The sequence below is a fragment of the Taudactylus pleione genome, unplaced genomic scaffold, assembly GCF_031769625.1.
Source record: "Taudactylus pleione unplaced genomic scaffold, aTauple2 ptg000370l, whole genome shotgun sequence".
Lineage (NCBI taxonomy): Eukaryota > Metazoa > Chordata > Amphibia > Anura > Myobatrachidae > Taudactylus > Taudactylus pleione.
In genome coordinates, this window is record NW_028284771.1 from 2,671,403 (window position 1) to 2,743,491 (window position 72,089).

Below are 72,089 nucleotides of genomic sequence, written 5' to 3' on the forward strand. Positions count from 1 at the left end.
CCCACTTTTTAAGGGGAAAAAGTAACGGGACAAACTAAACAATCCTAAATCTAACTTTCACTTTTTAATACTTTGTTGCAAATCCTTTGCAGGTAATTACAGCCTGAAGTCAGGAACGCATAGACATCCCCAGACGCTGGGTTTCATCCCTGGTGATGCTCTGCCAGGCCTCTACTGCAAATGTCTTCAGTTCCTTCTTGTTCTTGGGGCATTTTCCCTTCAGTTTTGTCTTCATCAAGTGAAATGCATGCTCAATCGGATTCAGGTCAGGAGATTGACTTGGCCATTGCATAACATTCCACTTTTTAGCCTTAAAAAACTCTTTGGTTGCTTTTGCAGTATGCTTCGGTTCATTGTCCATCTGCACTGTGAAGCGCCGCCAAATGAGTTCTGAAGCATTTGACTGAATATGAGCATATAATATTGCCCGAAACACTTCAGAATTCATTCTGCTGCTTTTGTCAGCAGTCACATCATCAATAAATACAAGGCAACCAGTTCCATTGGCAGCCATACATGCCCACGCCATGACACTACCACCATCATACTTCACTGATGAGGTGGTATGTTTTGGATCGTGAGCAGTTCCTTTCCTTCTCCATACTCTTCTCTTCCCGTCACTCTGGTCCAAATGATCTTTGTCTCATCTGTCCATAGGATGCTGTTCCAGAACTGTAATGGCTTTTTTAGATGTTGTTTGGCAAACTCTAATCTGGTCTTCCTGTTTTTGTGGCTCACCAATGGTTTACATCTTGTGGTGAACCCTCTATATTCACCCTTGTGAAGTCTTCTCTTGATTGTCGACTTTGACACATATACACCTACCTCCTGGAGAGTGTTCTTGATTTGGCTAACTGTTGTGAAGGGGTTTTTCTTCACCAGGGAAATAATTCTTCTGTCATCCACCACAGTTGTTTTCCGTGGTCTTCCGGGTCTTTTGGTGTTGCAGAGCTCTCCGGTGCGTTCTTTCTTTTTAAGAATGTTCCAAACAGTTGATTTGGCCACACATAATGTTTTTGCTATCTCTCTGATGGGTTTGTTTTGATTTTTCAGCCTAATGATGGCTTGCTTCACTGATAGTGACAGCTCTTTGGATCTCATATTGAGAGTCGACATCAACTGATTCCAAATGCAAATGTCACGCCTAGAATCAACTCCAGACCTTTTACCTGCTTAATTGATAATGAAATAATGAGGGAATAGCCCACACCTGTCCATGAAATAGCTTTTTAGTTGATAGTCCCATTACTTTTGGCCTCTTAAAAAGTGGGAGGCACATATAGAAACCGTTGTAATTCCTACACCGTTCACCTGATTTGGATGTAATTACCCTCAAATTAAATCTGAAAGTCTGCAGTTAAAGCACATCTTGTTTGTTTCATTTCAAAGCCATTGTGGTGGTCAATAGAGGCCAAAATATGAAAATTCTGTCAATGTCCCAATATTTATGCACCTGACTGTATATGTATACTTACACCGCATTATGGCCCTCATTCAGACCCACTCGCAAGCGGGCGCACGTACGTTAGGCGTACGTACAAAAATATTTAAATTCAATGGCTCGCTCGTATTTTCGTTCGCATCTAAAATTCCTCCCTAAACTCTGACGACCCCTCCTCTAACTAACGAGCGTACGAAATAGCGAGCGTACATCCCCGAAATGGCTTGAAAGGAACGCACGCACAAGTATAAACAGGAAGTGGCCTTGTCAGATGTCGATTACCTGCTCCTTTATTCTGCCTACCTCCATCAATCGTATCATGCCAATCAATGTATCAATTAGCTTAATTGTTTGTTTTTTTTCAACACAATGCAAGAAACTTTACTCTTGTCCGTGTTTGTGTTTACCCGCAGAATACGTACGGATGAAACATTCGCTTTTATTGTTCAAAAAACATGTGAACCACAATTAAACAATTGTTCTATTGCTGTGGATCCCCGCATATTTCCCTGGGTTCATTTCTTTATTTAAATTTGCTTACACATGTCACTGCATCAAGCCTATCATAACTCTCCAGAGATTTCTGGCCCTGTCGAACACATGACTCATACACTAACCAATAAAATTGCTCCTGTTAATTTCCAAAATACATTAGCCAATCAGAAAATTTTTACACACTTTATCAAAAATGAATTTTAAGAAAAACACCATTGCCATCATGAGAGCCTCCGCATTCACCAGGCGCGAGCTGCTGGTGCTTACGGAGGTCATGGATCGCCGGATCACCAGCCAACCTCAACCCATCACCAACCGGCAGAAGCGCTCCGCGTATGCGGAGGCACGGTCCCGCCTGCGGTCCTTCGGCTCACGCCGCAACATCGGGCAGCTGGAGCGCAGGTGGTCCGACCTGCAACGGCGAACGCCCCGCTTGCTGGCATGCTTTCGCATGCAGATCCTGGAAAGTAAGTGTTATGTATTGTGGTTTTAATGTTTGTGTTTGTGGGGCAAACTGCGTGTGCATGTTTTCCTGTCTGTCCTATTTATTATTTGTACTCATATCTGCGTGTGCATGTTTTCCTGTCTGTCCTATTTATTATTTGTACTCATATCTGCGTGTGCATGTTTTCCCTCTATTTCTGATTTATTCATTCTACTCCTATTTGGCTTATTTTTTGGGTTTTTTTTTTTTTTTAGTTTTGGTCCCCGGATTTGTCCATAAACTAACCGCAATTTCTTTGACATATTTTAGGGGGACAGCCAAGACTCCGCCGTCACCGTCCGTCCAGACGGCGTTCCCGGCCACTATCCCCAACCCCCAGCCAACACTCCACCCCAAATCTTTCCCCTATTCCCCACTCCTCCCCATCCTTCCCAGACCCTCTCCCGGAAATGTCGGGCCTCCTTCCCCTCCGTCCCACTTCCCCCTCTCCTCCACCCACCCCTCTTCCAATTACCCCCTCCCCGGAGTCCATCATAACTCCTCCCCATTCTTTGGGGAATGACGGATCCTCCGAGGAGGATCATGGAGGCATTTCCGGAGCTCCCGTTTTGGCTCCCGGTATGTTTTTATTTTGTTTTTTTTTAAAGCACAAACTGTTTGTATGTAATCATGTGTCGTGCCTTTCTTCGTGTTTTTGTGGCTTGACTTTTGGTGATTTTGCAGTTTGCCTTTACCTCTTCCTGGTGATTTCAACATACACATATCACACCTGTGGGAATTTGTACATAGGCCTTGTATTTTTGGCAGCACCCCCTTTTTTTTTTTTTTTTTAGGTTTAGGAGTGATTTCGTTGTGTTTTTGTTTTTTTAATGTGGATTCCCTATTGTTGTATTAACCCACACACTTTTCTCACCCACAGAGGAACAGAGGCGTCGGCAAGAGGTGGCGGATTGTGTTGGCCAGATGCGCCAACATGTAATTGGCATTCTGGTGGCCCTCGACCGGCTGTCTGGCCTCCTTCGCCAGTAGTTTTTTTATTTTTGTTAACATTTCAAAATAAATTTATTCAGACAAATATACGTTCTGGCTCATTTTTTAAATCCAAAACCAAGATAGTTTAGCATGACATAAGTAGACTGTTCCTGCAAGGATTTCCCTTTTTTAAAAGTTAGATTGTGTTTTGTCTTTGTATGTCAAACAGACATCAAAAATTTAGAGGGTGATTTTATGTTTGTCAAATTGGTGCAAGCCAACACATAAAATAGGCGAAACACACATTTGGCCATCGATGAAAACGACATTGCACACCGTACGTCAAATAGGGGTCAAATGGACCCCAAAAATGGAAAAGGGAAAAGCAAAACTGGTTTACATGATGAATAAGCCTCGAAAAATGCGTTAATTAGTTCGCAAATGCAAGTCACTACACCAACAGTCAAAAATGCGTTAATTAGTTCGCAAATGCAAGTCACTACACCAACAGTCAAAAATGCGTTAATTAGTTCGCAAATGCAAGTCACTACACCAACAGTCAAAAATGCGTTAATTAGTTCGCAAATGCAAGTCACTACACCAACAGTCAAAAATGCGTTAATTAGTTCGCAAATGCAAGTCACTACACCAACAGTCAAAAATGCGTTAATTAGTTCGCAAATGCAAGTCACTACACCAACAGTCAAAAATGCGTTAATTAGTTCGCAAATGCAAGTCACTACACCAACAGTCAAAAATGCGTTAATTAGTTCGCAAATGCAAGAAAAATAATGGACTTACCAAAATCGAATATATAAGATTTCCAACAAAAAGGTCTTTGGGTCCGAAAGCCAAAACAAACTAAAATAGATGAAATTAGTGTAAAAAAAAATATATAAAACAAAAAACCAGAAGTAGACACCAATTGGCCACAAATTAGACTGCACAAAACTTACCAAATCAGGAAACGATGGCAAAAAATAAACCCAAAAAATGCGAACGGAAAACCAAAACAACTGTAGCAAAACAAAAAAAAAACAAACACCGCCAAATCCTCCAACCGCAAACAACCAAATCCAACCAACTTAACCGCCAACAATCCAACAACGCAACCTCGACTCCACACACACCAAGCCATAAATAGTGTTTATTTTCCCGCACAAATTAAGGATGAATCATAGGGACGCACAATCAATGATGCGGCCGCAAACTAAGGACGCATGTATAAATACGTCACGAAATCACATTTAATTTCTGGTTGATTTCATTCTGGAAGCAGAGACATGGCTTCAGACCAGGGAAACAATGGCCAAAAATCCGGCGGTAAGGCCTTCATGCATTTTGTCTCAATGATTCTTTTAAAACATAATATTGTGCAAGTTGTGAAGTGGCTAAATCTGCATATTTACCCAAATAGGTGAGGAGGATGACATGGAAGAGACTGCTGGCCCCAGTCAACCCGCCAAAGCTGCCAAAAAAAAAAGGCAGCCACATTTCACAAGCAAGGAGATGGAGGTTTTGATCCAGAAGTGCGTTGACATCCTGCCCCAGGCAGCCAGGAATATGAGCCAAAGCCAGAAGTGGAGAATGTGGGAGGAGGTCGCCGTTGCTGTCAATAGGGTGGGTGATTATGTCCGTCTAGCCCGGGATGTCAAACGGCGGTAAGTAAACACTTTCCCATCCTATAAACAAACCCCATTGTAAAAAAAAGGATAATGGTTCCAATTTCATTCCACAGATGGGCAGACTTCAAATATCGTCTCAAGCAAAAACTTGCCGACAGGGCTAGGCATGCAAGGGGGACAGGTGGGGGTCCCACCCCTGTGTCATTGGAGTTGACAGACTTAGAAGAGCTGGCACAGGGGTGTGTGCAGGCTGTGGAGGTGTTTGGCGTGTCCAACATGGATACGGACATGCCAGACTTTGCGGCTCCTCATGTTGGCCAAGGTAAGTCTTGTGATGTCACCAACTCTGAAATGCTATTGTGCCAATATGTAGATTCTAATGTGAGTCTTTTCGCATTTTTCCTAACAGAGACAGAGGCGGATGAGTCTGCTCCAGAGGGGAGCCTTGGCCGCAGAATTTCTGCTGGCTCTGCAGGGGAGGAACCAGTACATCCGGCTGAGGACCCTGCAGAAGCCAGTCCAGGGCGTGCCCCCTCGCAGGCAGTGGGCCTCCTCACAGAACTCAATTTTAAATCGGATTTCCATACGGAGATTCTGCAGAGGATGGACGCCAGTCTGATACGGGTGGCTGAGGCCCTGGAGCAAAATGCTGCGGCCAACGTGACCATTGCTCAGGCCCTGGCGGAAAATACCAGGGCCAACATCCGCATCGCCGATGCCCTGGAGCAGCTCGTTCGCCAGCACATGGTGGAGCCGACCTCCCTTCCTGCCGGAACATCCGGATCCTCCACCTCTGGCACAACATCAGCCAATCCTCCAAATGTGCCTAGCCCTGTGCCTAGTCCAGAGGCCACAACATCTGCCTCTGGACAGGCCAGCCCGATGGCATCCCGGACCCGGTCTGGCGCCCACCCTCACCCAGCCAAACGGGCGAGAAAACGGTGACAGCAATGGCAACTTTTCCCACACTCCTTCTGTGCTTGGCTCATATTCCTTTCTGGTCAAAACTTCCCTCTCCTTTCTTGTGAAATTTTTTAAAATTTGGTATTTACGTTTATGTTACCAGTTATGGCTTTTTTTTTTTTTTTAACAAATATCTTTGCCACAAAAAAAAGGCAACAAAATATTAGGCCAATTTGTTTGTGTTTAAACAATAAATTTAAAACAAAAAACTGACATTGTATTGTGACATTATTGTACAAATGGGTTACATTTAATCCTGGCCCTAAAGGCAAAAACTGACCCTCTTAAAAAAAAAAAAAGGCCTCTTTAAGGAACGTTTAAAAAATCACATAGCGATGCAAATTCCACAGTAAACCAAAAAAAAGGGGAGCTAATTAAAACATGATGACATTATTGTTACAATAGGCCATAACCAACAAATTGTGGCCAAAATAAAACACCAAAAATGTACGCTAATTGATTGTGTAATCATGACATTAGCAGCTCTGATTTCCACCTGCGTACGCTTTTGTGCTATCCCAATAAACTGCTTTCCAAACACATACCAAGCCGGTTTTCAATCCAACACTAATTACTTTACTGACCAGCCGCGATTAATCGCAGCACCATCGTTGAGTCCCGGGACGGAGGAGAAGGCCATCGCCAATGTGGTCGAGTAATCCTGACCCTAAGCTGTGCGAGCATTTTGAAGGGAAAGCGGATGTTCCAGTGACGTATGAGACGGTCCGAACACATTTGACGTTCGCATCTGCTAATGTATGTACGCCCCAAAAACGCCTCGCCACGCCTGCGTTTTTTCATCTCCACCCCCGTCAACACCCAAAAACGCCCTGTTCTGTCAATCACATTTGACATGTCACTTCCTGTACGCTATTTTAGGAACGAGAGAAAAAAAACTCGCAATCTGCCGTACGCACATGCGCAGTGTAACACCGACGCATGCGCGGTTAGTCAACATCGGAACGCAACGAGCGTACTGTTGTTAACGTGCGGCTCTGAATGAGGGCCTATATCTCTAGAGGCATAAGTATATGTTTTAATTTTTCACATAATTGAGATCAAATGAAAAAAAGAAAAAGAAAAAACAGCAATCATTGTTTACCTAATTCTGTTGAGTTATTTGATGCTTTTTACATATTTTACATTCAGAATTGTGCTACAATGAAAAATCCTAATTAATGCCTATCCCCTAAAGCTTTTTTTAAACTTGTCCTTAGGCCCCAAAGAATTTTACCTCCCTTCAATGTACAGGTACATATGCAAAATGCTTGGGACCAGGGATATTTTGGATATCGGAATATTCTGTATTTTGGAATATTTGCATACCATAATGAAATCTCTTGGGGATGGGACCCAAATGTAAACACAGAATGCATTTATATGTTATATACACCTTATACACACAGCCTGCAGGTCATTTTATACAATATTTTCAATAATTTTGTGGCTCACTCAAAGTTACATGAAATTTATTTATCTTTCATATACACCCTATACACACAGCCTGAAGGTAATTTTATACTTTATTTTAATAATTTGTGTCTTAAACAAAGTTTGTGTCCATTGAACCATCAAAAACAAAGGTGTCACTATCTCAGTCATGCTAAAAAACGTCCGTATTTCAGAATATTTGGGTATGGGAGACTCAACCTGTACAACATTCCAAAACAGCAAAGAATCATTCATGAGAATAAACTGTACTAATATTATGTAAATGTAATATACTTAAATTTGAGGTTTGTTGGCAAGTTAACTGTCCTGGATTGCTATCCCGAAGCAGGAACAAGCGGCCTTACCACCACTTATTGCCTGCACTGGAAAGCAATACAAAATCCCCATAATGAGAGAAATAACATGCACGGCACCTATTTTACATTTCATGAATCCCAAATTAGTTATTTTTTTCATAAATTCGCACATGGTGCCAAGTTTGTCTACACAACTCAATTTACATTATAAAGCAGATAAAGTAAAAAAAATGGATTATTTGTGATTTGTATTTACAAGTGGCATGGCAATCAAAGTCAGAAACCTCTCATACACATTAATGTCACAAGCCTGGCTTTAATCTCACCACTTTGTGCAGTGTATCTTGTGTGTTTTTACTCTGTACATGCTCTGTAACCGTAAATACGTAAACCATGGGTGACACAAAGTCGAATTAATTTTAACAGCATCTCTACCTGCGACCATATTTGCTTACTTTAAAAATCTCCTCTCTGGGAGAAACATGAATATACAGGTGGCCAGTCATGGAGGCGTGACATGACTACTTGTGTAATTAGGCCCCACCCCCTCACAGCAAATTGCATTTATATGAATATGGGGTGGGACCAAAATGACTCGAGTAGCAAAGAATCGCATCACTAGGCACTGTTTCCTCTTCACGGACCGAGATTCCACTCCCCATCCTTCCACTTCACTAAGAAATGGACGGAATGCAGGAGAACTTTTCTGGGAGCCAGGGGACTAGCTGAAAAATTGGGAATCTCCCACAGGTTCCAGGAGAGTAGAGAAGTATGTTTGCATCTGACAAGGTGTACCTGGGCTGTAATGGGGCATTCTTATGTAGGCAGTGTTAAGAAGGGGCATGTTGACAAAACTGTGGGCCATGCAGGATTTAAATGGAAATTAGATAAAGCCACAGAGACCACACATTTCTATCAGTGAGGAAGCTGGTGCACAGCACAGTCATTTTCACTTCACAAAAATACTTGACATTTGCACAAGCCCAGAACTTGACATTATAATTTCAATAGAACACATTTTGCACCTTCCAGCAGCACTTCAGCAGGGAAGCACATTTTTAAGAACACTACAGGCTATTTAATAAGGAAGAAGCTTCAGAGAAATAAAAACACCACATGTATTGCAGGCTGTTCTAATGTCTCATAACTTAGGTGATTCATTAAGATGCAAATAAGTTTCATTTAATTAAAGGGGTGGTTTTAAAAATTAGGGAGTTTGAACCTTACGCCTTTTGCACATCGTGATCCTACAAACTTAGCTGGACTTCTAGGGGGCTCATATATCATTGGGAGCTTTTGTGCCCTAGACATATGGAGGAAAAGATTAATTTACATGCATTCTGTATGTAAGTCAGAGGCATCTCAAGATATATGCAGCTGAAAACCAATAGCAGTAGCATGTGTGCCTGACATACATCAGCCATACAAGTGTATATACTTACAACCCATGATAGTTTACAGATAGCTGAGGGTTAAAAGTCACTTTAACCTATTTATATTGTTGCAAAGTTGGGAAGGCTAACTGCGCTGGTATATTGAAAATACAGCCAATATATAAATAAATATATTAATTCTGTTAGTTAATAATTTTTTGGATTATTAATCCGTGTCCTGTATCTAAAAATGCACAGTACTTTTATCAGATGTTAAGATAGAAATATATATGTTAGATCCGGTATTAATCAATTGAGTCTATAAATAAATTATACCAGGTGTCAGTCGCACTGCGGGGATTAGCCATACACATAACTGACAGCTACGGGAAGTGAAATCTATATATCACAACTTCTGGCCCCAGCATCAATTGCACTATATCTAACCCAGTCTCTATATATTTGACCAACTTGAAGTGCATGTACAAATAACATTAATATTTGAGCAGCTTGACTTACCGACTGACACCTGGTACAATTTATTTAAAGACTCAATTGATTAAATACCGGATCTAACTAATATTTCTATCTTCACATCTGATAAAAGCACTGTGCATTTTTAGATGCAGAACACGGATTGAACAAGAGATACATATTGTTCATAGAACCTGATATCAAGTTATATTTATGAGAATCTCAATTTTGCAAATGTATATTGATTGATCTTGATATTGTTATAATATGTATGCTACATTGTTTTAAAATTTGCTTTTATATGGAATATCCAATAAGTTATTAAGTAATATAATAAATCTATTTATTTACATATTGGCTGTAATTTCAATATACCAGCACAGTTAGCCTTATTGAGTGTTTTGTGTAGGGTTAGCAAGTTCTCTCCTTTTTTCTACTGCTGCAGGATTTATTTAGTCACAGATATTACTCAGGCGCTAGAGAGATTTGAGTCTTCAAAGCTGGGAACATGCCCTATGTTTTTGAATGAACTTCATTACTGGCAGAGTACGGAATGGAGCTGCAGTCAGAAGAGACAAACATAACATCTGGGCTAAATAGCTTTATATAGGCAAGGCAAGAGTCATAGGCGTAACTACCGTAGGTGCAGGTGGTGCGGCAGCTATGGGGCCCGGGCCCTCCCCCTGCACCTACGGTGCCAGGCCTTGGTCCGCGGGTCCACACTATGCCCCCCCGCACCCACCCTTCCACGAACCCACCTCACTCCTCACTCCTTGACTTACCTGTAGCCTGCTCCGTGACTGCGACATCCCCTTCCGTGGTCACATGCTCCCTGTTGGCTCCGCCTCCGGCTCGCCTCATTGACTGATACTGGGAGGAGGTATGGCCACCTCTTCTCAGCATCAGTCAGTGAGGAGAAAGAGATGGAGCCGACCGAGAGAGTGTCCTGTCCTGCCGCTGTGCAGCGCGACTACGGAGCAGGTAAGTCGAGAAGAGGGGAGCAGTGAGGAGGGTGCAGGGGGGGAGCGTGGGCCGAGAGGGGGGCGCAGAACTAAGGGGCCTATGAAAATTGTGCTATGGGGCCCCCCTAGGTCTAGTTACACCCCTGGCAAGAGTTCTCAGACAAAGGGGGAGATGTATCAAGCCCTGGAGAGAGACAAAGTGGAGAAGTTGTGGAAAGTAACCAATCAGCAGCTAAATGTCATTTATCTAGTACAGTCTTTGTAATGTCAGTTACATGTTGATTGTTTGCCTTGGGCAACTACTCCACTTTATTTCTAAGGTTTGATACATTTCCCCTTCAGGGAAAAAAAAACATGTTTTTAAAGCCAACCAAATAGGATAGAGCTGGAGAGAAGCTTATCCTTTAAAAGGTGCTGGTTCCTGTGGTCAGGCAATCAATGTCTGACCAGCTGGCCAATCTGATTGGACTGGGTTAGCTTAGTGCTACAGATCTCCAAGACAAAATATTTTTTTTTGTGTGAAAGTTATGTGAAAGTCAGTTGTGAAAGTTGTCTGCCATCCTAACAAATGCAACAGAAGGTTAAAACCAAGGTTGCATTGTGAGTGTCATATTGAAGGTGTCCGTAATCAAATTTAGTGTAAATAGTGTCAGTAGGGCCGCCCCCAAATGGCAGGCATTCCTTCGGGAACGCCTCAGTTTGCACAGCCACCCCCCCTCCCGCCTACACAATGGGACGAGCTTTCAATCAATATCGACAGCTGCCCCATCTTGTAGTGAGCCCAGGAGCGACGGAGCGGCCATTGCTCACTGGGGCTCACGCATGAGCATGCCGGAGCCAGCTCCTGTGTGCGCATGTGCAGTGAGGGACCATCGACCCGCTGGCGAGCGCTGTGTGCTTGCGAGCGGGTCTGAATCAGGCCCTATGCCCATACCTTACCTTCTCCATAAAGTTTCTTCGAATTGTAAGTGTAAGATGCATAAAGATCTGAATACACATTTTTTCCTCTTTTCACTGCACATACACCCACTGATACAAGGGCGCTAAAGCAAATGATTCATTGCTGATTACTTAGGGGTGAGCTGTGTGAGGCATGTGGCCTCCCCATTGTGAATATGGAATCCTTTCAGTGGAGGGGAAGTGGCCTATGACTCCTTGTCAGACAAGGCCCTCTCCACCTCTCTGCTCCCCTTCCCCTGTACCTCACCAGCTTTTCACTCCTCTACATGGCAGGGACTGAGCTCAGTGGGGGCGATTCACATGTTTTGCCGGCTGCTTTTTTTTAAGATGCCCGACAGAGCAATTCAATTGTTGCTCTGTCAGGGCGCAATAGCCGCCGGCATTTCTGCATGCACTCAGGAGGGTGCAAGCAGAAATGTGTGAAACCCCCCTGGTTAGGGCACGCTAACCGCAGTTAGCGTGCCCTAACCAGAATTTAAGATGGGTTTAGCCGTTTTAAACTCAACTCTCAATCCCACTTACAAGGGGCTGCCTGTGGACTACTTCCTTGCACTAATCCTGCGGCTTGTGGCTCCAGCAAGTCTGCTAAAGCAGAATATTATTCATTGGGATGCTTTCTGTCTGCATATAGATGCAACAGCCAGTACCCATACGTTGGGCATGTATGTACAATACTAGCAGTATGTATGACCCCATCTGGTGACATTTGCAAAAAGGAAAAAAGGACATAAAATTAGAGATGTGCGGTTCGGTTTTTCTGAAATTAAAACATACCCAAACTTAGGGGTTCCAAGTTGAATCGAGATCCAGTTCACTTTGGGGAACTAAGTCTTGGCTCAATACTATAGTCAATTCGTAACTTGTATTTAAAAAACAAACTCGGGTTTTGGATTGCATGCTAACAGGTCTAAATTATATGATTTTAGCTCTTTTATGAATTTTTTATCAATTTGTATGGGATCCAAAACCAAACGAAAACCAAATCTGAGGCAAAACACTTGAGGGTGGTTTTGCCAAATCCAAAACCAAAATACGTTGATTAATTAGAACCAAAACCAAAAACATGGCAGTCCGCCCATATCTCTACAAAAAATACTAACATGATACAAGCTATGATAAACACAGTTTGGACTAGGAGAGGTGTCCATTAGGCTGTACCACTATCATGAATATACTGACACATATATCTCATCAAAGAAGTAGGCACAAGTTTCTGATAATTAAACATACTCATAAGATAAGATGATACATAATTCAATACACTAGCTCTTTAATAATTGTTTATGATAAAATGACATCAAAATATAGATTTTCCTGAAATACTAATATTGTACCTAAACAGCAGAGAGAACTAAAGTTTGTGTTTCCTGCTGTAGTGAAGGAAAGCTGTGAGAACGGAAAGAAATTGGAGTAAAAAAGTTCTCCCAAAACAGGTGCAACTTATCAAACTGTACTATTACACATTCTTGACATTCTAGTTTTACTAAATGACCAATATTGACTTAATGAAGTTGTTAGGCTTCCTAGGTACTATGATGGATGGTTTTCTGGTACAGTGGAAAAAATATTTAATTTGATTGGTACCATATTTTTCATGTCAAATACATGACATGCACACAGTATTTTTTATTACATGGTTAGATACTCTATATATTGGAAAAATGGCCCTCTACTTTGAAATATGAGGATATTAGAAGTCACCAAGGAGTTGTGTGACTCTATAGCATGTGTGGTATATTATTCCTATTTGAACAGATGTTTCTGATAAAGATGTCAAACACTTTGGTGTCCTTATTAACATTTTATTAAATTAGGTTTTGGCATATTTAACTTTTTAAGTTATTCTTTTGTGATGTCATGGTTCTAGTTTTGCCCGTTTATAATTTAAGCACGAGTCACCCTCTAAATCTTGGAGCAGAGAGACAAGAAAGGGTTCCTTCTGATGTGGGGGCTTTTATTGGTGGAAATTTGTGCTGATAGAAGAGCGAGATGGATTTGGCCTTTCCAAGAGCAGTAGCATAACTTGTATTCTACCCAAATGTTACAACTAGAGTATATGAGACAAGGTATTTAAACGCCATACCTTGCCCAGCCATCACGTACCATGATAAATTTGCAGGAACTATTGTAAAACTATGAGAAGAGTGGACAGAAAAACACAGATGCTAATGAAGGTGGAAGGAATACCCACTGAGATCACCATAACCTTAGCAACTAGCACACAATTAGCATCACTAATCAGGGAGACCACACACTGTCACGTGTGTGGTTATTCTCTGTCCACTTGGTAAGTAAAATAATGGGTAATGTTTGTTGAGACAGGAAATATAACATTTCTAAAACAGGCCTTAAGAAATCTCAATAAGCCAACATATGACAGTATATACAATTTTATCTTAAACACAGTACAGGGCCAACCTCCTTCATACCTGAGGTGCGATATGAACAAATTGGATGTAAAATGAGCTCCCGACTGAGGCTCATCCTATATTTACCCTCTGTGGATCTGAGCCTGCTGAGGATAGGAAGCTGAGATTATTCCTTCCCTACATCATTCTGCTCAGGGATTTTAAAGATCTCAACACAGAAGGGAGAGGCCTGCATGAGCTAGAACATATGATCCAGGTCAGGCAAGGGTCACATCTCCAATGTACATTTTCCTAACGAGAATATATTGTACTTTTGACTACGGAGAGGTCAGAATTATTAACCTCTTTACTACTTAATCTCTTATACCACTGTAATTATTTAGGCTTAGACACAATTTCATTAACAGCTGTTGCAAAAATCCCCAGAATTATAACTTTTTTTAAAATGTATTACCATAAACACTTTCATGTGATCCAACTTGTCACTTATTTGCTGTAATATGTTACTAAGAGATGCACAGCTTCTTGGCTAACTCTATGGTAGTATTACTATCTCATTTTGTACTCATTAAAGCAAATGAGACATAATTATAATTTTAGGATATTTTTACATTGATGATTATTTTACCTCTAAAAATCCAGAATATGATAATAATAATAAGTAGAGTTTTCCTGAAATACAAACTCACCAGATCTTAAGGGTTCCGAGTCGTATTGAGTCCGAGTTCTAAATTAGTTTGGGGTTCCGAGTCAAACTGAGTCCTGGTTCTGCAATCAGTTCGGAACTCAGATTTAAAAACTGAATTCGGATTTTGGATTGCATGTAAACAGGTCCAAATTACGTGATTTTAGCTGTTTTAGCGATTATTTATTGATCTTTTTTATATGGAATGCAAAACCGACCACCACACTTGGAGGTGTTTGCCAAAACCAAAACACGATGATGAATTAGAACCAAAACCAAAACAGGGGGGTCCGCGCACATAATATGCAACACTAGAAAACTAATAAAGCTGCTTCATATGTCAGTGAAAAGTATACAGCTAAAATAAGCAATGCTTAAGGCAAATGTAGGACACACACAGGGCTTGCAGACATTACAAGTTCCATGCACATTTCTCAAAGCTTTAAACACACTTTTGGGGGGAGATGTATCAAGAATTGGGAGATTTGTCAAAGCTTGGAGAGAGATGAAGTGGAGAGAGAAAAAGTACCAACCAATCTGATTCTAATTGTCATTTACAGGCTGTGTTTGAAAAATGACAGAAGCTGATTGATTGGTACTTTATCTCTATCCACTTTATCTCACTCCAGGCTTTGATAAATCTCTCCCAAAGTGGGGAAGTTGCCCAAAGCATCCAACCAGCTTCTAACTGTAATTTTTCTAGCACAGTCTTTGAAATTACAAAAGCAAATTTTTTTGCTTTGGTGAACTACCCCACATTATCTCTCTCCAAGGCTTGATACATCTCCCCTTATATCTGATAATCCAAACAAAATAAAGGGGAGTTGGAAATAAATAGAGGAATACTTATTTGCTATAAGACGTCATCAGGGAGCACCTACACCTGCCCTATACTAGGTGCAAAAGGTATATCTCAGAATAGACATATTTCACTTGCGTCCAGGTCTGTGTTGCCCGCAATTGCATGAACACACCCTCATTGTTTTTTTGCCTAAAGAGGAACACACCGTCACGCCCCAGTTCCACCGCTATGATCGTGTAGATCAGGGTTGCCTACCCTCCAGATTTTAGCGGGAGGCTCCCGATTTCTAATGAAGCCTCCCGCTGCCCCGCATAAGGTACATTAACTCACAATTTTTTCTAAGCCATCGGACTGCGCATGCACGAGTCTGGGAATGCTGGGGGCGGGGCCTGTATAGGAATGTCATGACGTCACTATACGTGACGCTATGGTACTAAAAGGCCGTCCACCGCGGGGTTGTGAGCAGCGGTGGCCGGATACTCAGCCCAGCAGTCCGCGTTCAGAGGGGACAGGCAGGCAGCGCCGCTACTGCGGCACTGATCAGCGGCTGAGGTCGGCCCCCTCTCTGGTCAGCCACTGTCACCAGACTGACAGCGGGCCGGGGATGTCTGGTGACTGGGCACAGCCTCTATGGCCACAGTGCGTGGCCCTACTCTGTACCTTTCCTCCCTGGGGCTTCTATAAATTGAGCAGAAATGCTGCGGGACCCGCTCCTCCATGGCGGCCACACAGCAGTGAGCCTGTGCTGCTCACATGCTGAAGGAAATGACCTGTCCAGCACAGACCTCCACACAACATTGCCTCTTCCAAGGGACCAGCCAACCTACCTGAAAGTGGATTGCACATATCAGCCCTCTTCATCCTGCTGACCTGCTCCTTGCCCGAGTCACTGCCTGTGCCACCCCCCTCACAACACTGCCCAGGCTCCCTGCTCAGTTTTTACAGGAGAAAAAAAGGTACTATGGGGGCACTGTGTATTGGGGGGTAATATGGGGGCACTGTGTGCTACAGCCCACACAATTCACAAAGACAGAAAAAATAGATTTTTAAATTTTTTTGTGGAGCGCACTTTGAGGGTTACACCACCCTTTAACAGACAGACGCATGCTTGTCGCTGCTGCTTTGAGGATGCAGGTGCGGCTACTGCGCATACATTTCACACACAAACACAGAAAAAAAGATTATTTTATTTTGTTGGAGCGCACTTTGGGGGTAACACCACCCTTTAACAGACAGACGCACGCTTGTCGCTGCTGCTTTGAGGACAGTATCATATGCAGTGACAGTAGGCTTGTCAGAAATTGTTGGCACGTCCTTCAGTCCAGACCAGATGTCCAAACCGGCCCTTGACTTATGACACAGGCGCACGCTTGGCACTGCTACTGTGTTGATGCACGTGCGGCTACATCGCACACAAGTCACAAACACAGAAAAAAAATAGTTTTTTATTTTTTGGAGCACTTTGGGGGTTACACCACCCTTTAATGGACAAGCCAGCTGGCCCTTTACTTATGGGACACAGGCGCACACTTGGCGCTGCTCCTTTGTTGATGCACGTGCAGCCACAGTGCACACAATTCACAAACACAGAAAATATTTTTTTATTTGGTTTGGAGTGCACTTTGGGGGTTACAGCACCCTTTAACGGTCAAGCCAGCCGGCCCTTTACTTATGACACAGGCGCACACTTGGCGCTACTTTGTTGATGCACGTGCGGCTACTGCGCACACAATTCACAAACCCAGAAAAAATATTTATGTTTTTTGCACTTGGGGGGAGCACCCCTGATGGACAGAGCACCCCCTGGACAACACTACAGCACCCCTTTAGGACTGGGACACTGCACAGGACTTTGGAGTGGACACAGCCACTATGGACAACTGACTGCACAACACAGTACAGCCAGCCCCTATGGACTTTGGAGGAGTGGACACAGCCCCTATGGACAATAGCAGCACAGCACAACACAGCCAGCCCCTATGGACTTTGGAGGAGTGGATACAGCCCCTATAGACAACAGCAGCACAGCACAGCACAGCACAGCACAGCACAGCACAGCACAGCACAACACTACACTGCACTACACTACACAGCCCAGCCAGCCCTAACTCCCAAACTCCCTCTTCACTGTCCACAGCCGAGTGAGAAAATGGCGCCGACGCGGGTACCTTATATAGGATCCAAAACCCACGAGACCCGGAAGGCGGGATGATGACGTTTTGCCTCGATTTCAGATCCGAGTCAGGCGGGAAAAGTCGAGCCTTACTCGGATCAGCCTCGGATCGGGGGGGCTCGGGAGGGTTCGGATTTCAGAAATCCGAACCCGCTCACCCCTAGTAAAAGGTGTTTTATTATCTCTAACATAAAGGCCTTTGTTGTGAATTTGAATTGCTGTATTTAATGTGCAGCAATATGGAATCACATTGCAAGAACAGAGCAGAGCATATAACTGGAGAGATACTGCTGAGATGAATATGCAGCAATATAGAGGAACACTGCAGGAGCAGTCAGGGGCATTTCTAGAGAGGAGGGGTCCCGTGTGCAGTCTCCGACATGGGCCCCCTCCTCTCCGCCCGGCAGCCGGCAGGGCACTTAGCTGTGCGCGGCCAGCGCCAGAGTTATAGACTCTGGGTACTTGAGTGTGCCCAGAGTCTATAGTGTATGCACAGGTCACCGGGAAAATGGCTGCGGCGGCCATGTTCCTTGTACTGCGCATGCGCAAACGACGGGAAAAAGGCCGCGGTGGCCGTTTTCCAGTCGTTTTATAGCGCCAGACCCCCGCGCCAACGTGGGACTCCGGAAAGGTAAGTAATATTATGGGTGCATGGTGTGCGGTGCGGGTTCCCCGCACACCCTGCACCCATTATAGATACGCCCCTGGGAGCAGTATATGTAACTGGAGAGATACTGCTGAGATGAATATGCAGCAATATGGAGAAACACTGCATGAGCAGAGCAGTATATGTAACTGGAGAGATACTGCTGAGATGAATATGCACCAATATGTTGGAGCACTGCAGGAGCAGAGCAGTATATGTAACTGGAGAGATACTGCTGAGATGAATATGCACCAATATGTTGGAGCACTGCAGGAGCAGAGCAGTATATGTAACTGGAGAGATATTGCTGAGATGAATATGCAGCAATATGGAGAAACACTGCAGGAGCAGAGCAGTGTATATAACTGGAGAGATATTGCTGAGATGAATATGCAGCAATATGGAGAAACACTGCAGGAGCAGAGCAGTGTATATAACTGGAGAGATACTGCTGAGATGAATATTCAGCAATATGGAGGAATACTGCATGAGCAGAGCAGTGTATATAACTGGAGAGATATTGCTGAGATGAATATGCAGCAATATGGAGAAACACTGCAGGAGCAGAGCAGTGTATATAATTGGAGAGATACTGCTGAGATGAATATGCAGCAATATGGAGGAACACTGCAGGAGCAGAGCAGTATATGTAACTGGAGAGATATTGCTGAGATGAATATGCAGCAATATGGAGGAACACTGCAGGAGCAGAGCAGTATATGTAACTGGAGAGATACTGCTGAGATGAATATGCACCAATATGTTGGAGCACTGCAGGAGCAGAGCAGTATATGTAACTGGAGAGATATTGCTGAGATGAATATGCAGCAATATGGAGAAACACTGCAGGAGCAGAGCAGTGTATATAACTGGAGAGATATTGCTGAGATGAATATGCAGCAATATGGAGAAACACTGCCGGAGCAGAGCAGTGTATATAACTGGAGAGATACTGCTGAGATGAATATTCAGCAATATGGAGGAACACTGCATGAGCAGAGCAGTGTATATAACTGGAGAGATATTGCTGAGATGAATATGCAGCAATATGGAGAAACACTGCAGGAGCAGAGCAGTGTATATAACTGGAGAGATACTGCTGAGATGAATATGCAGCAATATGGAGGAACACTGCAGGAGCAGAGCAGTATATGTAACTGGAGAGATATTGCTGAGATGAATATGCAGCAATATGGAGGAACACTGCAGGAGCAGAGCAGTATATGTAACTGGAGAGATATTGCTGAGATGAATATGCAGCAATATGGAGAAACACTGCAGGAGCAGAGCAGTATATGTAACTGGAGAGATATTGCTGAGATGAATATGCAGCAATATGGAGAAACACTGCAGGAGCAGAGCAGTGTATATAACTGGAGAGATACTGCTGAGATGAATATGCAGCAATATGGAGGAACACTGCAGGAGCAGAGCAGTATATGTAACTGGAGAGATATTGCTGAGATGAATATGCAGCAATATGGAGAAACACTGCAGGAGCAGAGCAGTATATGTAACTGGAGAGATATTGCTGAGATGAATATGCAGCAATATGGAGAAACACTGCATGAGCAGAGCAGTATATGTAACTGGAGAGATACTGCTGAGATGAATATGCACCAATATGTTGGAGCACTGCAGGAGCAGAGCAGTATATGTAACTGGAGAGATACTGCTGAGATGAATATGCACCAATATGTTGGAGCACTGCAGGAGCAGAGCAGTATATGTAACTGGAGAGATATTGCTGAGATGAATATGCAGCAATATGGAGAAACACTGCAGGAGCAGAGCAGTGTATATAACTGGAGAGATATTGCTGAGATGAATATGCAGCAATATGGAGAAACACTGCAGGAGCAGAGCAGTGTATATAACTGGAGAGATAATGCTGAGATGAATATTCAGCAATATGGAGGAACACTGCATGAGCAGAGCAGTGTATATAACTGGAGAGATATTGCTGAGATGAATATGCAGCAATATGGAGAAACACTGCAGGAGCAGAGCAGTGTATATAACTGGAGAGATACTGCTGAGATGAATATGCAGCAATATGGAGGAACACTGCAGGAGCAGAGCAGTATATGTAACTGGAGAGATATTGCTTAGATGAATATTCAGCAATATGGAGGAACACTGCAGGAGCAGAGCAGTATATGTAACTGGAGAGATATTGCTGAGATGAATATGCAGCAATATGGAGAAACACTGCAGGAGCAGAGCAGTGTATATAACTGGAGAGATACTGCTGAGATGAATATGCAGCAATATGGAGGAACACTGCAGGAGCAGAGCAGTATATGTAACTGGAGAGATATTGCTGAGATGAATATGCAGCAATATGGAGTAACACTGCAGGAGCAGAGCAGTGTATGTAACTGGAGAGATATTGCTGAGATGAATATGCAGCAATATGGAGGAACACTGCAGGAGCAGAGCAGTGTATATAACTGGAGAGATACTGCTGAGATGAATATGCAGCAATATGGAGAAACACTGCAGGAGCAGAGCAGTATATGTAACTGGAGAGATACTGCTGAGATGAATATGCAGCAATATGGAGAAACACTGCAGGAGCAGAGCAGTATATGTAGCTAGAGAGATACTGCTGAGATGAATATGCAGCAATTTGGAGGAACGCTACAGGAGCAGAGCAGTGAATATAGCAGGAGAAATCATGCAGTAAGGTATGACTAGACACTGCATCTATGGAGATTCCAGAATGAAACGCTGAATCGGCTTAGTTAGCATGAGGCTACCCCGCTTTTGCAAGCAGACCATAGGAAGGGTGACAGGGTGAGTACAGCGCACTGGGTGTCACCACCCCAGTGATGACACTGAGCACAAATCTCCCCTCCTTCGTCATCCATGCCCCAACAGTCATTTTGTTATGTGCCGTTTTAAAGCACCTTTTCTCTTTGTGGCTTAAACATGAGCTACCTTGATGCCTGTTGTGTTCATTGCCCTAATGAACAGCAGCAAGCATTACATGCAGAGAAGTCTCAGCAATAGCACAAGCATATGACGGTGGGCAGAGGCAGATAAGTGCTTAGGGGACAAGTAACCGGAGTAGAGGGGAGAAATAATAATTGCACTCAATAGCCCATGATCAAGTGCCAAAATTTTTTCGAAGTCACTCTCTTGCTAAATAATACCGCTTTTACACCTAAATCCTAGGTCTGACCTGAGATATGGACACAGGAGCTCATTCAGACCTGTTTGCAGCACAGCGCACTTTCGCAGCCGTCAGGGGCTGGGTATGCATATTACATGACCGCACGGCCAGGCTTAATGATGCCCCCTATGTCGCACGCCAGTCTAAAGACGCCCCTTTTCCCTTCACAGCACACGTCATCTCCAGGTAGTGTGTGTTAAAACAGTAACATCGAGAGCCATCGGAGCTGGACGCTGCTGTTGAGGTAGACTCTACCCTGCTGCTAGCACTATGATCCCTGCAGTGTGAAATACAACTAGGTGATGTGTACCATGACGCTTCCATGCTAATTATGCATGCCTATTAAACGCTGTTAGAACACACTGACACGTTTGCGTTCACACATCCACTCCCCCGTTTCATAGACCATCCCCTGTCACCACCCACAAACGGCTCTATCTGTCACTCAAATATGCGGCCTGTCTGTGTGCTATGAACGATCGCTTCCTGATCGCTATGACTGGCTCGCGCACTGCAAAGCATATGCATGCGCAGAACTGAATAATTGCCCGGCTACGAACGAATGCAGCCTAGCGAACGGGCCTGAATTGCCCCCACAGTTCCAAAACTGGTCAGATCAAGGACAGACCTTTTCTACTGCGGTGCTGATCCGGATTATTCCCAGATCGGTGCCGTTCACACTGCACACTGGTGCAGTGGAACACTTCTCCCGGCACTTGGACATCATCTCCAAGCGTCGAGAAACCCGGAAGTCCCCATGCTGTAAATGGGACCTTGGTCTAATGACCCAGGGTTCCCGTTTACACTGCAGGGTTTCACAGGTTGTTCCCATGTAAAACCCTGCAAGTTACCTGGGTTGGATTGCCGGGTCACTCGAACCAGGAATCCAACCCTGTCCCCTTTTACACCTAGGAGCAACCCGGGTTAACCCTGCAATAACCCGGGTTTTAGCTCTGGTGTAAAATGGGTATAAGTGTACCCAGGAGCAAGTGTGCCTTTGAGACTTAAACATATATAACATATTTCATTTAGGTCTGTAATTCTTGTTGCTTATAACTTGGTAACACATTATGCCATTACAATGAACAATATCACCTTTGTGTAGCAAAAATATGTATTCACATTTTTAAGTAAAATTTATATAAATGAGGCTTTTTTTGGATAATAAATCAAATATAATGTAACTATTCTTTTTGGCCTCTTAAAACTTCTCATTGGAAAACATAGGGGACTTCAATTTGCATATTTATAACACTAGGTACCTCTAATCTTCGCAATTGCTTTAAATTCACTCGCTATACAAATCCCTTTGCTGCAAAACAGTTCTTCGGTCCAATCAACACAGTTAATTGGCATTTAACCATCTTTATATTGAAACAGTTCAGGTTTGTTTGGTAGACTGTTTTATTTCTTGTGTCATCAGTCAGACAGACAGACTAGAAGATCAGCACTGCTCTACAATGAATAAATTAGATGTAGGATTTGCAGAGCTGATGCTTGTTAGACGGAAATTTACAGAAAGGTTTAGTATGGAACTATGGGTCTGATTCAGCGATGGACGGTATTCCCACGTTCCCGCAGATGAGCAATTATGGGTGGCTGAAATGCAGGCTTGTCATGACCGTTTTGGGGGAGTGCCACAGACAGTGACGTAAGTTCATCCCAGACGCCTGGAGGCAAGTTCTTATTTGGTGCCCTCCATCACAGCCACTGACACTGTATGGAGGAGTGATGGGGCGCCGGACATCTTACACTGACAAAGAAGCTGTTGAGAAGCAGCAACACCAATGAGTAGGGACAGTCTATAGATAGATGGAGGCGGCAGCTGATGGTCTGACACGGAGCTTTCTACTAGTGTATAGTGGCTTCTCAGTTGCCAGGAAGAGGTGCCATGTATAAGGCAGCTGTAATGGTACACTACAGCCCTAAGTGGGGTGAATACATTGTGGGCAATGGAGGAGGTGCCCCTTCAGTGCTGGAGCCCGGCGGCAGGCGCCTCCATTGTATCCCATAGTTCTGCCCCTGGCCACAGACTGTGATTGCGATCCTGTATGCAATCACAATGGCTCCGGCGTCTTAGTTCACGCAGGCATTCTGTGCGACCTCAGGGTTACTCAAAAGACCGATAATCAAATGATCTGTGTCTGAAGCTGCATCTTTCTACGCAGTCGCTTGGACTGGTTGGTGGCACCTCAATGCAAATCCAGGCGGCTGTGACATTTGTATATTTTAGCACAGCTGCTGCGTACAAATTTCCATCAGCAGTGGCATCATCATTGATCTCTGAGTCAGGCCATATGTACGATAGTAATACAGAAGAGGTAATATTAGGTCATTTCTGATATTAATTAGGGATGTGCAGGCTCGGTTCTACTCGGTTCCGTTCGTTTTTTTTTACCGAATCTTATTGGGTATCAGCTGTCACGAGTTTTGGATAGCCAATAAGATTCGGTAAAAAAAAATGAACGGAACCGAGTAGAACCGAGCCTGCACATCCCTAATATTAATAATATCACAGTTTGTATGGCCATGATAAACTGAAATCCAGATAATCTGAAAATGACTCAGGGGTCTATTCATCATTTCATAATTATCCCTTGTGATAATTACGTTATAAACTTGCTGCGGGTTTAAAAAACTGTTTGGAGGTATTCATCATGCCTCACTGCCTAAAGTATCACTTCTGAAAAGCTCTTTTTGTAGAGTCAGCTTTTCGAAAAAGTGATACTTTTTCCCCTACACCTGCCATGCCCTATGGATTTCCCTGCCGCTGGTGTCTGTGCCCTCAATGCCACAGCCGCAGATGCCTGTGTGGTGCAATGCAGTGTCCGCTCTGTCAGCCGCCCCCACCCGTGTCCACTACCCCCCTCCTCTGCTGTGTCCCATAAACTTTCCCCCCCGCTCTCCCCCTCCCCTGCTGCTGTGTCCCTTAGCTTTCCCTGGTGCCAGCTCTGTTGTCCTCACCCCCTGCTCTTCCTACCCCCATTGTTGTGTCCCTTTGCTTTCCCCATTGTCTGGTCTGTCCTTACTCCCCTTTCCCCACTTCCCACCCCACTTCCCTCCCTCCCGCTTCCACTCACCTGTCTTCACCTGTCTCCTCTCTTTCCGGAGTGGCACAGTGGAGCCTGGACGGGAGGAGGATCGCAAGCAGGTGAGACGCACACAGCCCTGTGGTGTCCTGGAGCTCCCAGCTCTTGGGGTTAAGCACAGCAGGGAGGGATCTGAGTAGATCCCTCTGCTGGCTGATGAGGCTGCCCTGTAAATCTTCCAGGCTGCATGTAAATGGCAGCCTTTGAAGATTATCGAGGACTGAAGGCCATCTCAGGATGGCGTTCAGTAACACCATCAAGTTCCGAAAAAAAAAAATGCTTTTTCAGAACTTGATTTATACAAAAGTATGTGAAAGTGTTAATTTCCACATGCTTTTGTATAAATTAAGTGATATGAATAAACCCCTCAATCACATATATCAGCTCGAAGACTATAATTCTTCATGGAGATCTCACACTGGTTTACCATGGTAATAAGATACTTTGTCATTCAAATTTCTTCTCAGTATACTTTGCATTAATTATCATTCAGTTAAGTGCCGTAAGCCCTTATAATTGATAGGTACTGCAATCTTCTAGTTATTTTTTGCACAATGTTTACAGTTTTGCCTCTGGACATTAGGATCAGAACGACTTCTCAGCTTCTTCAGAGCTCTTGTTGTTTACAAAAGGATATAATAGAGACTTTGGTCCCACATAACATACATTATTTTCTCTTTCCTTACTTTCTTAGTCCCACATTTTTAAAACCACTGACGCCCCTCCCTCAGTGCCAATTTTCAAAGTCCCTTCCCAAACCCGGGCCCGCCTACCACATTTATTGACTTTAAGTCCCGCAGTCTGCTGCTTAATAATGTCTTAGGGAACATGCACGGTCCTTACCTCTTACAGAGCTCCAAAGCAGCAGTATTGAGGGCCTGATTCAGCAAGGAATGCAAGGGAGAGAACGTCCGCACTCGGCCTATGGTTTCGCACTGCGCATGCGTATGCATCACACTGTACATGTTCAAACGAGCCAGTGCAATCAGGTAAGGATACACAGACTACATGCAGTGTGTACACCCATCGATGACTTGGCAAGGGTGGCAGTGGTGGATGGGAGTGACAAAGATGATGGAGGTTGTGCCCCCCCATCCGACTGCAGCCTTTCAGCCTCTTCATCTCCTAAAAAATAAAAACAATAATTAATTATTGGAATTGACACATAAAGAGACAGATACAGAGACAGGTCTATAAAAAAATGACCAGACACAGCATGTGGGGCATCTGTGGCAGGCAACTCCAGATGGAACAGGTCTGCATCTGCCAACAACCTCCGTTCCAAGCTCCCCAAAATTTGCAAATCCTGTGGGGTCTATTGCAAGATCTCAGGGAGGGGACCCCCTGGCCCATTTTCGTGCTGGATCCGGGATTTTATCTTTCTCCGAAGTCGGCTGCGAAGGTCACTCCAACTAATAGGAATTTTTTTATTGAGAAAAATTCTAAACATTTTCTTTGTATGTAAATAGTAAACTGTTTAACATTTTAACAACACATATGTTTGTTTTTTCTCAAAAAAATTGGTAAAATGAACAGTTTGGCTAAAAATTTACAGCTGTGATTTTTTTTTTTGGGGGGGGGGTGTTTTAATGTTTGATAAAAAAATCTTACCTTTTCCAAAGGTATTATTATCAGTTATTTATATAGCACACACATATTCCACAGCGCTTTACAGAGAATATTTGGCCATTCACATCAGTCCCTGCACCAGTGGAGCTTACAATCTATATTCCCTATCACGTGCTCACACATACACACTAGGGTTATAATTTGTGTTGAGGAGCCAGTTAACCTAGCAGTATATTTTTGGAGTGTGGGCGGAAACCCACGCAAACACAGGGAGAATATACAAACTCCACACAAGTAGGGGCATGGTGGGAATCAAACCCATGACCTCAGTGCTGTGAGGCAGTAATGCTAACCATTACACCATCTGTGCTGCCCATGGTATGTTGTAGTATAATCCCCGGAGTGCCCAGAATTGATATTGTTGCAAATTTCAAACCAGATCTGTCCATGAGCTGTAAGTGGAACTTTGGTCCCACTATAAATTCTGGTAATTGCCTCTTGTATAAACATATTATTTAACATCCTACTAATACTTAGATCTTGTATCATGCCATCTGATAATTCTGAATCATTGTCTGCAGTTGTGACAGACATATTTGGAGGTGATGTGTTTGGAGGAGGTAGAGGAGGACCATCTGGTGTGGTCACAGCAATAGTATCACCATCCACATCTGCAAGTGTGTCCAAAGGCAGATTTTCATCTGATACTTCCCTTCCAATTTCCAGAAAATTGTTTATCACTGAATAGCAGTCATCCACAGAGTAACACTCTTCCTCCATGACTGCCAAAGTCCTAAAACCAGCTACGGCTGTTTATAGGCATATGCGTGCGCAGGGAAAGTTTGTCCACTTACATACACAATCAACATGCGTACATGCGCAATCAACATACGCCTATAAAACCATCCACCCCAGTTAGACCCACTTTCACTCGGATCTCAAATAAGCCGCACATGCGTATGACTGCTCTGGCAGAAGGTAAGACAACTGCTGTGTGGTGATAGTAATTACACATGAAGTTGTCTGTAACTAGAAAAAAAATAACTACTGTTTTGTCATATGCAGCCATTTTTATGGGGACAGCCAATCATACCCCTTTCACATCGCCAAAATAACCGGGTTATTCTCGGGTTGTTGCCGGGTCCACCCGGGTTGACATGATTTTAAAATGCACCAAAATGAATAACCCGGGTCGACCGACCCGGTATTTCAACCCAGGTTAAGAGAAGGGTTAAACACGGGTCGGACCCTGGTTATTTGGCTCTTAAATGGTACAGACCCGGGATATTCGACCCGGGTCTGAGAAAATAGTGTTGATTGGCTTTTTCCAGTCAGCTGACCAGCCTGCACACAGAGCACATGTCTCTGTATTTATATTACTGTCCTGCACTGCACACTTTGGGCCTGATTCAGACCCGGTCACAAGCGCTGAACGCTCGCAACCGGGTAGATGTTTGCCCACTGGGCATGCGCACGATGGAGCCGGCTCCATCATGTGCATGCGCGAGACCCGGCTAGCAATGGGCGCTCCATCGCTCTGGGTCTCGCACCACAGGGGACGAGCTGTCGATGGTGATTGACAGCATGCCCCGTTTGGTAGGCAGGCAGGGGGGGTGGCTGGCCAAACGGAGGTGTTCCAGAAGGAATGCCTGCCATTTGGGGGCGGCCCTCTGACAGGGGCCATTTTTTTATAGTTAAGAATGGTATACTGTTTTTAAAAAATGCATTAATGTCATAACACAGTAATGTCAGTATATTATGCTATTTTATTTGTTAGTGCTTAATGGTGTGTGTGTGTCTGTCTGTGTTTTTTATTTATTTATTTATTTTTATAATGTTTTATACTGATATATATTTTTTTTAAATATATATTGTGTGAGTATATATTTCTCTCTCTCTCTCTCTCTCTCTATATATATATATCTATATATATATATATATATATATTTTATAAAAAATTTTGCTCAAAATGTATATTTAGGTTTTTATTAAAAACTGTAAAAATTTAAAATGTTAAATTATGGCTTTGCAAATATTCAGTAAATTTGTATTATTTATCTCCTAGGACAAGAGCGTCAAGATGGCCGAATAAGGAGGAGGAGAAGAATCCCAGACTTCACCGTCTCCCCCTCCCCCCAAAATTCAGCCTTCCGTGGGCAAACTCCATCTCCTGTCCAACTTCCCTCCCCTGCATCTTCATCCTCCCATTTCCAAATTTCCACCCTAGAACCAGCTCCCTCCCCTAGCCAACTTCCGTCCACTGCACCTTCGTCCTCCCATTCCCAAAATCCCACCCCAGGACCAACTTATTCAACTGAGTCCTCTGCAGGGTCCAATTGGGCAGCATCCTCACTGGGAGGACCTGAGGCTGAAGGTACACAACAAAACTAACATAATTTAACACACGTCAAAGTAACGTTTGTATTTGCAGCTGTTCAAATGAAAAATGTATGGTAAAGAAACACACTTATCAGGTCTATGTATGTGGCCCACCCACATCTTGTTACAATATTCCATATTCCAGAATGCCCTGCCACACTTGCCAATACTGACAATATAGAATATGTTGTCCGATCAGCTCAGGTGTGTTTCCAGCATGTGTTTTTTGTTTTTAAAAATGTTTTTTTGGTGCATCATTTTTTAAAAGTATGTAATTGTTTGCATTTGTACATATAGTGTCAGAAATATATATATTTTTTTATTTTTTATTAACAGATGCAGAAAGTGAGAGTGCTGTCGATGTGCTCACGAGGGAGATAGACCTCCTAAACACATATGTACGCCTCATGGGCAAAATCATCATAAGAATGAGGATTGCTCTACGTTGATTTTTATTTTGATTATTCAAATTTGTTATTAATAAAAAAAAGTTTTTAAGTTGAAATCATGTGCTGTGCAATTCTCATAAGTAAGCATTGTATGGTGGTCCTAATATAAATTAAACTAAAGTTATTTTGTTTAAAATATAATAGTGTGTAATATACAGTATGTATGTCTCTTCTATCTATCTATCTATCTATCTATCTATCTATCTATCTATCTATCTATCTATCTATATGTGTGTTATACACATTTGCACACAACACATTGGTAGAGGGAATAAAAAGGTAATTTATATTTATACTAATTTATAATAATCATGCCTAGTTTAGTTAACTTGCATGATCAAAGGCACAATTAGCTGTATTTATGTGCACACAACAAACAATCATTACAATCAATACATCGAATGTTGTGTAAAGGCTAGTTAAGATCCCCTTAACTATGCATGACATATTGTTGCTTGCGTCCGCTTGTGGTTGCGATTACAATCCCTAGGAAAGTGGGTGCGCTTTTTGTCGTGCTGGGCATCTTTGAATTTTACTGCGTTCCCAGAGCAATCGCTTGTTTTTGCATATTTTCGCACAAAGTCCTGCGTGCGAATGCAGCATTGTGTTCCTTGCTGAATCAGGCCCTGAGTGGGGTTGGGAGAAGGCCAAGTGCCAAGCAATCTGGGGATGCCACTTCCCTGTCTGCAAGCTGCAAAGTGCCTTGGTGGAAGGAGGAGGGTGGGCAGCGGGGGCCAGAGTGTTGGCTTCTGGGGAGAAAGTGGGCCATGAAGGTGGTGTGGGCCCTGTACCAAATGCACCCACGGTAGCTATTCCTTTGGCTGGACCAATATGCAATAGGTAGCACCTATCCTTTTGTGTCAATATCTATTTCCCTATAGAGTGTAAGCTTGTGAGCAGGGCCCTCATTACCAGTGGCGGTTCCTGAGGTGGGGCTGCAGCGCAGTCCAAAACTCAAAAGGGGATTCACGCCAACTGCCGGTGAGTCCTGGCCGGTGATGTTTGGCAGTGTTTGGGATGGCAGTTGGTGTGGTTCCCCTATTTGAATTTTGGACTTTGCTGTAGCCCCACCTCTGGAACCGCCACTGCTCATTACCCAGTCTTGGCTTACCGTGGATATTCTGGTGTAACCGAGTCAACTTTTCGGCTAGGGTTATCAACTCTTATTACTGTGACATTAGTAGTAAAAAACACAGAAGTAAGGTTAAACAACAAGGGTTTTGATTTTATTTTGCAGGAACTCTCCTCTCCTTGCAGTCTCAGCAGAAGATTTAAATTGTAGTTTATAGGTGCCATCCATGGGATTTCATTCAACAACAATATTAAAGTTAAGTAAACAGTTACTCAAATACATCAAAGTTGTGGTGAGACAGCATGGAAACACAGTACATTAATAATAAGTTACACATTAACTTAATAACACATGAAACAATGTTCCTTTAATACCTTCTACACATACATGAACATCTAATTATTTAACTATTTGTAATTACCTTGTACACACTTGTAATGCAAGCAATGTCCATACATAACATAAAAGTCATTATAGGTGTCACATGACTCTTCTAATGTTGGTGCACGTATGGTTCATTTTTATAATTGCAACCCAGCTTGATACTGGTATTTATGCTCTCTTCAAAGGTTTAATGCTGTGCAAATTTAAGTGATCTGAGTATATAGCATTTATCTTTGCGGAAAACCAATTACTCCTTACTGAGGATTTGTTTAAAAATCTGTAATATTAAGTATTTTTTGCTCACTTAATACTAGATAGTCTGTGTCCTTTAAAGTTAGTAAAGCTGGGTATGCACTACGTCGACCTATCTGATGATTGGTAAGTGTATACACACGTACCAATCGTCTGCCCGATGTGCCGGGCTTAAAAGCTCATCTGATTGAATTTCCCACCCAGTTGAGCTGTCAGTCACCGCCGGGTCCCTGCAGCATGTATACGGGCAATTGGTGGGTTGTCCGTACACATCGGTCATTGGCTGTGCTGCACTGATCGGATATGTCTGTGAACAATGTGGTACACAGACATATCCACTGTAAACACCCGGTGATGCACTATAGATACATTGCCCGTTCAATGGAAAGATCGATATAGCTATATTACTAAGTTAAATAGACTTTATGCTGCTGCTGAGGCTGGGTGCTTGACAGGATTTTAGGTATTTGTTTAAGTCTAAATCACTGTGTAACATTTTTTTCTCTGACTTGCCTTATTAAATAGACCACCCCCCTCAATGCTATCAATTTCAGGGACCTCTGCCTCTGGTTCCATAATGAAGATGGGGGTTACATCTATTACAGTTTGTTCCCAATTGTAAAGCACAATGGAATATGCTGGCACTATATAAGTAACTGATAATAAATAATAAATAAAATAAACAGTATTATAATGATTTCACTATTTATCCGACTGTATAAACTTGTAAACTTAGTTCAAGAGATATAGTTAACCTTTGTATAAAACTATCTAGATCTGTTTTTCAATATATTTTAACAAACACTACACCACCTTTGACCAGAGGTATTACATTGCTTTCACTGGAGTGCCCGTAGCACTAATATAGTGAAAGTGGCACTGAACTAATTGTCAAATAATTTAATTTTTCTCTCTGTTATCCACCCGTAATTAGTGGTTATGGCCAAGCATGTGGGGGTGCGGTCACTGAAGGAGGACGGGTTGGGCAATCTTTATGGCCTGGCTGCTCCTTGAGGCCTGGGCAGTTTGTACCCACCCCTCTCTCATTGCCTCTGGCTGAGACACGTCATCAAAATTTGAAGAAACAGTAGATAAATACAGTATTTAACAGTCTGCAAAATACCTTCAGATATTAGAATCAACTTTACATTAAATAGGCTTAAATGTGGCTAAATCTTTTCCCATCTGCACTCTATATACTGTAGTATATGAAACAGTTCAGAGAACCCCAATAGTCACAATATAGGATGAATGGTCATGTTCTTAATGTCCAATTAGAACACTGTGAGGAGTCATGTGATCCTTCCCCGTAGGTATTGAATTTACAAGATAGAAATGCTTTTAGGCTCACCCCAAATAGCATGACACCCGATCTTTAGTTTTGGAATATTTATAGACTCAGGTAGTACCTGAAGATTTTACTGTACAAATTCCAGAAAACAAGCCCTTTATCTTAAATTTTATTGAACATACATATGAATAAAATGCACTCACAGGACAAGTATGTATCAACAACAAATACAATTGTGACATTACCACGGTGGCTTTCTGCCAAGTCAAGATGTATAAAATTCCTGTAAACAGCCTTTAAGTACTGAAGTTGGTGCCTCGTCAGACGCCCAAGACTGGATGTTGCAGAGATCGGTAACAAGGGCAAAGTATCCAGGTCATCAGATGAATTCCCCATCATGTGTTTCAACTACTAGAGACTTTGCCAAGGCATTACTAATTACTAATTAGTTACCAGAGAGTGGACAATGGTAAGTGGCTGAAATAGTTTTCTGAGTTATGCTGGATCCTGGATTCCTCTGTTGATGACATCATCAGTTTGCCGCAGAATACTGTCCACTTCTGGAGACTTTGCACAATCAGCTACCTTGATAATGAAGGAATCTGTCAACGTGCACTATTTGCAAAGCACAGCAACAAGATCAGTAAGATCTGAATTTAGAGCTCTGACAACACACGGGGTCTACTCTTGCTTAGATTGAGAATGTGAGTTCCCCATAGGAACCTGCCTGCTCTTTACACATCTACTAATTGCCTGTCACAGTAGTTACTGGTTATATGACTATACGGTCTTTTCTGGCTGCTTAGTTTCATAAAAGCTGCTATTTTAAAACTGTTATATTAGGTCAGCTGAATAAAAGAACATTTAGACAGTATTTGACTGCATTTTAATATTTACTATCAAATGAAATGGTTTTATGATTATTGTTTTTTATGATTATTGTTTTAAGACTATATTATAATAAAATATTTTGTACTGTTACTTATACAATATTAATTGGGCCATGATTAATGCCAATACCTAGCCACGCCCAAAAGTTTGGAATTGAGAGATGGTTATTATTCCTTTTTTCTAATTTTATTTAAATAATCGCTTAAAAAATCCTGAACTACAGTAGTTGCCTATCATATGCTTGGGATCCGGGTTTGGCAGTTTTAAATAATTATTTAAATACATTTTTAATTTGAAGTAAGGTAAAAGTTATTTTTACTGTCTGCATATAGATGCAACGACCAGGAAACATATTCACTGTCAGATTGTAGAAACGATGGCATATCATATTATTAATTAATAACTGCATAATTACTACTAATTAGCAATGTGACTGGTATACAGGAACTTTTACTCACAATGCATAGGGTTATAGTACATATTTACAATAATGTATAACATTTTATACACAGACAGTACATATAATAATAAACAGTTCCAAATAAATGATTCCATATACTGCACAATATCAATAAACAACTGTACTCATATATGATAGTTTCTAGTTTAGTATTGCCCTGGCTTCTGTACTGATCTGTGTACAGGTGCTATACACCTAAGAATTGTAGCAAAGAGGAGTCAGATTAGAGTAACAGTAAAAGTTTTACTACTGTAACTGATCTTTGTTACTCTAATCTGACTCCTCTCTGTTTCTATTCTTAGGGGTAAAGTAATAGAGACATAGGGCTCTATTTATTATCATTATTTTTACTAAAATAAAGTGAAAAAGGGTGTTTTGCACCCTTTTCACATTATTTTAGTATCACCTAAAGTTACTAAAGGGTAATTGGAGTATAATTTGTAAAATTCTACTCCAAGCCCTAATTATCACATATTTTTAGTAATCAGATCACATTTCCCATAATTATAATGGGAAATGCGATCTCTCTGGTAGTTACTAAAAATAAATTGTGGCGTTATCCAGGGTCTCCCCCGGTTACCGGACTCCTGCTCTGGTCTAACATGCAGAGCATAGCCCGGAGCCGGCCCCAGCGATCAGCTGTGTGGTCTAAACAGACCACACGCTGATCACTGCTAAAAAAAAAAATAACCTACCTGAGTCCATGGACCACAGATCGGGGCTCCGGTGATGTCCTCCCTCCAGTCAGCTGGTCTCCCATCCTGCACTGGGACCTTGTCAGCTGACCGGGTCCCAGTGCAGGATGGGAGATCAGCTGACCGGAGCCATGGAGGACATCACCGGGGCCCCAATCACTGGAGGTAAGTGTAATTAAGGGAGGGGGGGTTGCAATTGCAGGGGGCAGGGCTTAGCGACGTGGCGGGGGTTAGCAGCAGCCGGTCGGTGCATACGCGGGCACTTGTCACTGTATTTTTTGCGAAAATACCATGATAAGTGTGCGGAGGGGTTCGCAGGGACAGAGTTTTATCGCAAGCTCTGTTCCTGCAAGGGATTTTTAGTAAATCCCTGTGATATTGGCTAAATTCTCAATGCGAATTCAGTCGGGTAATATCACACTACAATCTGCATTCCCAATGCGGATTGTAGTAAATAGAGCCATAAGACATAGACTGTTGGATTTAAAAGGCCATGCTTGTGTGTGTCTGTTTTATTTGTGCCTGTAATTATATTTGTATATACACAGTGGCGTCACAAGGGGGATGCGGTGGGTGCAGGCCGCAACGGGTGTCACCCTCTAAGGGGGTGACACCAAAATCCGACTCATCCCCGCCCCCCGCTCAGCAGAGCCTGCACTGCAGGGAGATGCCAGGCTGGAGAGGCGCTCTCCCTGCAGCAGCTGCTGAGACAGCTTTTACTTCTGCCGGCTACCGCTACGCCTGTCACACTGAGACAGCCAGCGGCAGCCTACTATACAGTAAGTGGCAAGTGAGGCTGTGGTCTTCATACAGTCCCCTCCATGTGGGGGGGGGGGGAGGAGCGCTAGAGGCACGGGGCTGATTACCTACTGTAAACAGTGTAAAGACCATCAGCCTGACTGAAGCCGCCGCTGGGGTGGATCATGGCAGCTGAGCTTCTGCTCCTCCTCTCTTCAGTGAATCAGCTCACTCCCTGCCTGACAGATCGTCACGCTGGGAGCAGGCAGGGACAGTCTACAAAACATTTGCCAGTGTATTCAGACACTGTTGATTACACTTGAATACTGACAAGTAGTTTGTACACTGTCCCTGCTTCTTCCCAGCGTGACCCTCTGACCTCCCAGTCAGAGAGGATGAGAAGGAGCAGGGAGACAGCATGCAGTGCAGCAGCAGCAGCCAGCACAGTGACTATGGTATAATGTATACAGTATGTGTAATGGGAAGTAACTAATTCAGTGAGGAGAGAGTGTCTATGCTGGAGATGGTGTATTAATGTATGTGCGTGGGTATACTCATTGTGTTTCTGTATGTATAAGGGGTGTATTCATGTTATGGGTTATATGTGGGTCAATGATGGTCTCTGCATTATCTGGCGGTTACTACGACACTCTGCATTATCTGGCGGTTACTACAATGCTCTCTGTATTATCTGGCGGTTACTACGATGCTCTCTGCATTATCTGGCAGTCACTGTTACACTCTATGCAATACAATAGGGGGCATTACTTCTGGGGGTAATATTATAGGGGGCATTACCACTACCATTGTGGGCACTATTAGGGGGCATTACTAATGGGGGCACTACTACAGGGAGCATTACTTTTGATGGCACTACTAATGGGGGCATTACTACTAGGGGCATTTCTACTGAGGGCATTAATAATGGGGTCACTACTATAGGGGGCACTACTATAAGGGGCATTACCACTACCGCTGGGGGCACTATTAGGGGGCATTACCACTGGGGACATTGCATAGGGGCACTGCATAAGGGGCACTACATACGGGGCACCACTACTGGGGGCATTGTGTAAATGTGTCTGCTGGACTGGTATTTGGGGAGAGTTTGCGGAGCTGCGCATCAATTTTTTTTTTTTTTTGGTGGGGTGGGGGGGGTGTCACCATGAGTTATAGCACCGGGTGACACCAACACTAGTGACGCCTCTGCATATACAGTATCCTTATTGTGTCCCTTGCCTTTTTCTGTCCTTATGTATCCTCTTTCATTGTGTACTCCTTGTACGCATTGTGTCCATTGTGTCCTTTGCAGGGCATTACCCGATGACAGTGGGGGGCAGAGGAGAAATATATTCTGAACTTTTCTCATTGTCTAGATTTGAGGAAGAAGAGTGAACGACATTAGAGTACCAGACCCTGGCCTAAAAAGCCCAGACTGGCACTCCCAGAATCCTATGCACCAAAATGAGTGTAATGACATCAGTGTGCACACATGGACCACCTAGAAACGATGCCTGCCTGAGCAATATCACTGCACACCCTAAGCTGGCAATACTAGATTCTCCAGAGGTTGAAGTGCAAAACCATGCTTCCTGAATGACATATCATGTGGTGGTGGGTGCACTGCTCCTTTACCTAGACATTGTATTTTTTCTCTTGGTATTTAGTAAGGGTCATTTACAAGCTGAAAAGGTGCACATTTTCTATATCAGGCATTTTTTTCTCTGTATGATGAAGGGTGGGAGAAAAATTACATGACACTCCAGTACAGTGGACAGTGAATGTACCAAAGGTATGACAGAAAAGAAAATTGTACTTTCATAATGTGTAGACTTCAATTAAGGGACAAGCAACAGACTAAAGGTGCGTACACACTAGATGATGTGCTCACAATGCGATATCGTGAGCTATTTCCCTTGAACTCTCCCCGGCAGCCCCCGGCACGGATCCAGTATGATTTACCGCCGGCCGCATGTGAAAATCCCGATCGTCGAGAGGTAAGTATTAACTAACCTATTCTCCCCCCTAACCCTCCCTTAGGGGTGCTTATCCCTAACCTCCCCCCCCCAAGTGCCTAACCCTAATCCCCCCTGTAAGTGCCTAAACCTGACCCCCCCTTCCCGCCGCCTAAACCTAAGTCCTCCAGGGGGCGCCTAACCCTAAGCTCCCCCCGGGGGTGCCTAACCCTCCCTCTCGGGAACCCTAAACCTAACCCCCCCGCGCGGCTGTCCGCACCTGGAGCCCGGCTTACCATCGATTGGTAAGCCAGGTGTCGGGCTCCCGGCGCAGGTAAAATGACAGGCGTCAGGATTTCAAAGTCTGTCATTTAGCCCTTGCCGGGATTAGACAGTCGGGAAGCCGACGGTCGGGATTCCGTCCATCGGCTTCCCGACTGCTTCCCCCGGCACTCCAGGACACGATATGGTGCTTAAAAGTGTCCAGTCTGACTAAAGATCTATCGTGCACAAAATCTATCTATTACACCAAATCGTGTACTTGTATAAGATTGGCAAATCTTGCCTGAAGTAGGCAAGATCTGAAGATGCCATGTACGACCAGCGGGTATGCGCATCAGCATCGTGATAGTGAGTGGACACTAACGATTTGGACATATTTTACATGATTTGTCGTTCCGATGCGTCAAAATCGGGCAAATTGTGCAAAATATTGTCTAGTGTGTATGCACCTTTAATCAGATCTCCTACCCCCCTCCTTACTGTTGCAGGGTGCCAGAGATCAGCCATTCGACTGGGGAGGGGGGAATCACCTGCTGATGAGCTGAGCCTGAAGCACATAAAGAGATCAGTGCGTCCATACTGCAAGCATGGTGTGGACAGAGCCACATGAGCCGCTCCGTCCACACCATGCCCGTCTGGAGGCACTGATCTCTTTATGCGTTTCACGCTCAGCTCAGCAGGTGCTCTGCCCTTCATCGGATGGCTGATCTCCAGCGCCCTGACTGGAGCAGGCGCCTGGAGTAGGTGTGCCACTGGAGCCACCCTCACTACACTCCTGGGGATTATACATGAATATTTACATTATTGGGAGGAGACTTTATATTGTGTAGCATGTAGCATCCATTCTTATTGCAATATATACATTGAAAAAAATAATAGTATAAATTACATAATAAGATACATCTACAAGATACATAAAAATCACATAACTGAAAAAGCATCTAAATAGTAATTATCATTAAACCCAAATCAAAGTGGACACTCACGATTTGGACATATTTTACACGATTTGTTGTTCCGATGTGTTGAAATCGGGCGAATCGTGTAAAATATTGTCATGTGTAGGCACCGTTGCTCTTTTATTATTATAAAGCTTCAGCTTTTGTATAGACACAGAATGCTGTCAAAATAAAAGGAATTGTATTACAGCTGCTTTGTTTGTAGTGGTAGAGATCCTTCATGTGGTACTCTCACAGGAACTCATGGGAACAGGTCCCTAGAACAAACATTTTCTAAGCTCACAGAATACCACAAGAATCTGTCAGTTCAGACACATCAGTGTTATTTTTCTGATGTATGTCAGAAGCTCAGTAGACCTGTTCTATGTTTTTACAGTAAGACATAGCTGGGAGTCTGCTCTACATCCCTACATTTCAAAAAGGTCATGGAAACGAGCAATTGAATTATTTAGAGCAATAACAATAGTATCTAGATTATGGGAATGATGTCTATACATTTGTTTCTCATCTTGTCTATTTTTTTTGATCATTAATATCACAGTTTTACAAACTGACAAGTCGACAAGCCTACTAGAAAAAGACATGCTCTAATTTATCAATGTATTTAGTGTAAATAGTCAACTGCTTCTGTTTAATGGAGGAATCTAATTTAGCACAATGTGCATGGAGTCCCTCCAGGACAGTTGGGCAAAGACCCTCTGCGACAAATATCTTTCTCCATTTTTCGTTGCACCAATATAAATGTGTAGGGAAATGAGTTAAGATATTACACAATAATAAACCCTTTTGTGTATCAACTCTGTAAGTATATTACTGCACATCACAGCACTCACAGTATACAATAACCTGACTGCACATCTTTAATAACGCCAGTATGCCATTTATTGGTTTCACTTCACATTCCATGCCCACTTACTGTACATAGATTACACATGCCTACACTTTTTATACTATTTTTGTCAAAATGAAACTGTTTAATGTTATCTTCATTCCATCTGCCACTCTAATTGATCAGACTGTTAATCATAATTAATTCCATTCGCATTCCCTATATAAAGCCTGGGCACCTAAGTCTCCATCCATCAGCCTGAGGAAAGGGTCAGGAAACAGTAAGTACAGTAAGAACCCTCCATCCACCCCCCCCATATTTATTTCTATGTTTTCTTTCTTTTTTTGTATGTTGTGAACCTCCTTTTACAATGTTTAAGTTCTTTACATCTTTCTGAAAAATAACAGCAAGCAGTCCAGCATCAGATAGCTCCTTTCTGTCAAGTTCAACTAGATCCCAGCACCTGCAATCTCTACCGCCAACACCTTCATCCTCAATATCCACAGTAATGATCGGAGGTAGTCCTGCATCCAATTTGTTAAGGCTAGGTGACTGCTTCCCTATCCAGGATTCCTCAGAAAAATCCTTCAGTGCTAGGCCTGCCGCTACTGCTGCTGGGGATGGATCTTCATCCCAGAAGGGGACCTAGAAGACTAGTTTCCATCGACAATTGACTGTGAAACAATCCTTTGCAAGGGGAAGCAAGTATGACAGCTCTCACCCAGTCGCAAAATTGAATATTGAAAGCAATATTGTGAGGTGGTCAAAATTTACTGAAAATTAATGGAAATTAATGTTATTGAGGTTATTAATACTCTAGGAACAAAAAAAGGCTAAAATTATGTGAATTTAGCTTTTTTTGCCAATCTCTGGAAAAAAATCCAAAACCAGTCACAGCGGTTTGGCAAAACTAAAACCGGCCGATAAATTAGAACCAAAACCAAAACAGCAAAAATGTCCGGCGCACATCTCTAATTTTAAATAACCAGGCAACCTCTACTCTCAATTACCCAGGATAGGCTGAGTTATACTGTATCTGTAAACCCATATTCTGGATCTATATGAGCAACTGGGAGTAGTTGATAGTTTGGGCATCAGGTAAGTTGTAGCAGCGACATTGGGTAAGGACCAGGAATGCTGAACAGTCTATTGTCTCCCAGCTGTTGGGTTTGTGTCATATTGTAGATCTGGTTGACAGATTGTTTTGCAGTTCTGTGGAGGACCAAGTCATCTTGGTACCCAAAGAGCAATTTCATAGATGTACACTAAATTTTCTTCAGAAGTTCTACGTGTGCCATGTGCTATACCTGAAAGACATAGGAAGCCTGGGAGGTTAATGAGTGGATGAGAAGCTGGTGTAGTGAGGATGGCTTTGGGTCCATGTAGAGTTGGATAAATTCTCTACCAGTTACAGGCAGTACAGGAAGGATGGGTAGTTCATCAAATCCAGCTGTGCTAAGGGAGAAGATGAGCAGAAGTCATAGCATCCTTACAATAAAAGAATATTGTCCACAAAGTCCATTTGGGACATCTTAAATATACACAATTGGTACTGCAGCAGATATTAAAGCTTATGGCAAGACCATTCCTAGGCATACCAAGAAACTAACATGTCTAAATAGAAAAAATATTTGAAATAATTCAGGAAAAGGGAGGATTTAAAAGTTATGAAAGATACAAGGGAGCGAAGAGTCATTAAAATAACACACAAAAAGTAACAAACTCTGTAAGATACAAATCTGGTAAACAGACAGAAACTGAGAAATGGTTTCCTAAAGAAAGTAAGTTTAATCTGTTTAAAATCTTCAACTACTAAGATAGCTATAAAAAAAGTTAAATATAAACAGACTGAATGGATTGGTTGAGTGAGATAAAGGAAAACCAGATCTCTTCAAAACATTCTTTTCAACACCATTCACAATTTGCCAGCCCATGTGGCATACACCCATGTGGTATTAATGAATTAACAGATAGACCACAATTTCCTAGATTTAAGGTCTCCTTCACAATTGGGTCCATTCCACAGGACTGATATAAAGCAGATGTCATGTCAATATTTAAAGAGGGGTGAAATCTAGAACCAGAAACTTATAGGCTGGAAATCCTGACAACTGTTGCGGTGGATAAAATTAGTTTAAGAAAAGTTAAGGGATGCTATCCAGAATTATGTTATTAAAAATAAGCTCCTTGTATAATGTCCGCATGGGTTTAGGCAGTAACGGATGTGTCATACCAGATTGGATTTGTTTTTTATGAGGTGGTAAGTTGCAAACTGGCTCATGGAAATGCAGCAAATACGATTTATTTGTATTTTTAAATGCATTTGCTAGTCCCCTCCGTAGCACAGAATAATGACCATAATAGTATTAGGGTAAAGTATGGACATGAGAAGGTTTTAGAAATGAAAACAGAAGGTTCATTTAAATGGAACAGGTTCAGGTAGGAGCATCACAGTAGGGTACCACAGGGAACTGGCCTATTTAACAATCCTATTAATGACCTTGTAGATGACCTAGAGCAGGGGTGAGCAATAAGCTGTTGTAGAACTACTCATCCCAGCATGCTCTGCCACAGTTTTGCTATTTGGTCGTGCTAAAACTGTTGCAGGGAATGCTGGGATTTGTAGTTCATCAGCAGGTGGAAGGCTGCTTATTGCCCACCTCTGACCTAGAGTGTAATCTGTCCATATTTGCAGATTACACTACACTATGTAGAGTTATTTTCATATTAGTATAGTATGTCACTACAGAGGGATTGATAGAAATGGCACGTTCCAGAGAAATGACAGATGAAGGATAGCATAGATCAATGTCCGGTTTTGCACATAGGCTGTGGCACTAAATATGTTGTTTACAAATGAATTAGGATGCAATTGGGAATATCTGAGATGGAAAAGGATTTGGGGATATTAGAAACCAGTAAGCTAGATAGCAGCTTATAGTGCCAAACAGCTGTCACAGGGCCAATAAGATCCTGGAATGTATAATATAGGAAATAGATGCACAGACTTCAAACACTACTTTACAACTTTTTAACTCCATAATTAGACCGCATCTCAAATATGGCATACAGTTTTCGTCACTTCTTCACAAGAAGGACATATGAGGAACTGAGATGATGGGCAGCCTTATTAATTAAGGGACTATAGCTCTCATCCTAACCTTCTGCTACATGCTCCTTCCTCCCTGTCTACCCCATCTGTGTCACACCTGTTCATCTGTCCCTCCCCAATAGAATGTAAACTCTCACGAGCAGGGCCCTCTACCCTCTTGTGCTTCCCTTTACTTATACTTTCATCTACTCTTTACTCCCCACTAGGACACCTAACACTTGGTTGCTTATGACCTGTTGCTTATTTGAGTGTGATGATCACTAATGTATATAAACCATGTTCATGCATTGCACTGTACTACTGTAAGTCTCTGGTTTCTTGTACACTTATTTATGTACTTTGTAAGGTGCTGCAGAACATTTGTGGTGCCATATAAATAAAGGATAATAATAATAATAATAATAATAATAATAATAATAATAATAATAATAATAATAATAATAATAAAGCAGTTACATTATAAAGTTGAAACATATTAGAGTACAAAAAGATTCCAACTAAAGAGAAAAAGATTGTCAAATGTGGTGCACATACATAAATTGCAGAACATAAAACATAACCTTTTATTGTCATAAACATATATACTAATTATTTAAATATATTTTCCTTGAATTGGGGATACAATTGAAAATGTAGAAATGATTATATCCGGTGATGCTTAGTTCTCTGCTGGTAAACGTAACATACCACAGATCACCCTGTAATAATTGTACTTGAGGCTGCAGGCCTGTTACAAGGCTACATAGGTTTTTATTTCAAAGTGTTTTTTTTCTAAGTGGTATTATATAAACAGCAGAATTTAAAGAGTTAGACAGGTGTTAAACAGGAGGAACACAGGTGGACAACATTTAATAAGAACTCTTTACAACTTGGAAATAATTGAAAAGGATCTTCTGAGCTTCTGGATACCCTGCAACCAGCTCTCAATATAACTTGGACATACCTTTTGCCAACACCCTGCAAGCAACTACCAGTTAGTTTGTGGCATTTTAATTTTTAAATGTATGTTTTTTGACTTTACCCTGTTTATATAATTCCTGTTCCACTGTCAATTTATGTCAATATCACTGTAGTATCTACCATTGTTTAACATCTGTACATCTTTTAGAATACGATATCTCTAAAGTCCTGCAACTTTAACAGCTCCAAACTCATTCTGTTTATTATATATTACTGTAGTTGTGCCTTTACATCTACCAACACTCTTCTTCCTTTTATCTGATTTTTTGACATATTAACTGTGCTGTTCCTGTATCTCACTCTCATCACTACTACTGCTGTTTCTCTCCCAATTCCCTCATCTACACTATGGGGCATATCCAATTAGCCCCGCGGCTAATTGTCGCGGTGGTGGGGATTCAGTTAGCGGGGAAACCATGCGCGGGTGTCCCCAAGACCCCACGCGTGAGTCCCCGCTGTCAGACTTTACCTTGCACCTCATGTAGGTGTGAGGTAAAATCTGCATGAGGCCGCCCTATTCGGCCTCACGCGAGCAGGTAAAACACAGTGATTCTGCAGTTCTCGCAGAATCGGTGTGGTCTCGCGCAGGAGTCCTATTCTAATGACGTGGGGAAATAGCTATTTAATTGAATAGCCAATCCCCGCATCGCGGGACTTTTGCCGGACAATTAGCCACGGGTGAAATCCTGCTGCTAATTGGATATGCCCCTATGTCTCTCTCTTTTTCTGCTCCCCCCATCACTCAGAAATGACATAATTATTTCCTCTACCACCAGTTCCCATCTCTTTCCTCCCTCAATAGTCTCTTCTTTCTCCTCTCCCTCCTTCCTCTCCTCTGTCTCTCTTCATCCCATCTAATACTCTCCACCACATCTCCCAAATCTCCTAAGCACTGCTCCCTCCCTTTTCTCCAAATTACACCTCTTCTTCTCAACCCACACCACACTAAACCTCCACCTTGCCCATAACCTGCTGTCACCCTTTCTCATTCAGAAGCCCACCACATACCCACACTCTCCTTATCCCCTGCACTAAATCAATCTCAACCTCACACTACAGCAAACCTAACAATCTCCTTCTTCCTCCACCCAACTCTGTCCCTCTCTCCTGTCTCCTCTGAAAAGCCAGTTCTGTCTATAATCGACTGGTCCCCATCCATGACAGCTTCATCTCCAACTCCCTGAATCTCCCAGCCATCACCAAATTTTGGATTTACCCTTCGGACACCACTTCTCATGCAGCTATCTCCTTTGGGGGCCTCACAGTCTTTCACATTCCCTGGCCTGGAGGTTCCCACAGTGTTGGTGTTGGGGTACTTCTATCGTCTGGTCACTCCCACCAACTATTACCTTCTAAACTCTGCATTTTATTCTTTCCATTCAATGCTCATGATATTCGCCTCTTCCAACTTCTTCGAGTAGCTGCCTTTCTTCGTCCCCCTGGACTTAGCTCAAAATTCCCTGATAACTTTGCTTCTTGGCTCCTAATCTTCAAATGGGCTCTTAAGATGCCTTTCTTTCTCAAAGCTTTCCAGCGCTCATCCTAACCCACTACTCCCATGTTCCTTCCACACAATCCAGCCCATCTGTGTCACCCCTGTTTGTCTGCCCCCTCCCCTTTAGGATGTAAGCTCTCACGAGCAGGGCCCTCTTCCCTCACATGCTTCTCCTTCCCTTACTTTTACTTTAATTTACAACAGCACCTACCACTTGGTTGCTGACACCATGCTGCTTATTTAAGTGTTATGCAGTAATGTTTATAAATCATGTATTTGTCACGCATTGTTTTTACTGTTAATAACTGTATTTCTTGTGTGCTCATTTGTTTATGTACTATGTAAGGCACCACGGAACCCTTGTGGTGCCATATAAATAAAGGATAATAATAATAATAATAATAATAATAATAATAATATTATTAGGGGAAGAACAGAGTAGTGTAACACTTTTCTTTCAGACCTGTATACACGATAATACATCATATATGGGGAACATACAGTATTATCTTCCTCTCTTTACATATAATAAGTTACTCAAATATAGGAACTAGGAGGCAGGTACAAGTGCACAGTCATTTTGAATCACTTCTATGGGGGGAATTCAATTCAATGCGATGATGAATAGCCGCGATAGGGAGGTCCCGCAGCTATTCCATACACCGCGCTGTTTGCCTGGTAGTGAGTTGGTTAAGTCAGAGAAAGACGGTTCTCGCGACTTAACCTGGGTGTTTAATTGCAAGAACTGACATTCTCCGACTAAGGTGCCATCCACGTGGCTGTTAGCCCTGCGCTAAGCCAGCAAACAGATGCGCGCCCGGAACTTTTCTCGGATTTCTCCTCGCATACCAACCACTGGTATCCAAGATAAAACCTGTGTAACTGGTAAAACTTTTCTGTTGGATAATAAGAGTAGTGGTTTATTTTGGGAAGAATGTGCATTAGAGGTGATCTAATTACCGCTGGCGGTTCTAATCCCGACACTGGAAGACCGGCGGTTCTAATCCTGACAGGTAAGTATTTTCCTATTCACTAACCTAACCCCCCCAACCCTAACCCTCCCTTAGGGGTGCCTAACCCCCACCTCCCCCCCAAGTGCCTAACCCTAACCCCCCCTGTAAGTGCCTTACCCTAACCCCTCTTCCCCGCAGCCTAAACCTAAGTCTCCCGGGGGGTTGTCTAACCCTAACTTCCCCTGGGGGTGCCTAACCCTAACCCCCCTTCCCCTAGCCTAACCCTAACCCTCCTGGGGGTATGCCAAACCCTAAGCACACACCGGTAGCACCTAACCCTGCCATCCGCGCCTGGCTTACCTTCGATCGTGATGCCAGGTGTCGGGCTCCCGGCATAGGAAAAATGACATGCATTGGGATTTTGATGCCTGTCATTAGACCCTTGCCGGGATTAGACAGTCAGGATGCCGATGGTCGGCATTTAGACCGTCGGCATCCCGAATGCATACCCTAATTAATATATATGTGTTATGATCCTATAAGAGAAAAATCTTAATAAACTCCACAGGGCTTGATCCCAGGTTTTATCGGCTCAGGAAAAAGGATCCTACCAGTTGAGCTACAGCAGCTGCTTTTTATTTAGGCTCTTGGATGTGCCTGCTCTCTGACAACTTCCTGGCTACAGCCAATCCTCTGCAACCTGGGGTATAAAAGGCTAGATAATGACATCACCATTGCCCTATTATTGTGCTTGCACTCTAGCTAATCCTGGTCTCCTGGCTCTACTATTGGCCTTTCTGGACTTTGAACCTTGGCTTTGTCTGACTTCCACTCCTCTGATTTCTCTGACTTTGTTCCTGACCTTGGGCTTGATTCTGAGCTGGGAATTAAGCTAGAAAGAGCAAGTAATTGTGCACCTTGGTAAAACCATGCTGCACTGCAGGTGGGGGCAGCTTTAAATTTTGCAGAGAGATTTAGAATTCAGGGAGTTTGTTCTAACTGAAATTTAAATTACAGTGTACAAATAAAACGGTCCATGCAACAACAGTATTTACCATGCATGCAAAAGAATGTATGTGTCTACACCCCTTGCATTCCTACATGGCTTGTCCATGTGAACATTGCTCTTTCTTGCTTTATTCCCAATGCAGAATCAGGCCCCTTGTCCCTTTATTATACCTTGGCAATCAGTGATTAATGACTTTTGTTGGTGTATCGAACTTTTGGCTTTATCGCTTATCCTTAATGCAGTGACTCCCTCAGCTACCAACCACTGGTATCCAACCCCTGAAGTGACACCATTGTAACCTCGCTGTAGTTCATGTGACAATAAACATTACATGCTTTCAGGCAGTGTGTTGCTCATATACCTTCCCTTAAGCCTCGATTCCCCACTTTTTTACTATTTTTGTTTCCCAACCATACCTCAGATTTCTTTTATCCCTTATTATTGTTTCCATAAACCAAGATAATACTGATATTATATTGTTTAGGTTGTTTGAAAATGTTCTTTATTTGCATGGTGTTCACAGTTTTGTATGTTACTCATGTTCCTTTTTTCATTATCTTGATACAAAAATATAGCTACACATAAGAGTTTTTTTCCTTTATAAGGAAGTAGTAGTACAATTATTATGATTAACATACATTACTACTATAATCACTAAAAAATACACATCATTTTAAAATAAGAAATATTTCTGTATATTGGGCCTCATCAACTTGGATATTTAAATATTGAATGTGTTTGATTAGTTGGAATCAAACCACTCATCTCTACTTGTATTAGGTTAAATTTGGTTTATCTCTTTTCAAGTTTATCAACTACATAAATATGTAGGTGCTTCCTTTGCAGCCATGCTTGTAATGTCTCATGCTTATTAAAGACAACCTCTGTCTTTTATCAGACATTTGGGGGTGCAGGATCATTGACATTATCTTGATATGGTTGCATTTATTATGTAACTAAAGATAATAGCAGCTCAAAATACGCATTTTGCAGCCACAGTATTAGTATGCAACATTGCTTTCTATATTAGAATAGGTAGCTTACTGTATCTTTACGGTATCCTGTCTGAATGCGTTCCATTTATACTAACCTTCTGCTTTCTTTCCATACTTTTTCCTAATACTATTATTGTCATTTTATGTATCTATTTTTTTACTTAATGCTGTATGCACGGATCTACTTTCCTATGACGTGTGATTACAGATTCAGGTCACAAATTAATTTATATAATCATCACTGACTAATCACCTTATGTACACACGTTAGATACAAATAAACATTTAATAAGGATAACTAAATCTCAAAGGAGAAGTACCAGGAATAGCTCTTATGAATACAGCGCCTCCCAGGCTGATATCCAGATTTGAGTGAAGATTACTGAATATCACCTCAGCTGGAATAATTATAGAAATGTGCAAAGAGGTTTAAACTCCGGGAGAATTTGATATCAACTTTAATTGCTTAGATTTGACAGCAAGATTAACTTAATTGATCAAATAATTTACTCTATAGTTATCATCTAGCTTTTAAAGAAAATGATAAGGAAACTGTATAGTATGGTTTTGCATTATGTTAAGTACAACATTTTATTATTTTACCGCTGTCTTTTGAAATTGTATTTTTGCTTTCCATACCTTCGACTTTGCTATTATAATACCTGTGCATGTAAAAATTGCATTATATCTTAACATATATTAGATAGTGTAAGCCGGTGACATGAAGTTAATCTATGTTTCATAAATAGCAGTGTGAAATAGATTCAGCTTCAAGACAATTCTCAGATATAATACTGATATAGAAATTATGATCACAGGGCATAATCATTTCCACCTGGTACTGAATATTACATATTAGTTGATGGCATACAACAACTGATGTTTAATGTTGGGATCACCTTGTTTTTGTTTTCAAACAGAATGTGATCTAAAATGTCATTCTTAGCATTGTAAACTTTTGCTTTGTTTGTAATGTTATTTATTAGGCAATGGGCTACATACAATGTGGAAGACAGGATATTTGGAGAAGACCTACTTTTAGAAACACTCTGACAGAGAATAGCTAACCAGAAGGTTTAGCTTTATTAAAATTGCATTTAGGATAATTAAAAAAGTAAACCTGTGGACATGCTCTTTAAAAGTAACCAGTAACTAGTTGCTGAAACAGATCGCAAGTATAGTACAATCATAATGCAACAGTATCACTTATCTCTAAAGCTGGGTACAAACTGACAGATATATTGGCCGATCAAGGATCTGCCAAAATATCTGGTGACCATTGGCCAGTGTGTACCAGTGATATGTCTGTGATATATTGTGTCGGCTGTGCTGCACAGCTGATGGCTGTCCATCGCCAAGTGTGTACAGGCGGTCACCCGTGGCCAGAGACAGATGATGGTCGTTCAGTGTGTATGAATGACCATCATCTGCAGATATATCTGTGCAGTGTGTACCCACCTTTAGGCTTGTGATGACCCTCCTGTGTGGAATGTTTCTATTCAGTTGGATTCCACAGGCCAATAATTTAGATTAAGCAATCTTTAGGCTTTTGCTCTTATCTCGCCATTCAGTAAGTGAAAGGGGCAAATGACATTCTCTGACATGTTGATTTAGCCATTATGCATGTTTTTTAAAGAGATAATATGGCCGTATAATACATTAATAATGGGGCTGATGGGACTGCAGCCGAAGCCCCCCTTATAGGAAAAGGCCAATGAGCATGATGATGCCCAGTCTCACACCTGGATGTCCACTATTTTCTTATAACATATCATTAACTCCCAACTGCCCTAATTCCATCTGTATAGTCCTGATTCTGGGGGACTGTCACAAACAGCCAATAGCCAAAAGCTTGTCCTGGCATGAGGGACAGTTGGGACATTTTTGACACTCTTTTCTTAAATACTGCATTAAGCATATGGAATGGGAGAGATATGTCAGTGTTGGAGGAGCTGCTAGCTATGCCCTGTACACACATGGCACTGGCAACAGTCCCTCAGCTTCTCAGAATAGGCAATTTTCAGCTCCAGGCCAATGTGACCTGTATTCTGGTCCCAGGTGATGATCATAAAACGAGTTTATTTAATAACTGTTCTCTATATGTTTATATGACTTAAACTCCTCTGGCTGCTCCATCTTTTATGTACTTAATGTTCCGAAAATGGAAGAATACGATACCTACTTTAGCATCCTAGCAAAGTATGATTGTAAATGTCACTGTTTGTTTATAATGCACCTTTAGACGCATTGGACCTAATTAAGGGCCTGATTCAGAGCCACTCGTAAGCGGCAGCTCGTTCGCTCCGAGCGATGTTTGCCCAACTGCGCATGCGTACGGATCGTTATATGCATGCGTGAACCAGTCAGTGCGGCCGAAATTCATGTGCTCGCAAAATAGCGAATGCCTGCTATTTTGAGTGACAGAATGAGGCGTATGTGGGTGGTAACAGGGGAAGGTGCTTGAAAACGGGGAGTGGAGATCCGATCGCAGGCGTGCTTAAAGGTCAAAACAGGCGTTTTAAGGGTGTGCATAATTAATCCAGCAGCGTCATTGACCACGTCACTTGGTTTTTTTTAACTTAGAACTGCTCGCAAAATAGTGGTTGAAAAAACCAACCACTAGAATAGCGAGCAGTTCAGACGCTGTTCGATGTACTCGATTAATCTAATAAATAGCGGACATGACGTATGGTGCGAGCGGCCAGGGGGCGTAATTTTCAAATTTACGTTCGCATGTTTTGCTCGCTCGTTCAGACTTAGAGGCGTGAACAGACCGCAAAGTGCGAACGGTTCATTTGAATAGCCACCCCTTTTTAGAAAACGAACGACCGCAAATAGCGAGTGGCTCTGAATCAGGCCCTAAGACTTAAGAGAAAAGCAAAAAGTCTAAAAAATAAATAAATAAAGCTGCCCAGTGTTTGTAGGCAGAGATATGTTGTATATTTATTGTCCTGCTGCACCTATAGAGTCTTGACAAAGGTCCTTAAACCGTTGATGACCAGAGATGGTATGGATTTGTTCTAATAGATGCTGACATACTGATTTCAACTCTGGTAAGTCCTCATCATATTGGAACTAGTACTATATGTATGGGATATCTTTGAATATATCTCAGAGGTAGACCCCAGCTTTTGCCCCTGAACTGAGATGAGAACTATATGAACCTATTCTATGATAAATGATCTTCTGTAGGTATATAGGTATATATTCTACTTTTTGCCGATATCCCATCAAACAAGAGCTACAAATGAAGTGTAATTTCGGACACGTTTGTTTTCAATTAATTAGTCGCTAAAGTCATACTTGTTTTATATGCCAAACAAGAAAAAAGATCCTTTACATTTAGATAACCTGCATATCTTTTACCCTGCAATGCATTTGGCTGTCTTAAATCACCAGCTTCATTAATCTGAAAACATGTTTTAACTATTTGGCCTCCTCAACCTTTTTCTTTCCTGAAACTTTCTCAAAAAGTAAACTGCTCCCCATGAAGTGCACTGTTTTACTAACCAGCAGGACTGTTTGGAACCTTCTCTGAATCTGCAAAACTCCGGCTTCCCACCTAGAAATGTTCTCTTTCTGCAGGTCTTTTCTCTTTTAATAAGTCACCTGCTGGCGATGATGTACTCAGCAATGTGGTTTTCCACTCATTTATTTAACACTCTTCGCAATGGTTTAAGCTGTGCTTGTTTGGCCTTGAAACAGATTCCTAATTAATTGTAAACAACCTTTGATGTACTTTACATCACAGTAACTCCAGCAGTTCAGCCTTTAGAGATTTTCAGTGACTATTTCCACAAGCTGATGAAATGAAGCGACTGACTAATTCACTTCCAATTCATAGCAGTTAGTTTGGCAGATGAATAGTGGAACATATTTTAATACCTAATATAGCCAAATTCAATGCAATGTAGTAAGAAATGGTCTTTTATAACAAAAGAGAGAGGTATGTTGGGATGGAGAGATTTATAATTATGCAGGGTTACAGACTGGATAATCTGCAGCATAACAAAATTAATGGGCCTGATTCAGCAAGGATTGCTATTGCGATCGCAGTAGCAATCGCGCACACAGTTCTGTTGCGAAAGTATGCTAATAATTGCAATTGCAAAGCCCTCTCACTGACAACATGCAGACGCCCACTTCCCCCTCACACATCCGTAATACCTTGCAATCCAGCCAAAACATCGGTAACATCAAAGTACATCAGAGCCACTCGCACATTTAAGGCAGGTCTGACCCTACCACTAAATTGCTATCTTTCCTGCACGCAGTAGAGCTCATGCTGTGTATGCCATCGGCTAATTTATGCACGCCCCTGCAACGGCATTCAAACGCACTGACACACCTGCGTTCCTCCGACCCCCCCGTCATCACCCACAAACGGTTTCTCTTGTCAATCACTCTGCGATGGGTCTGCGTACTCACTGCGATCACAATCCCAATCGCAGTGGCTGGTTTGCGCATGCGCACTGCTATGCATACGCATGCGCAATACGCAACAATCGGCCGTCTGCATGCACTTCAGCAGTTGCGATACTTGCTGAATCAGGCCCCAAATGTAATAGCTTCTGATTTGCCAAAAGTGCGGAGCTTTTGGTGATTACGCCGAAGGATTGAAAACAACAATTTTTTTAAAAACAAAACCAACCTGATTTAAAAATAAAAATTCAGCAGTAAAATCACCAAAAACGTGTCACTTTTGGAAATGGGAAAATATTACATTTGTCCCAATATGTTGATTATATGGTAACCCAAATAAATGTATTTGTGTATGATGTTGTGGTATATGGATTTTAAAAGATGTTACCTTCGGTGCAGAGCCGGCTCCAGGGGTCTGACTACCCTGTGACGGCCCGTTAGGATGCGCCCTGTCATCGCGCGCGGTGATCAAAATTGGGGGCGTGGACCCATTACCATAGGCCACGCCCCCTAAGTGACGTTATTAGGAGGCATGCCCGCATGGCAAGCCTTCAAATAACGTCAGGCTGGGGGTAAAGCCCAGCCTTCCGTCACTGGCTGGGCTTTCCCCAGCCCTCTCCCGTCATGGTACCTGCAGCCACTAGCTCTACTGCAGAGCTGCCCGGAGCATCCAAGGGAAGCTCTGGACAGGCACCCTGCTACTTGTGGCCGGAGCTTATTTAAAATACTCTAGGCAGTGCTCTACTTACCGGAGTCAGAGGCTCCGTCCCCTAGGCATGACGTCACAGGTTTAGATGGTGGAGCTGGCACAGAGTGGTATAGAGCCCTGTTATGGCACTGCCTCCCCTCAGCACAGCATTGATGGTAAGAATTCACATACATCTGCTAACATTAGAACTTCTGTCAGTTCAGTACTTAGGGCCTGATTTACTAATGAGTTTTATCACCAAAACAAGTGATAAATTTCACTGTGTATGATAATGCTGCTCCAGCCAATCAGCTCCCAACTGTCAACTGTTAGAAAAATGACAGTTGGGAGCTGATTGGCTGGAGCACCATTTATCATACATAGTGACATTTATCACTCGTTTTGGTGATAAAACTTGTTAGTAAATGGGGGCCTTAGTATGTAGTATGTTTTTATGTTGTATGATTATTTCAGTTTCATATTTCATATACTTTATTTGTTTGTATTACAGTTTTACAATCAATTTCTCCTGTCACTTCAATAAATTCCATTCCAGTCTTTACTGACCATTATGTACCTCATTTAACTGACCACAACTCTCACACTGGATGGTTGGAATTGTATACCCATGCATTTGGGTCTTTGTGTGCACAAGTTGGGCCCCTTGCACAATATATGTCAGCACTGAGTAATACATGCTTTAAAACAATAAGCAATGTATAGAGCGGAGAAGTTGCCCATAGCAACCTATCAGCTTTTGCCTATCATTTTATAGAATGTATTTAATAAATGTTACCTCTGAATAAATTGGTTGCTATGGACAACTTCTCTACTGGTCTACTTCTACACTCTTTTCACTGCTTGATACATCTCCCCCAGGCTCTCTCACAAATTGGCAGTTTGTGTATGTCTAGACAAGAAGCAATGGGTTTATCTTACCCTGAGCAGTACTCAGCGGCAGTGTCGTAACTTCATCCCAGGTAAAGATAAATGTTGGTGCCCCCCAGAATTTTAATTTACCACCCCCCCAGCACCTATGCCAGCCCCAGCTGCCCCCCTCTATGTAGTTCCTCTTATACAGTGCCCCCAGTAGTGACCTATATACAGTGCCCCCAGGAGTGGTCCCCCTATGCAGTTCCCCCAGTAGAGGTAGTGCCCCTATGTTCCTCTTATACAGTGCCCCCAGTAGTGCCCCTTATACAGTGCCCCCAGTAGTGGTCACCCTATGCAGTGGCCCCAGTAGTGGTCCCCCTATGCAGTGCCCCTTATACAGTGCCCACCTATGTAGTGCCCCCCAGTAATGGTCACCCTATGAAGTGCCTCCAGTAATGCCGCTTATACAGTGCCCTCAGTAGTGGTCCCCCTATGCAGTGCCCCCAGTAGTGTCCTTTATACAGTGCCCCCAGTAGTGGTCCCCCTATGCAGTGCCTCCAGTAGTGCACCTTATACAGTGCCCCCAATAGTGGTCCTCCTATGCAGTGCCCCCAGTATTGTCCTTTATACAGTGCCCTCAGGAGTGGTCCCCTAAGCAGTGCCCCCAGTAGTGGTCCCCCGATGCAGAGCACTGTTATGCAGTGCCCCCAGTAGTGGGTTCCCCCTATCCAGTGCCCCGTTATGTAGTGCCCCCAGTAGTGGATCCCCCTATGCAGTGCCCCGTTATGTAGTGCCCCCAGTAGTGGGTCATACCTATGCAGTGCTCCTTACAGATATGAATCATAACACACACAGATTACTTACCTGAATCCCCGTTCCTGCACCCACCACCGTCCGCTCCTTTGTCCTCCTGCTCGGCACTATGAGAGAATTGTCATGACGTCTCTCCCATCACCACTGTGGGAGCCGGAAGGCGGAGCTCAGCTCTGCCCGGCAACCTCCGTGGTTAAAGCCGGCGATGTGTTGTTACTGATCGCCAGGCAGGGGGGGTTTCTGTTTATTCAGAAACCCCCCCTGCGTTCGGTTCAGGCGCTCAAGTAGCACATGACCGAAGTGACAATAGAGCACTCCGGCAGGAGCAGGTCATGGAGGTGGAGCGCCGATCAGCGGCGCTCCTCCTCCATGCAGCTCCTCTGCAGTACCGGAACTGCAGAGTAACAATGGAGCCAGGTGCCCCCTTCAGGGCTGGCGTCCGGCGGCAAATAACTCCATTGTCTCCGGGAGTTCCACCACTGCTCAGTGGAGGATTGTCAACGGCATTCTAGGGCACAGAAACTACATGTGATGTCGGCAGACAGACTCTGGGCAGGATGCATGATGCATCGCATGCATGCCGGCGTTGGTAACACCAGTATGCATGACCAGCACCGCAAAGGACCACTCTCTGGGTAAGAACGACCCTTTGCGATGGAGGAACTTCCAGGGCATCGCATTCTGGGGCTTGGTGCATATGAGAAATGCGGTAAAACATGCATTTTGGGGGTTTGACCGCATTTCTCAGGTTGCTGCATCCAGCCCTTAGTGTCTTATGAGCATTAAACGGAGAGTGTAAAGTCAATAACGCTACTCAACAAAAATTCTCGGCATCTGGCATGTGAATATGTGTTTTTGCCTAATTTAGGGATGCTGAACTCAGTAGAAAAATCAGATTTTCTCTATCACGTCACATTAATTAGATACACACAAATAACAGAAGCGCTAATAGCTACAGTATATCTGAAAAAAGTAAGATTAGTGAAAATTTCAATTAATCTCTATAGAATTGAAATATTCTCATGGCATTCATTTATAAAATACTAATAAAACTATAGAAACGCTTAAAGGTGCAGAATGCTTGGCTTTTATACAATGTCTCGTTGGACTCTAAAGGGCATATCCAATTACCCGCAGGACTTCTCCCGCGAGTAATTGAGGGGTGAAAGTCCCGCGGCGTGGGGTTAAGCTATTCAATAAAATAGCTTTTTCCCCGCGTCCAAAAACAGGACTTCCACGCGAGAACACACTGATTCCGCGAGAACTGCGGAATCAGTGTGTTATTCATGCTCCTGCAAGGCCGAATAGCACGGCCTCACGCAGATTTTACCTCACACCTACATGAGGTGTGAGGTAAAGCCTGACAGTGGGGACTCGCGCGCGGAGTCTCGGGGACACCCGTGCGTGGAGTCCCTGCTAATTGAATCCTGACATGCACAATAATTGGATATGCCCCTAAAAAAGGGACCAGCAGTAGTCCCCCATCATTGCAGGGTCCCAGTGTCCTTGGTAGCGATGCTCCATTGTCAGAATGTCTTAGTGAAAACGTTCCCCATGTTCATCACTTACACTACCCAGGTTGTAGGGAAAAAGCCTATATGCGAATGTAATAAGCGTACAATAAGTGACATTCTACAACCCGTATTCTTGTAGTTGTCCAATAGATCATTTACGATGGACATGTAGTTGGCGTTTTTTCTGTTCCCTAAGAATCAACGCACAGCAGCCTTGAAGGAGGACCAAGCAGCGGACTCAATTTCCATCAATTTAGTATTAAATATTTCATCCATAGGCAGTTTCCTTATTTGGGGGCCAATAAATATGGCTTCTTTTAGCTTTGCTTTGCTTCTATTTGGAAACTTTTCCATCAGATAACTGAAATCCTGGCCTTCTTTATGCAGAGCTTACATGAAATTCCTCATTAGGCCAAACTTAATGTAAAACAGAGGTAAAATGATTTTAGGTGCCTCATCCAATGGGTGTACTTGACGGTTTTCTCTCCAGCAACATCGGTTTTTCTCTCTGGTCACTTCTTTGTGATATAGTGATGGCTGGGAGCTGGGACAGGAGCCAGCAAGTAATATGGCATCCAGCGCCGTGGAGGGTTCTGCCCCAGGACCAGCACATGCAGTAGAAAGAGGAAAATGAGGAGGGGTATTCTGAGGAGTCTGGGCAGGATGCGTACCCCATAGCGCAGACACAAGAGAGCCTTGCCCAGCACTTACTGTGATTAAATACTTTCATTTTCGGATATCAATCTTCAAATGATCTCAAAAACCTTACGTGATGTAAAATTTCTGATATTATATTTGGATTCTAAGCACAAAATGACATGGGAATTGATATATATCATGTCAGATGCAAAATGGCTGCTGGGTAGTGTAATATCAATTTGGACCTTATTTCTTCAAAATGACTTGCGGCTGATCACCAGTGGACTACCCCTATAGCACTCCAATATCTGGACTGAGGACCTCATTCAGAGTCGGTCGTTGCGGCCGCACGGTCGTAAGGGAAAAGGGGCTGGATATGCAAATGATGCACTCGCAAGTTGCGTCCTTAAGATCGGATCGTTAGCTGGCCGACCAAGGGGAGGATGCGGCCGTAAGACAAAAAATACGCCCCCTTCTCGTACGCATTACACGTCATCTCCGGCCATATAAGGATTAATCGAGACCATCGGAACTGGTCGTAGAGCTTAAGGTTGACCATACCCTCTCCTAAGCACTACGATCAGGTCAGTGTACAAACCACCCATGTCCCGTGTGCCATGACACTACTTTGTTAATTATGCACTCCCATAAAACGCCGTTCGCATAATTAGGCACGCCTGCGTTCGGATCTCCACTCCCCCGTTTTCAAGCACCTTCCCCTGTTACCTCCCACAAACGCCTCATTCTGTCACTCAAACTACCGACCTGGCTGTGTTCAAGGAGAGAGAGATTTCTGATCGTAGCAGCTAGTTTGCGCACGTGCATTGCGAACTTTACGCATATGCAGTTTAGCGAACATCGGTGGCGTACGACCGTGCGGCCGCAACGACCGACTCTGAATGAGGTCCTGAGTGCTTACAGATGCTGGGGGATTTACTACAATGCCTGGTAAACCTTGCTGCTAATATTACCTAGAGAAGGTCCTAATTGACCAAGAGATTTGGGAGCCTAAACAAGTGGTCTATATTATTTCATTTTATTATTGTTGTGCACAGAACCGGCTCTAGGGGTGTTCGACCAGTGCGGTCGCACAGGGGCGCCACCCATAGAGGGCGCACCCCTCCCCAACATCCTGATTTCAGCGGGACAGTACTGTCCCGCTGCTCCACCTATGGGCCAAAGTGGCCCGCAGGTGGTCAAATTGGGAGGTTGGGGACTCACACCGCCGCAGCAGTGCGGCAGTGCCGGACCCTGGAGACTGTGAATGGATGCTGCGTGCATGCGTGTGACTTCTATTCAGTAATGGGAGAGGGGCTGGGGGAAGCCTAGCTAGTGAGGTTCCCCCCAGCCTGATGTTATTTGGAGGTGGGCACGTCTCCTAATAACGTCATGTAGGGGGCATGGCCTATGGTGATTAGATAGGGCGCACTGGAGAGGGCTGGCACAGGGTGCTCCAACCCCTGGAGCCGGCCCTGATTGTACACATAGATGTTTGATTTTATGATTAACAGTTTTTTTTATACATGAACAAATAAATGTCATACCCTGCTTATATATTATTATATATTTATATTTTATACTTTTTACAGCTAGCGCTGGTATTCTTTTACTTGCTGCTGTTGATATCGCACCTTATTAGATATATATACTGTACCTTTGGGTTGTGTAATCAATCTGATCCAATAGTGGGACTTTCAGAAACACTATAGCAAATATAAACCAGTTCACACGGGCAGCAGCAAACTGATATCTGAGTTATTGTCAGCATCTCCATGGTCAGCTCTTCGGCATACATCAATGAGTTATATTTTATATGTTGGTATGTGTTGTATGTGGAGAAATGTGTGAGCATGACCCTTTCTATACTCTGGGCTGCTTACACAGTGCAACAGCGTCTTTATGCTAATGTCACAGTCAATCAGATTCATACAGAGATATCCACTGGCCCTATGTAGACATGATCTGAATGTCGACATGGGCATTATGTTGGCATGGGACATGTCGGCATATATAGTGTTGGCATGGTCATATGGTTAGCATTGTACTTGTCAACAGTTGGCATGCCAATATAATGTTTTTGTACTGTTAGAGCCCTAACCCTACCCCTTAACCTAACCCTACTCCTTAACCTAAACCTAACCCTAAATCTAAACTTGTAATGTTAACATTGTGACTGGCTACATTCATAATGTCGACATACCAATCATGCCAACATTATGTCTATGTCAACATTGTAAATCTAAACCAACATTGTGACAGTCGATATGTTCACTGTTTACATTTTGACCATGTTGGCATTCTAAATAATGACATTCTGAATGTCTACATAATGACTACATACCCTTACGAGCATGGCCCTCTACCTTGTTGGTTCTCACCCTGCATTATCTTTGTCACCATTATGCTCAAAGTCAGCAGCAACTCTGACCTGATTCAGCTTAGGACTGAATTGCAATGCGGCATGCAAGCAGCTTTACCATTCCGTCCACACACTTACAGTAATGCAGAAGGAGGCATCACGTCTCCTAAATGCATTACTTATCCAAGTTACGTTGTACGACGCAGCATCGGATAATCTGCGAGAACATCAGCCGGTTAAGTGACCCATGGGGTCACGCAAGCCGGCCGCTGCAGATGAGAGAAAGAGGCCAGGAAATCTTCATCTGACGGAGATCCTGACCTCTACCCTCCCCCCCAATGATGGGGACGTGCCCACTTGTTGGAATATTGACCACATACCATTACGGTGTGTATGGGAAAATACAGCTAATATTACCATCTTCAAAATAAAGGGCTTTCAGGATCATGTTTGCGACAAACAGACATCTATATATAGTGGTTGATCAATCTATTATTTTGTTTGCTTTACAACTGTTGGATAATTGCAAAAATCTTGTGATTATAAATTAAATACATTTATTATGCATCTGCAATAGTAGGAGCTGTTTTTGCAGCATTTCTCCAGAGTGTGTAATATATACGGAGGAATAAATTAAACTAATTGCATACAACTGTAAATCTACAGTGCTAATTAATTGAATATAATTTGTCATATAGCATAACCCATTCACTGTGACAAATTATTATCATATGAATTAGAACAATGTGACATGATTAGTGTTTTAATATAAATGACATGGCATACAAGCATAAGGAGTAATTACTAATAAATTGTAATAAAATACCGTAAAATATTATGACAGCTGCCACAGTTGTTATTCGACTATCACTTTTCTCTATAAAGGAGAAAGAAACATTTCAATACATTTGGAAGATTGATAATATATATTGTATGTTGACTTGATTTGGCATTAAAAGTGTCCAATCTTCAAAAATAACTTGTATTAAAATAAAATAAGATTATTTCATATCATAATTATTTAAGAGCAAGTGCATCCATTCATGAATAAATGCCTTACTCAGTATACTTGGGGGTCAATCCTACTAGGTGCGAAGTGTGCGATGTGCCATTGCAATGGCGTTTAAACGCCGGCAACGGCACCGCATCTCGCACCCTTCGCTACCCAACCCGAGCCTGGATTCGCATAATTTTGCTCGGAGCGCTATGGGGCTGCGAGCAATATCAGGCGAATTCGGGCTGCTGTAAAGTGCGGCCACTGCCGCGATGACTCACACCAGCGAGATCATCGCTGCTAATAGGATTGGGCGAGATCATCGTGGCTAATAGGATTGACCCCATAGTGTTACAATCAGATGTAGGTTCTCCCATCTTCTTGGAAAAACATCAAATGTAGTTTACAGTATATATCATGTACCTGCTGTCTTGTTTCTTGCTACCAGAGTTACCTGTATGTTAAAGATGTTAGTATGTCAGTATGTTTATTTATTTATTAATTAACAGTTTCATATGTAGCGCAGCATATTCCGTTGCACTTTACAATTGGAAACAACATTAATAGAACAAAACTGGGTAGTAACAGACAGACTTAGAGGTAAGAGAGCCCTGCTGACAAGCTTACAATCTATTGATACACAAGGATAGGTGATACATATTGCAAATTGGTCCAGCCAGATTGTAGAGGTTATTGGTGGGCTGTATGGTCCAGTCACACAGGAAAGTTGATTTAGGATTAGGAGCATGTGAAAGTGAAGAAATAGAAAATATGTGAGGTTATGTGTGGACTGTAAGAATGGATGTAATTAGAAGGGGAAGCTACAGTATGAAGGTTATGTGGGCGGTTCTGGAATCTGATAAGCTTGTCTGAAGAGGTGAGTTTTCGGGGAACGCTTGAATGTTTGGAGACTAGCGGAAAGTCTTATTGTGCGTGGGGCATTCCACAGGGTGGGTGCAGCCCGAAAACTCCGGACCCCATACATGTGAACAAGTAATGTGTGGGGATGAAACATGCAGATCTTGTGCAGAGTGGAGATGTCGGGTTGGGAGATATTTTGAGATAAGTGAAGAGATGTTTGTTGGTGCAGTTTGGTTAATTGCATTATGCATAAGTAAAATAATTTTATATTGAATATGGTAAAAGACCGGTAACCAATGGAGGGACTGACAGATGTGCCATTGCAACGGCGTTCATCAATGGCATGTGACTGTGAGGGAACATGATGATGGAGAGGGAGCACTTCATGGTGGAGGAGTGGTGGCCGAGGTCTTCCTGCAGGTTCAGAGTAAGGATGGACATCAGAATCCGATGGTTACTGACCATCAATGTTTTTGTTCCAATGGTAGTGTTTTTACCATTTGATGGTGGCAGTCCAATGTTTGCTCCAATGGTTGTTTGTTTTTTAAATTCCTAATAGCTATGCCTCCCTTGGATCCTTCATAGATACTGTGTCTGCATCAGGGCATGTTAATGGTTTAGTTGGAGGATGTCTCTAACTCTCTGTCTGCCTCAGACATGACCTTGCTCAGTCCCTGACACCCTCCCATCTCTAGGCTGCTGCTAAGAAATAGGTCACATTGCTATCTCAATTGACTCTCCCTGTCTCAGAGAGTCAATCAGATCACAGCCCCTAGCCCTGCAGCAGCAGTCAGTCACTCACACAGCACAACATTTTTTTCTGTGACTTGCTTCATTCCAAGCCTCGGTTTCAGATGCTCTCTTGCTGTTTCAGCATCCAGACCAGCTCATATACAGCAGTTTGGTGCAAGATTTTTTTTCTGTCACTTGCTTCACTAAAATCGTCACTGCTTGGCTCCCTTTTGTCAAAGATGAATGGTTCATACATCTAAACCTTCCTCAACCAATGTTGTATAGAAAAGGGAAAACCCCATCAAAATCCATCCAGTGGTTCAAGAGATTAGCCCAAACAAACAAACAGACAGACCCCTAAACCGGGGACCTTATTTTATATATAATGATATACACATACACACACCAGAGTATCATCATAAATACTGTTATTATTTTTCCTTTAACTCCAGATGATATATATTCTATTTAAATTTTTATAATTAGAAGTTAAGCAAAGTTGAAAGCCTTATTGGATAATTGGACTGGTATCACAGCTCTGTGCTTCAATACAAGCCTGAAACCTCATAATTTCATTGATAATGGGATTATTATCTGGCATGCAATGATTAACCTCTATTGGTTTGTGTGTGTGGTCATCTTCTCAGTACTCTAACAGGCTCCATCAACATCAGAGGTGCAAATTCAGAGATGTACATAATGCCGATATATTTTTACACAGATCGAGTAACTGTTAGCCATTGCGCATGTGTGTAAGCCGTACTGAGCATGCACAGTGTTTGTTTTGCGACTACACTCACACAGAGGATTCACTCGCAAAGTGAGTGACAGATAGTCAGCATTTGGGGGAGGTGAGGGTGGATAAATAGCCATTGCGATCTCCTTTGCAGCATGAAAGCTCTCTAATACCCCATTTATACCTAAATTCCGGGTCTGACCTGGAGGTTGGAATAGGGTTCCAAACCGGATCAGACCAAATTTAGCCGGCGCCGACCAAGGATATTCCCGAGTCGGCACTGTGCACACTGGAGCCGGGTCTACAATGACCATGCTCTTGGAAGTGGATGCTTGGAGATGACGTCATCTCCAAGCGGGGGCGAGTAAAATGGAGTGAACCCTATATGTCAAGTAATTCACAGAAAATTGCATATGCCATGTTCACAGTATTCTCAAATAATCCCCATAGCAGCATATCGGGTCTGCCTACTTACATACACTTTAATATGACTATCATTAGGCCTGTGTTTGTGGAAAGTCAAGATATATCTGCAACTAGTGCATCAGACTTAAAGGAGCGCAAGTCTACACTTTTTTAATATTTCACCAGATAATATATTTGTATGTCGTCTATAACTGTAGTTACTGGTAGACTACATTTACTCATTTAAAATAGAGGGATGTGGTGAAAACTGGAGTATTGTAGCTCTGCATTGATTTCACTTCAGGATTTTGTCTGTGCTGCACCTCAACTCAGGAACTTTCTCCCTCTCCCTATCAGACTCTCCAATTCTCTCCAAAGCGTCAAATAGCTCTTAAACCTTACCAGCTCTCACACTAAGGGCTCATATACAGTTGATGATAATTTGAACGATATGTATGATAAAGATATTGTTATCGTTCATCACGCTCAATATCGTCCAGTTTGTATGTAAGACATCGTTAACAATGCATGATCCTGCGAATCAAACTTGCAGGTCAACCTGACGATATTGTCAGTTTGTACATGTTCAGGGATGAGGGAGGGTGCCGTCACTGAATGATATCGTTAACGATATCGTTCAGTGTGTATGCTCAATGTCGTTCACGACGTTGATCCTGGCAGTTCAGGGGAAACACTTAACGATATTGGTCATGGAGCAAATCGTTAAGTGTGTATGCACTTAACTAAGTCCCTTTGTTATTCACACACTAACTCTCCCCTTTGTGTCACCCTTGTCAGCTGCCTCTCCCCTGTAGATTGAAAGGTCTCACAAGCAGGGCCCTATCCATCAAGTGCTCTCCCTTCCCTTACTTTTACCACCTTCTCCTCTCAGTTCTGGTTCATCCAATGCTGCCTTTGTATGATGACTGTATGTGCAGTAATGTTTTCATGGCTTGCATCCTCATATACTCTGCATTGTTTTGAATTGTAAGTATTTTGCATTCTATGGGGCATATACAGTACAATTGGGCGCAAGGTTTAGCGAGGCAAAAACCTTGGGCCCAATTTAGGATTACCGCGGGTATGGGCGCTCCTGCTACCCGTGGTATTCAATTAAAAAGATAGTGGTTGCGGGGTTTTCAGCTCTGAAAACTCTGCGCCGCGTAAATAATTAAAAAAAAAATCTTCACTTACCTGGCCGGGGGTCTCCGGTGGTCTCTGCGGCTCCCGGTGGAGAGGGGGCTGCTGGGAGTCTGGGGGGCCCCTGGGGGGCTCCAGGGGCTGGTGGGAGGGGCAAGAGCTGCTGGGAGATGTAGCTCTCCCAGTGCCCATCCGGGGGGAGCCACACAAACACCAGGGTTCACACACACACACACACACACACACACACACACACACACACACACACACACACACACACACACTCATGCACACACACAGTCCAGTCACTCATACACACTTACAAGCACCACACACACTGACATACTCACCCTGCTGCAGAAGAGCCGGCTCCCGATGCTGGATGCAGAAGACAGCATTTCGGAAGGTTAGTAATTAAGGACTAATTAAGCTAATTGGAAACTTCCAATTGCTTAATTAGTCCTAAGGGGGGGTGCCGCCGGGGTGCCAGAACAAGTCCCATTGATTTTTCCTAAAAATAACGATTTTAGGAAAAATCACACTTGCTCTGGAGGTACGAGAATAAAAACCTCTCGGCATGAAAAAAACCCCCAAAACACGCACCTAATTGAATAGCAAAAAGCACGCACCTGCAGGAAACACCTCACAGGTGTGGGCTTTTTGCTATTCACGCACCCAATTGAATATGCCCCTATGCCCTATGGAGTATATGTACTGTAATAGTGCGAGTTTTGTGAACCAGCGCAATTACGGCAATTAAGCCTATGGATTTAAAGCAGAAATAATGTAAAAAGGCGCTGTTGCCAAACTTTACAAAGACACTGTTGAATAAGCTATAGAAAGGTTCTGTTACAAGTTCCAAATTGTTAACATTTCATTCAGTGACTTGAAAGTTGTTTCTGTTTACTTTTATATAAAAAAAATATTTTGTTTCTTGCTTTTTGCTGTTTACCAACTGTTTAGCCCATACTCAGCACAGGAAACACTGCATTAGATTGTAACCTGCATGGTTACAATCTGAGTCAGCAGTTGGGTTTCATCATATCCCATGAGAACCAGAGACCTTCATATAGTAACGTGTTTAATGACGTCATCACAGAGCCATGGCTTCAACACATTTTTTATATTATTATTATTATTATTATTATTATTATTATTATTAGAGAAAAAAATCAGATAATAACTGTTCATCTCCAGTTTAATTGTACCCTACAAGCTAATGTTAAATATTTTAGATACAGAACAGATACTGTATTTTGAAACATACAGATAAAGATGTTTCTCAATAATGTAGTTAGTTTGTTAATTTAGAAAAGGTAAAATAGAATTAAACAGCCACAAAAATACTGCAAATGTTACAGATGTGGCATCTGTTCTGTAGTTTTCCCAGAGGCATAATCATTCTCTACTCTGCAGCCGAGCAGTGAACAATTTTCTTCCCCCACACCCAACTTTCACAATTATTGGTAAAAGATAAACTGGTTCCAATTAGATTCACATGGTTTGAAGCAGGTGTGCACCATGACCCCTGAGCGAGAGATGACTAGGCTATGAATTCTGCTCTGTACCATCTCCAGCTGCAGCCCCTCTCCGGAGAATTCACACACCAGCAGAGTCAGAACAAAGATGACGAATGCCTGATGTGTCCTCACATGTGTCACTAGATTACCCATTCTGAAATGCCAAACAAATATGTGTAAGATAGGATTGAAGGCGTGACTGATATCCCCCGTGTGATTCTTCCTGCATGTATTGAAAGACTCTGAGACACATGTGGGGAGATAACAAGACCAAATGTTAAGTTTTCATTAATGGTGGATGACGGTGGTTAGATGATGTATTATTTATCAGGGCAGGATCAGAGAGAGCCATGGAGGAAATGACATCATCAGTCAGTTTTCCATCCATTGTCTAACCAATATGTTGATGGGAAATGTTATGATATATTTATATTTTCACATGATGTGAAATATTGCTGTACATAGAAGGAAAGATCATAGTGTGTACAGTATATATATATATATATATAGAGAGAGAGAGAGAGAGAGAAAGGATATAAAGATATGCGCAATGAAGTTTCTTGTCCTAATCCAACAATAGTCCAGGCTGATCCCAAAAGTTAGTGTATAAGATGATTGTGCAGCTTCATCCAGAATCGCTCGTCACCATGAACACAATATTGATTCATGCAAATAAAATAAGAGAGCGCACATATGAGCATAGGTATCAGATAGCTTTACTAAAGTAATAAAGGCTCACATACATCTAAAAAGCATAGATGACCATGGTCACTTAGCCACTCAGCACAACGGGATCCCGAAGCAGCAATCAGGTTCAGCATCCACAGTCTCAAAGCAGTCACCATGCCACTGTGTATCAGAAACACCCAGGGACCAGTGTGTAATGTCAATACACCAGTCGTTGATTAAGCCAAGCCCAACGCGTTTCATCACCAATTGGACTTCATCACCCCCTGACGAAGTCCAATTGGTGACAAAACACGTTGGGCGTGGCTTAATCAACGACTGACGTGTTGAAATTACACAGTGAAGCAGGCAACAGTGAAGCTTGGTAGAGGTTCCTTGCAGGTTTGGGGCTGCATTTCAGAAAATGGAGTTGGGGATTGGTCAGGATTAATGGTGTCCGCAATACTGAGAAATACAGGTAGGTACTCATCCATCATGTAATACCATCAGGGTGGCGTCTGATTGGCTCGAAATTTATTATGCAGGAGGACAATTATCCCAAACATACAGCCAATGTCATTAAGAACTATCTTCAGCATAAAGAAGAACAAGGAGTCCTGGAAGTGATGATATGGCCCCCACAGAGCCCTGATCTCAACATCATCGAGTCTGTCTGGGATTACATGAAGAGAGAAGGATTTCAGCAAGCCTACATCCACAGAAGATCTGTGGTTAGTTCTCCAAGATGTTTGGAACAACCTCCATGTAGAGTTCCTTCAAAACTGTGTGCAAGTGTACTTATAAGAATTGATACTGTTTTGAGGGCAATGAGTGGTCACACCAAATATTGATTTGATTTAGATTTCTCTTCTGTTCATAAACTTTACATTTTGTTAATTGATAAACTATTAACACTTCTATTTTTGAAAACATCCTTACTTTGCAGCACTTTTTACACACCTGCCTAAAACTTTTGCACAGTACAGTATTTATATATCACTGTTCATTTGATATACATACATACATGTCAATGAGAAGGTCATGAGCAGGCCTGTATCATTGGCCACTGATATGCTAACCACCTCTGAAATTATATTTAATTACAAAATACATTTAAATGTGAACAGTAATGATCACGTAGTGCATCTGCAACTCCGTTTTCTGTGTATATTACTTTAAAGTCTCAGCATGATGGCACCTTTCATTACTATTAGGGTGTGCAGTCTAGAGCCCCTCCCTATATGATATAAGGTCTGTCTGATCAGAGGGAACCTAACCTGCTCAAAAATATTAGATATACAGTACTGAGGGACCCAATGGATCTATAGAGCTCCTGTAAGTGACAATTAATATTTTATTTTACTTTACTTTATCTTCTTTAAACCCCTCTTAAAGCAAAAACATTTTTAGTTTTGATTGACATTTGCATTATATAATAATTATAAGCTTGTACATTCCCCCAGCTAGACATATTGATGAATGGTGCTGTGTAGATAGAAACCTTTATTTACTGTCAAATATTATTGACAGACAATTGTCAAGCTTGGCAAAGATACATTGGTATTCCTAGAACGCGAGTGCGCAGTTCAAGTACACCCTGCAAGCAATGTCAAAGAGAATATTTCCTTTGAGAGGATATGAATTTTCCTGATAAAAGTTGCTCACACTGTGTAAGACACATAGAAAACTTTTGTTACTTTCACTGAAGAGTAGAAACTTTATTGAAAAGGGAATGAAATCTTCAATATTTTATCTGCAGGAGAAAAACTGATTGATTATACTGTACCTATTGTTGGTTTAAGTTACACTACTTCTGTAGACAAAATATATTGATGGATTTTTCTAATAATAATAATAATAATAATAATAATAATAATAATAATCATTATTATTATTATTATTATTATTATTATTATTATTATTATTATAATTATAATAAGTCTTCTTCTTCTTATAATTATTACAACAATGATAATAGTGCATTTATAAATATTAAATACATTTTTAACAAAACCTATATTCTAGTAAGGTAAGGGAAAGTGGAAATTGTACATTAATCCTTTGTATTTCAACGCTTTCGATCTCCTGTATAATTAAAAATAACCTTCTCGTGGTTCCTTCCAGACAAGGTCATTTTCTTAGGGCTTACAGCTGGATGCTAGGCCACCTCCTGAGCTGTCTTATGGGACTAGTTATCGAGTCATTGAGACCTATAACTCATACTCATTAGTCGCATTTTAAAGAGTTACTATGTAAAACATTGTACAATTACTACCTAATGGAAGGAAACATTCTCATATGTATTTTTTAATCATTTCATCTGTAGGTCTCCATTAAATGCATAATAAGAATATGAGGTGAAAATCTAGTATCCCTAGTGAGCAAATAAAGTGAATTTACAAAAAATGTGAGGCCGATTCTAACTTATTAATGGCCACCAGTAGGTCCTCTAGGTAGGTGTTTAAAGGGGTGTTTTACTAGGGCCTGACCTCCTGAAGTATTAAGTGTCCACCTGCTTGTCCATGTGTATCCTGTTTATTAGCCAATCAGGACACCGCAGCAGCTGGAGATAAGTGCTCACTACAGCAGGAGATTAATGCACTGATATTGTGGTAGACAGTGACCCACAGGGGCTTCAAGAGGGGTGGGTACAAAGAACCTATGATTTGGCAGGCTTAACTATGCTCCCCCCTCCCCCGCTACTTGGGACCAAAATGGCGACCATGGTAACCTGTCCATTCATGATAAAGTGAGTACAGAGAAAGTGACACAAGAAGGGTACATAAGTATTATAGTATTATAGGGACTGTCTGCAAAAAAACTTATAGGGGCTATGGGAGAGATGTATCAAGCCTTGGAGAGAGAAAAAGTGGAGAGAGATTTAGGGGTCAATCCAATTAGGTGCAAATTGCGAGGTGCGAGTTGCTATTTTCTATGCAAATTTGCATAGCGAATACATTTTGCAATCCAATTAGCAACTTGCACTGAATCAGTCAGACTGAATTTGCATCTTTCCATTCGCACCTCCCTGAGGGTGGGAGACGGAAAGCAAAAACTTTATTTTAAGGATAAACCCTCCCCCCCACATAATGACTAATTATTTAATTGGAAGTTTCCAATTAGCTTAATTAGTCCAAAAATTACATGTCATTTTATGGGGTAAAAAAAATTGTCCTCAAATTACCCCAAAATCAACTTTTTCATTAGTTTAAGCACCCCAAATGTAATTACAATATTTTTTTAATTGAAAAATAGTTGTTTTTCATAATTTTTTGTAACATTTTTCAAGGTGTCCTCAAAGTACCCCCAAATCACCTTTTTTCCAATTTTTGGGGATTTTTAGATTCATTTATTTGAGATTTAATGAAAAAAGTTTGTTTTTTATAATTTTCTTGCATTTTAAAAAAAAACACAAATCAGCCATTTGACACCATGTAAAAACCTACAGTACCTTCCTAATGCCCACAAACATCCTTCTATACGGTCCTTTTAACGAAATTATCCATTTTGGGGGGTCCAGGATGGTCTCCCCACTTTTTCATGCACTTCTCTCAAATCTCATTTGGCAGTCAATTCGCACCCCGAATTGTGTGAATAGGCATTTTCAATTGGATTGGGGAATCCTTTGGAGCGCGCTTCGATGCGAAGTATGCAAGTTTCAAGAAACAAACTCGCTACTCGCTTATTAGGTGCTGATTGTTTGGTAATTTATCTCTATCCAATTTATCTCTCTCCAAGGCTTAATATACGAGCATATGCTCCTTATTCACTGGATCTGCTGGGAAAGACAGTGGAGCTCATTCAGACCTGCTCGCAAGATGTGTTTGCTCGCTGGCGAAAAGGGGCTGGATATTCAAATTCCTCAATCGCACTGCGTGGCGTAAGGATGCCCTCTATGTCTTAGCAAGCTACGGCACTGAGCGCTTTCTAGTGTATAAAGACGCCCCCTTTCCCCTCGCAACACACGTCATGTCCTGGAATTGTTTGATCAATCGGTAACATCGAAAGCCATCGGAGCTGCTTGCAGCCCTTGAGGTTGCCTTTCCCCGCTGCAAGCACTGCGATCAGTGCTGGCTGAAATACATGCAGGTGAAGTGTAGAATGACACAACTTTGCAAATTATGCATGCTCGTTAAACTGTGTTTTGTCGACCTGACACGCCTGCGTCCGCAACACCACTCCCCCGTTTACAAGCACCTTCCCCTGTTACCACCCACAAACGGCACTATCTGTCACTCAAAGTAGTGACCTGATAGTGGCTTACGAGCAACCAAAAGCAGATCGCAAAGACTGGCTTACGCACGCGCACTGCAAATTAATCGCATGCGCAGACGGGTGAAAATCGCTCAGAGCGGGTGAGCACACCTTAGCGACCGGGTCTGAATCAGGCCCTGAGTCCACAGTCTGTATGAGTACTGTAATAGTGAGAGTCCTGCTACCAGTAGGAACAGTAGATAGACTTTACCACTCATACAGTGAGAATCACACTCTATAAAAAGAATTGAGTCTCACAGGGCAAGCTCTAAAACTAATACACTATGACAATGCAACAGGTTTGCAGAGGAGAGCTACAAATTTGTTAGACAAGGTTGTAAAACTATTAGAGCTGCACCTGCGCATCACCAGGTATGTACCCCCAATATGTCGGGTGGTTTACAGACATATTGCGTCGCCTGTGCAGCAAAGCAGATGGCAGATATATCTTAGGAGTTAGGAGCTGATTGGATGGTACTTTATCTCTTTCCACTTTATCTCTCGCTCAGAGCTTTGATAAATCTCCCCCTTTATCTGTCTCCACTTTATCTATGTACATGGCTTGCTACATCTCCCCCAATCTTTATTAACTTTCTTAAATATCAGAATACTATAGACACTACCTGTTTATTAACATTCTAGTTTTCTTTGCTAATTATTGAAATACTGACTGTCTTTGAAACATTTGTTACATATTAGCTGTTCTAGCGTAGTTTACTTGCTGCTGTGTTTCTGTGTTTCATTTATTTCTGCTCATTATTTGCTTTTCTTCTTTAAATGTAAACTGTCCATCCATAACTTTGTTAGCTTAAAGAAAAGTGCTCTGTCCTGTTCTAATTTTGGCATCATGAAAAGATGGGTCTTTCTCTTACTGAAAGTGAAGCAGGGTCTTTATTGCAAAGTAAAGGTGTTCTGCCAGCGGTAAGAAAATGCAGGAATGGGCATTAAGCCACAATGTATTTTGTAGACATGTTTTTCTGGAAAAGCAGAGTAAAAATATGCCAGACCAAAATAAATTGACAATTGGTTCAAAGGGAAGCCTTACGTTAGTCAGCGCTGTTAGGTTTATTTACTGTTGGTGTGAAGAGATCACCTCTATTAAATGGTGTAACAGATCACTAGACATGGACGATAAGATGTAAGCCATGGACTGTAATAACTATCTGAGGAGTCTGTGTAGCATCTCTAGTGAAAATGTGAACATTAAAATCAACAAAAGCTTATTTTCATAAAGCAGCACAGGGAGGGTTATGGGTCTCTAGTGGTATTTGCTGGGGAAGTGGCAACATTTTCGTTATAGATGTCCAGACAAAGGTCGCCATAACACTGTTTCTTCTGATAACGGATAACATTGCTGAGGGATCTATTATGGGGATGCAACCGCAGGGATTCTGGTGCTCAGAATGCTGGCGCCGGAATCCAGACACTAGTCAGAATCCCGGCACCAGTATCCCGTTCACCGGAATCCCGAAGGTAAGTAGTGGGGTTGGGGGGAGGGTTAACATTAGAGGTTAGTGTTAGGCACTAGAGGGAGGGTTGGGGTTAGGCACTAGGGGGAGGGACAAGGGTTAGGCACTATGGGGAGGGTTAGGCACCAGGGGGAGTGTTAGGCTCTAAGGGGGAGAGTTGGGTTTAGAGTGTGCAGAGGTTAGGTTTAGGCACTGGTGGGAGTTAGAATCAGGCATTGCTGAGTGAGGGTTAGGGTTAGGGTAGAGAGAGGGGGAGGGTTAGAATACTGACCGACAACTGTTGGTATTCTAACTCTGTCGGGATGCCGGCATCAGGATTCTTACCGCTGGAATGCCGAGCGTCGGCGTCCCATACCCATCTCTTATTATGTACTCTGATTGGTGGCAAGCATACAAAATTGAGTAAATGATAGAGGCCGGATTCACTCACTTCAAAGTTAATCACAGGTACAACTTTGTTCCCAAAGACTGGTGTACACTGTACACACACAAGTGGAGAGACCAGCAAAGTGGAGAAAAAAGAAACACAGAGGAACAACCTGTTAACACATAAAGCATGTGTGTGCAAAGGTTGTTTTTTTGTTTAAAGTTGTTTATGATCAGACAAAGTGCACAGTGGGAGTGGTGGGAAGAGATATGTGTGGAAGATGGGGAGTGAAAGAGAGAGATGGGAGGAAAAGGGGGGAGAGGAGGATGGGGGTAGAGAGAGATGGTAGATGGAAGGAATACAAAGGATAGAGACAGAATGTGGAGAAGGAGAGAATTAAAAAATAAAAACGCTGCAATGCCAGGAACAATAGCTATAGACAATACAAAGAAACATAAACATCTGCACATATCATAGTACTATTAGTATTAGCCCCATATTCCTTATT